The sequence below is a fragment of the Empidonax traillii genome, unplaced genomic scaffold (genome assembly GCF_003031625.1).
Source record: "Empidonax traillii isolate 1590-97213 ecotype Southwest subspecies unplaced genomic scaffold, ASM303162v1 scaffold1723:size71552, whole genome shotgun sequence".
Taxonomy (NCBI): Eukaryota; Metazoa; Chordata; class Aves; order Passeriformes; family Tyrannidae; genus Empidonax; species Empidonax traillii.
Genome location: NW_020956916.1, coordinates 3,358 through 65,823, shown reverse-complemented (window position 1 = coordinate 65,823; position 62,466 = coordinate 3,358). Strand labels below are relative to the sequence as shown.

Sequence of the window (62,466 nt, the reverse complement as noted above, 5' to 3'; positions counted from 1 at the left end):
CCTTTCAGGTTCCGTTATATTTTTTTTAAGGTTGGTTTGGGGTTTATTTTTCCCCTTTAGGACCCTGCTTATGTTTATAATAATTTGATGATTTTTGTCACAAAGCTGAGGTTGGTGCTGGGAGTGACTGACGGCCTTACCAGAGGCAGAACTGTGAGGATGGGAAACCATAATCTGGGCTCACTGCTTAGCTGGTTGCTTGTCTTGCCAAATGATTATTTTAATTAATTAGATGTCATAGCTTGACAAGACAGAAACAGCCCCTCTTTCAGTGAAAATGGAGGGCAGTTCATCTGATAATTTAATGATAATTTTACTACTATCAGCTCGTCTTTACACTTTGCCAGTGCTGATTCAGTAGCAGTGAACCCTTCTGCTCTGGAGTTTGAAAATTTCACTTAAATCTGAATCAATGCCCCGAGTGATGCTTCTGGGGAGAGTTTCCAGTGTTTTAAAGCAGTTGCTCATGGAGCACAACTCACAGCTGCTCTACAGAGAGGCTCTGCAGCCTCCTCAAAGGCCAGAAGGCCAACATTGCTCAGTATCAACCTGCGGGACAGGTGGATCTTTGTTGATAATCTGTAGACTATTTGTTTATTTAAAGAAAGTGAGATTGATGCGAGTGCTTCCCAAGAGCGGCACTCCAGCCCCCTCTAGTGCATTTCCAGTGCCTTCTGTATCCATGAACTTGGAATAAATGTTAGCTGGGTGTTCCGTCTGTATGAGGTGTAGTCATAGGTGTGGATGTAAAGGGAACAACTCTGAAATAAAGCCTCCCTGAGAGCCTTCACTTTTCCTTTTGTGTTGATTCCAAAGGGATATGCGCTGGAATAAGGGAACGATCCTAAAAGCCTCGGTGGATTACATCCGTAAGCTGCAGAGGGAACAGCAGCGCACCAAGGAGCTGGAGAACAGACAGAAGAAGCTGGAACATGCCAACAGGCACCTGCTGCTCAGAATACAGGTTTGCTGATAAACAAGCTGCAAGTACTCTTCGTGTTCGCAGCGTGTGACTGCAGCTTGTTTGCAGGGGCATGGGTTGGAAGGAACCAGCACTGAAATTAACAGTGACCAGGGCTGAGATGAGTGCCGAGATTTTTCCAGAAAAAGCCAAGGATACATCAGTTTAAAGAGAAAAAAAAAATGGAATCCTAGCGCTCTAGTAAAAGCACTTATGGGCAGTCTGGTTTTGTTCTGCTATGGCCAACGTTAGTTGCAAACCCTGTCGTTAAAAAGATTTATATGGTAATACATTTTTCTGGGTGCCAGGCCTAAGGAATTTGGACTTCATAAATCACCTATTTGTTGATATTAATGAAATTTAGTTTGACTCTTCGGGAGTCTTCCCTGTTCCTTGGTGTCTGTAGGGCTGTACAACAGTTCTCAGCACTGAAAAACAGTAGTTGGCATCAATATGTTTTCTCTGTGGGTTGTTGCCTTGTTAGATTCACCCAGATTCCCAGTGTTCTGAACTACACAGAGATTTAAGGCTGAGAACTCCATTTCTCTAATTATTTCCTTTGCCTTCACCTCAAGCTGGATGGGCAACCTTAACCTTGCAGCCTACACAGCTTTTATTGTTACCTCTGTTCTCCAGGTGGGCAAAGACAGCTGGATATCCACCCCTCTCTGAACAAGGGTAATTAGTGTATCTAGAATTGAGTGTAAGAACACATGACACAGAGACAGTGATATCCCAGATATCCCCCTGTTGCTGGTCACCTGCAGAGCGAACAGCTGAGCTCTGCATGGAGCTGCAGTGTGTGCCAGGAGACCCCTGAACCACAGCCCAGCTAATCCACCAAGGAGATAATGAAGCTACAAATACCTGGGAGTCAAGTGTTGGAAGTAAACAGCTTTAAAATAGAACAGGCTGGGTTGAGCTTCAGTGCAGTTTTTGTACTTGGTTGAGCAATCTGCTTGTTAGGGTGAGGTGATAAAAACACACAACCCTTCTGCAGAGCAACATCAAGCAGTGAGTGGTGTTTCAAAGCTGAGATCACTTTTTAAACATCTTTCATCTTCCTTTGCACTATCCATTTTACTCTGGCTCCTTCAATCAAAATAATGTAAGACCCAGACCCTTGAATAACAGGCAATACATCTGGCAGCAAATGTGTATTTTCCCTTTTTGTGTCAAGTCTGATTAAGCACAGAATAAGGAACTCCTGATTTTCGCACATTAGCTGATGAAAGAAGTGCTTTCTCATTCCACCTTCCCTCTTGATCTTGCAGTGTGCCATTGCAAGCTTGTTGTCTTAGCTAGAAAATGGGGAGAAAGGCTATTAATCAACTTCAGTGACAGGAGTATCCAGAAACAGCACAATCACAACAGTGATTGTGATTGTCTAATATAATGCATAAGTAGAAGCAAAACATCTCTTTTACTGATGTGTTTGTGAAAGGGCATTTAAGTGAATTCTTCTATTATCTGTTTTCAGTCGAGTGCATCTGTATGATTAAATGTGAAGGTGGGATTTAAACTTTCCAGGGAGATTTGAAGAATCCTGGCTGTGTATGAAGTCTAAGGCCTTCCTGTGATTTGCTTGTGATATTTCAGTGCAGAAATAGTGCTGCTCAGTTCTGGTTGATTTCTTCCAGCTCTGCTAGACTTGTAGAATTAGAAATGTCCCTTCCAGTGTCTCAGCAGGAATTGACAAGTATCCTACAGACCTGCTATGCCTTCACATATGATTTTATAAAATTACTAACCATGTGCTTCTGCTATTTCATTTTTCCCTATTTTTAAATGTTTTCCTCACTGTACCAAACTTGCCTATCCTGGCACTGGTTTGAGAAGGAGGCCTGAGGGGAAACATGTCTGTGCTACAGGGCACTGGATTTTGGCTCTGGTGTAGGTTCTGAGGAGGAGTGTGAAGGACCTGTGTGGGGTGGTGTTCACCCACCTCTTCAAGAGACTGGTGTTCAGGTGCAAATTTGCAGGGCCTGGAGTGTGCAAGGTCACTGTGGGAGAGGGAGGAAATGTGTACAGGAGAAGGAAACTGTAAGTTGCAAGGTGAGTGTTAAGATGACAGATTTTCCTTTCAGATTTTCTTTTAATTTGTCCCTTATCCTCCTCCACAGGAACTTGAGATGCAAGCTCGGGCACACGGACTGTCCCTTGTTCCATCTACAGGCCTTTGCTCCCCCGACATGGTCAACAGGGTCATCAAACAGGAGCCTGTGCTGGACAACTGCACCCAAGACATGATGCCACACCACACAGACCTGTCCTGCACCACCACCCTGGACCTCACCGACGGCACCATCACCTTCAGTGACAACCTCGGAAACGTGACTGAACCAGCCGGCACTTACAGTGTTCCTGCAAAAATGGGATCCAAACTGGAAGATATCTTGATGGACGATACCCTCTCCCCCGTTGGAGTAACTGACCCACTACTTTCCTCCGTGTCTCCTGGGGCGTCGAAGACGAGTAGCAGGCGGAGCAGCGTGAGCATGGAGGACACTGATCATGCTTGTTAGCATATACTTGGCACACCTTTCATAAACTGCTTTGGTTCTTGATCAGTAGATTAAATAATTTACCTTTTGTAGAATTTTTTTGATTTTTTTTTTTCCCCTCTTGTGCTTCATCAGTGTGTGTGTGCGTGTGTGTACATATTATATATATAGGATTTTTTTTAGAAATTTTGTGAAGAAACTTGTATATTCTATTTTAAAACTACCAATGCCTCCAAAATATTGTACAGCATATGTACAGTATCTGTGAACTGGATTCGCCAAGAACTTTGAACTGGTCAAATCTACTCAAAGCAATAGAATTACAGATGAAGAGTCTGTTTCTACTCGGGGTGGGGGGGAGGGAGGGGGCAATCGTAGGATTGTAAATGCAACCTTATTTACCTGAAAACAAAATGTAAAGTTAAAGAATGTAAAGAAACCAAAAAAAAAAAAAAAGTCCAATTTGTAATTGTATTAATTGAATAGTGCTGCCTTAAAAAAGATACAGTGTCCCTCAAATGTTGGTCTTACATGACAAGTGTTTAGGGAAAATAGCCACCCTATTCCACTCAGAATACAAACTAAAACCAAGTGTTAAGACAACCTGATTGTGTTGATTGTGATATAAAATGCTGTTGCTGAAACTGCAGGGAGATGTGAGTGTCTCAGAGCGTTGTTTAATTTTACTCTGAGCTGGTTTGGGTTTTCCTTTTGATCACGGTTCGAGTTTTTCCTCTTAAATTTTTATTTTGTTTTGTGACACACATTGGTGGCTTTGCCAACAACAAACCAAGCAGGAGCACTGTAAGTTGGAATACACTCTTTGGACAAAAAAAAAAAAAAAAAGTCATTTTATCAGCTGGGCACATTATGTTGTACATATCTAATTGGCTTTATTTTTTTTTTTTTTAGATTGCATTGTACAGTTTCTTTTGATTTGCATGGATTCCTTAGTTATCCTCAACTTTTTGTTTTAAATTTATTTGTATTTAATTTGTAAGATTTTTGCCTCTTAATATTGCAACGATTTTTTGACATTTTTAAAACTCATTGGAAGTTTTCTGCGTTCTTTGTAAACACTTGAAAGGAAGCTTTTATGCAGGGTTCTGTGTTTTCAGAGAGATTTCAAGAATATTTTGTATATTACAGTCTCACTTTGAAAATGTTTTTAAACGCATTTAAGGTAGAGTAAAAATTTAGATTAGGTAATAAAACAACTCTGTAGAGAAACTGAACTTACATATTTATTTTTAGTGATACTGAAAAAAAAAGTAGTAATATGCTTGGAAACATAACTATGTAGTTAATATACCCGTTAGAGCAATTTGTGTTCTATTTCAGCACTGGGGCTGACATAAAGAAAAAAAAAAACAACAAAAAAAAAGAGTAAATTACTGTATCTGCAAATAACTGTTACTTGATAACAATGTTATTAATTTTTAACATGCAACCATGTTGTAAAAGTAGTTCGGTGCATTATCTACTCAAGTGTAGTCCTATGCAATAACGGTAGTTTTCCTTGTATTATATCCAGCCTGGGTGTTTCCCGGAGGTGACGTGTGGTGTTCCGAGCTGGACGGAGGGAATGGATTTCTCCACGGCAGCCTACAGCTGACCCGCAGGCGTAGCTCGTTCAGAATGAAGTGCCTTAAACTCTAGTTGTAGTCTTCCTCGACTAGCACTGACTGAAGTGTGGCGTAGGAGGAGAGCTTTGGGGTGGTGGTTTGTAGGGTGTTGAGGTGTAGCATGGTGCCCACGGGTAGGAAACGAGAGCTTCCCGTTCTCCTTCGTGCTACACTGGAAATTCCATGGGATGAGTGCGATGGTGAGTGACTTGAGTGCCAGTCTGGCAGGTGTTCCCAGGAAACCTGGGGCTCGGCAGGTAGTGCTCAGAAACCAAATGTGAATTGGGGTGGCGATGGGGCAGCTGGGGATGGTGCGGAGAGTCCAACCCAAATGCTTCTCCACAGGAGAGTTCCCGGTGTCCCTGCCTGGCCCCACTCCTCCCGGCGTGGGTGGCGGGGACACAGCTGCGGTTTCGGTACTCCAGGGTCTGCGTGTTGCTCTTTCTGTGGCTGTGCTGGTTGTGTCCAACCCCCCTCTCCCTTCCTGCTTGAGCCACCAGCTATGTGTTAGTGTTGGTGCAACCACCGGGTTGTGGCTTCTTTCTTTCCTTTGTAGTTTTTGAAGGAGGAGCTGGAGTTAGATTATAATGATGCCTCTCCCCCTCCCCGCCAGCCGCAGACAGCTTTTGGGAATGTGTCTTTCCTAGGGTAGAGAAGCTCTGGCCCAGGCAGGACCCAGGAGCCTGCAGGGTGCACTGCAGCCAGCGTGGTCCTCAGGCAGGGAGATGCTCCCTGTCCCTGCGAGGCAGCTGTGCCATAGTCAGGTCTGAGTCGAGTATGGGGGTACAGGCTGTTGGTGCTGCTGTTTGGTTGGGGTGACAGATAAGAAAATCAGGGCTGTAAAAAATGTTTTTAGCTGTAACACAGACCTGTGTTACCCTCCCCCATGAAAATGGGACAGCTCTGCGGCGTTGGTACAACAAATCAGGGTGTGCACGCTGGAGTGTAGTAACTGAGAACCACTGAGTATACTGAATAAGGATTTTGGTTTGGTGCCTGTGCTGGGCATTCAGAAATTCAAGTCTAGACTGTGGTATATGAATATTTTTCAAGCTTATGTGAAACCACTGGTACTCGTTGACAGCCGTGACTTCTAATTCTTAGCTGTGTCTGTGAGGAGGTGAGTTAGGATTCAAGGCAAACCATTGCATCAAGAGCTGGACTCCTGGATAGCAGCCACTGTGGCTGCAGCAGCTCTGTTGTGTGCTCCCTGTACCCTGTGTTGTTCTGGGGTAACATACAACTCTGCTGTGCCCTGCTCACCCTTCTCGCTGTGTTTCCTTAGGCCACAGCCCTGCTCTGAGGGTGCCCACCCTTTGGATGGTGACACCGCAGGGGAGACGCCTCTGGCAGACACAGACCCCCAGGTGGGGGCCAACGGGGGGGGTCTCTTTGCCCGTTTGGGCACCGTGGAGCATGTGGCTTGTGAGGTTCTGCAGGGTGGCAGTGGCAGAGGACAGAGACAGCGGCTCCAGGCAGGGTGTGGCATGGACCAGGTGGAGTGAGATGGACAGAAGTTGTCGCCCGGCCTGGGGACGGTGACTCGCGTGACGCTGGGCAGCGGTGGCTTCCCTGAGCAGGTGGGTGGGGAACGACCAATTCTCACTTTGCCAAAGCCGTGCAACAGGCAGGGGACGTGCAGAGTACCATGAAGTTCTTCCTTACTGCTTTTGGCCTATAAAGCAATATTTAACTCTTACAACCTGTAAAGCAAAAAGAAGGTACATAAGGAAAGCACAAAGCACAAAATAATGCACTTACATTTATGTTGTTTGACATAAAATGCACTGGGGGGGGGAGCTGATGTTGATAATAGTATAAATACCTATATTTCTTGAAAAAGTGACATTAATTACTGCCTCTTGCTATGATGCTTGGTACTGTAATGTTGATATTCATCTGCTGTTGACTGCAGCAATAATTTGTGTATGGTCCATAGCACTGTAAATTATGGATCAATTATTAATGTATCCAATGAAATAATTTGAACTGTTGTTCTTGATAGATGGATTAAAGCATTTGGTTTTTCACATATGTCTGTGTAAGTCACTCGTTTTCCATGTGGGTGGATCTTGTTTTCCTGTGTTTTTGAAGTCCCTGCAGTGCTCCTGTGTCTGATGGATGTATCCGTGTCCCTGACCTGGTGTTGGTTGGCATCTCTGGTTGCACCAGAGCTGTCCAGTTGTGTTTGTATGGTGGTAGCAAGGAAGGATGGAGCTGCAGATCAGGCCCCGCTTGGGCTTTGCAAACACGCACCGAAGTGGATAGACCTGGTGCGGCATAAGGAGCAAAACAAGTGGATGTGGTAAAATGTCATTGCCTCTCCCCACTCATGGGCTCCTGCTGTTTGCCTGGCTCCCTCCCTGCTCCTGTGGGCATCTGCCAAAACCACCCCTGGCAGCGCTGCCCTTTGCTGCCCACCAGCACCCTGTGCCAGGCGTGGGCTCAGTGAGGCTCCTTTGCTGTCACTCCTGCAAGGTCACCCACCCCAGCAGTCTGTGCAGGAGCCCCTCACCACCTTCTCCAGCTGACCTGGGCATGGGATCCCCCTCCTCCCTGTGCTCACACCCAGGTTCCTCCTCCCAAACCTGCTCTCACCCAACATGCAAACAGCTGCTCCTGGGTTGTGCTGGGAGCCGCAGCTCGTGCTGATGAGGAACCAGCTGGAGTCTTACTGTGTCTTGCCATCGTCATTATTTCTCACTGTCTCTGTTGTTTTCATCCCTTCTGGTCTTGTTCTTTGACAGGCTGTCGCTTCCTGTGCTCGCAGCATTGAGTCCCTGTGTCTCTGTGGTCCTTGCTGCAGCAGCAGTGGGGGTTCATGAGTGTTATCTCATGGGTTTGAGCCCTGAATGCAAACAGAAGTTTGAATTTGGCCTATGTCTTGAAGGTCTGATACCTATTAGGAGTACAAAGTCCTAATTCAGTTGCAATTAAAAATTACTAGCTCAATTTAAAACCTAACCAAACAAAAAATGCCTGACTCTGCTAGGACTAGAGCTGAAAAGGCCAGATCTCTCTTTGTAGAAGATACTTGAGTAAAAGCTTGTGAGTATCTCTAGTAGGTTTTGTAATGTAATTTCTTTAGAAATTCAACATGCTATTAGGATGTGTCATTGTAGTTCTGCAATAGGAAAAATATATCAGCAGCCTGGGACATAATTTCTAATTTAAGTTTGAGTTCTTGGATGTATTTTGGCTTTCCTTTGGTGGTCAGTTGTGTTTTCTTGTGGTCAGTTTGAATTTCTTGCTTTGGATGGGAGCACCTCGAGGTTTTGGCTGGGTTGCAGAACCCAGGAGGAGCAGGAAGAATACCTGTCATGGGAGTAGTGGCTGTGGGCAGTAGCTGAGTGTGTCAGCAAAGCGGTGGTGGCAGGTCTGCTTTAGAAGCCTTTTAGCTCCTTTGGACAGGCGTGAAATATTCTGTGCAGGGTAACAAAGTGGATATTAAAAGTATGTCCACCTCTGCCTGGTGGGGTCTGGGCTGTGGGATGGGGCAGGGCTTGGCTGTTGTGTGGTGGCACAGCAGGATGCTGCCACTGTGTCACCTCCTGCTTTCCTTCTGAGGAGACATGGGAGCCTGGCAGCTCCCAATGCCAGGAGGGAGGTGGGGATTGCCCTGTCTCAGTGGGCTCAGCAGTGCTGCTCCTTTTGCTCTCTCATCTGGAGGTGGTCCCAACACTGAATGGTGCTGTACCCTGTTGCTCCAGCTCCTTTGAAATGTACTTTGAAATTTTTAAAAAAGCAGCTGCAATTTTGCTTAATTTTTTTTTTTTAAAAATTTTGTTTAAAAATGTTTAAAATCGTGCTGCTGCTGTTTTGTCCCATCCTGGCACTTCCTGGAGCTGGGCTTGCAGGGACTGAAGCCCCGTTGTGTCCTGGTATCATAAAGGGTTCCTGTGACAGACCAGTGCATTGGTGCTGTCCAAGAGCTGTGTGAGGCAAGGAGAGGCTGCTGGGTTCAGTAGGAAGGGCCAGGGCATGCAAAGCATCTGAATATTGATTGTTCTTTAATGTATTTATAAAAATCACCATGGGGGTGATGTACACGGTTACATATTGTCGGTACTGTCTTAAAGCAGGGTTTGGTGGATGGGGCACACGGCTCTGGGGGCTCTGGTCTTGCTCAAACACTTTATCTGCTCTCGTGCTGTTCAGCCGCGCCTCTGCAGAGCTCCCTGCTCCTGCTGGCTTTGCTCCTCTCCACCTGTGATAGCAGCAGGAGTTAGACATTAACTGAAAGAGTGGGGAACAGCACACTCTTATGGGGCTGTGTCTTTTCCAGCTGCCTGGAATGAGGACAAGCTTCTCTTGGTGGGCACGGTGAGGATTCCAGCAGCATCTCCCTGCGGTGCTGCCTTTGTTCCACCCCAGCAGCTCCTGGCACAGGCCAGCAAACCCACCTTGCTCTAGGGCGAGTTATGATTTAATTATGTGATTTGCAAATCGTTATCTCTGAATGCAGCACGTAACTCACGCCAGAAGTGACGGCTCCAGACAGGCAGGCACAGAGGAGTTGAGCGTGTGTTGTGTTGTTCCAGGAACAGTGTAGTAGTCACTGTTATGATCAGCACTGTTTTCTTTAGACTTTCAATACATTTAGTCAAAATCTTTCATTGTCTTCAAAACCACTGGTCTGATTCTCATTTTACGCTGGGTACACTGAATGCTGCTGTTCACTGGGCATGAGTAACAACTGTGTAGATACTCTTTTATCAGTACTAGAACTACAGAATAGTAGACTGGTTTGGTTTGGAAGGGACCTTAATTAATCTTTGTCTTCTTTTTTCCCTCTTGAAAAGCAGTTTATACAACAGGCTGTTGCAAAAGAAATTACTTCAGAACATGTAAATAATAAAATAATTTCTTGTTCTCTGACCACTAAAGTAATTTTGTTCTAACAAATCCATGAAGAGCTTGCACTGCTGAGGACCCAACTGGATCCTTCAAACTTTACACTTTTCTTTTTGCAGTCATGCATCATAAGAGAATATGCAGAGATTTTAAAGTCTAATATAATAATTCTGTTTGAAAAAGCAGGAATTAAATCAAAGCTGAATAAATGGAAGAGAATTAAATTCATGCTAGACATTAAAAAAAAAAGGCACCTCAAACAATGAGGGGTATTTTTAAAAGTCACTGTTTTATTAATAATACTTTCCACCCCTTTCCCTTGATCTTCTTATGACAAGCCTGACAGAGGCACTTTTTATCAGACACTGAAGCAATTTTGCTGCTGTCATGTGCCTTTCTTGATACACACGTATTAGTCACGCAGCCGTTTTATGTTCTTTAGCATATTTTAGTGTATAATTAAAAATGTGGCTGTCTGCTACCAAGCAACCAAGCACATCAGGGGCTGGTTGTGTTCTGTCACCCACAGCACAAGGGAGGGCAAAAAATAATAACAATCATATGTTCACTTTTCAGTCTTAATTGCGCTCCAGCTCCTTGGATATGTTGTTCCAGACACAGACCGGCTTCGGGAGACAGAGGCAAAGCCAGTGACTGGCAGGTGGTGGCACATCAGTCCTGGATGCTGGGCTTTTAATATGTGCTTGTGGTTTTGTGACGACTCTTAGTTCAGTTCACCCTGCTAAGCTGCACCTTGGCTTCCCAAGGAACTGGAGAGCTAAATGCCTTTGGGCTCCTGAGAGTCTCTCTGGACATTTAAAATAGGAAACTGAAGTTGGATGTTTGTCTTGTGCCTCCTCCATGGAGGTAGATGGGAGCAGGACTGCTGCACTGAAGGACACTGACTGTTGGGCAAACAATAATCCTGTGCTTCATTCATTTCTAGGTTATCTGCTGTGAAAAATGGCCCACCCAGATGCTCGAGAGGAGCTAAACTACTTGCAAGTGTGCCCAGGTGATCACTGTAAGCACAATATCACATCCTCTCCTGCAGGCCCTCAGCACCTTGCCCCTCAGACTGCTCTCCTTGGGGCTCTCTCGTGCTCCTAAAAATTTTGAGTCACAGAATCACGGCATGTTTCAGGTTGGAAGATAGCATAGAGGGTCATCTGGTCCAACCTCTGTGCTCAAGCAGGGTCATCCTAGAGCACATGGCACAGGACTGGATCCAGATGGTTCTGGTCTATCCCCAGTGAGGAAATTCCACACCCTCTCTGGTCTCTGTTCCAGTGCTTGGTCACTGCAAAGCACAAAAGTTCTTCCCCATGTTCAGGTGGAACTTCCTGAGCATCAGTTTCTACCCATTGCCTCTTGTCCTGTTGCTTTGCACCACCCAGCAGAGCCTGGTCCATCCTCTTGACACTCTTCCTTCAGATACCTGTGTTCCTGGGTCCTCACCTGTCTCCTGTTGCACTGTCCCTGTCTGTTCCAGCCAGGGCTGGCAGTGCCGGTGGATCCCTGCGAGTGGCAGCGACGCTCCCCTGACTCGGTGTCTGCAGGAACCAACTGAATGAACCTTTGTTTGATGGTCTGGGAAAAGGACACAAGTTCACTGATATCCTCAGCCCCAGGCTTGTTTAACTTGGGGTATTAGGGGATTGTTTCAGTGGGAAGTTGTGGCTCTGAGGGTGTGCTCTGAAAAGCTGTGTGATCCTTAGTAAGATGGTACCATCTGTGAAACCCTGTCCTGAACCTGGAGAGATGCACTGATCTGGAGAAGGGCTGAGAAGGGCTTTTGGTGTATTTTTAGTCACATCCTCTCCAGGCTCAAGAGCAAAAATTTATCACGTCAGCTCTATGCCTCCCTTCTCCAATCTCTTTCCATCTCTCAAGCATGTGCAAAATGTACCCAGGTACACACTGCAATCATTATTCCAAAAGGTTTTAAATTTTAGTAGCTTTTATTACTTTAGCAAAACAGAAGTCAGCACATCAGCACAAACTGGTGTGGGAAAAAAAACACCAGCGGGGAAAAAACACAAATAATGCTGTAAATAATTCAAAGGCTGTTTGTTTATTGCAATTCCTTTGATTGGACCTGTAGGGAGAAGGATGGCATTGCCTTTATATTTTTCACCATCAGCATCCAATATATAACCTGCTCTGAGTCTGTCAGGACCTTGAGACGTGACACTGAGGCTGCTTGAAGATGATAACCTTGCCTGGAGTTCTCTAATTTCTCTTGTTTTCCCCAGCTGGCCTTATCTAACCAGAAAGGGCTGTGATGCGGAAGGAGCCCCAGACAGACAGGTACAAGGAGACCTGTGGCAGATGTGGGGACACTCATGGGTTCTGCAATACAGCCAGGAGCCCAGCTTTGTTCATAGGCACCACTGCTGCAAGCTGTGCCCTATTTGTCACACCGGGGGCTTGCAGGGGTTACACAGTGAGACCACTTCATACATTTGGGCAGCAAGAGGGGCCTTGCCAGCATGTACTCAGTATCTGAGAGTCCCAAGACACAGGAATGCCATGCTGTCAAGATACAGCTCCCACTGTGCATCACAGCAGCAGTATTCACTGATCTGTGGCTAATGATGGTGCCTGTAATCAGAGAGTCGTGCAAAGGCTGGCAGATGAGTTTCTTTTTTTGCTGGTTTGAATGAGCTGAAAAAACAGGAAGAACACCAAGAAGAAAAGAATAATGCCAAAAACAGTGAAGGAGATAATATAATCTATATTTTATATGAAGAAGAGAATTTTGCAGAGCATGGAGATTTTGCATGCAGTCATGCCATGGTCTGTGAGCCACCTCTACCCATGACATGGCTGAGTCAGCTACACCTACTCCTGTCAGGGATCCAAGCTCAAGCAATGTTGGGATACCACTGGGAAGGGCCTTGGCAGCCCCCAGCTTGGATTAACCAAATGAATGAATAGTCCTGCTCACATTCCCCAAGAGGAGACAACTTGCTATGAACAGGCACTACAGGCACTTCGTGGTTTCACTTGTGAGTGGTCACTTCTTGAGCATTAGTAGATTCCCTTTCAAACAAAGCAATTGAAAAAGGTAAGTGGGGTCAGGTGCCAAGATTCTTCTTGTTCCATGCTCTGGGGTGTACGCAGTTTCACAGATGCTTCTGTATTTCTGTTGTTTAAAATTCAGTTCTGCCCACCAGCTTACAGTGGCAAACAACTCGGGTGTGGGGCAGGACATCAGCTTGGGCTCGCAGCAATCAGAGGGCAGCCGGCTCTTCCTCCAGCACCGTCCTGCAGTCCCTGACCCAGAGCTTGTATGCTTTTTCCAGGGTCTCTTCACTGGTGTCATTGAATATCTCTGGAAAGTAAGAGTTGTAGTTAATGGAACATCCAGATAAGCTTTTCCTGCACTGTCTGAGGGGGGCAGTCATTGGTCCAAACAGTTTGTGAGAGTCTGTTGTCTTGTGGGTGTGTAGAGACTGAGATTAATGGAAGTAGTCTGGATGGATACTGATGCCAGAGTTCACAATCTAGTCCCTTGCATTGCTTCTGTGTTAGAGATTGGTTGGCTTTTATTTTTAAGTCTTAGGAGTAAGAATATTTCATCCCAGATACTGAACAGATACTATTTAGTGTTCAACTATTAGTTCTGGGCAGAGTAATACATTAAATTCCTTTTGCCAAGGACTATTTAACTAATCTTTTCAGGTACAGCAAAGGAATTTTTTTCCCTTTTTGACCTTGTTTTGTCTACCAGAGTGCTCGATTTACCTGTTGGTTTGCCAACACCTTTGCAAGGTGAATTGGTTAATTGTAGTGCAGTTAATTAGGCCTCAGTCCTTAACCGAGTTCTGGTGGTTACACATGAGGCGGATCCCATCTCTCGATGGGTTTACCAAGATGCGATGAAAAGCACAAGAAAACCCGGGAATGCGCAGCTGCAAACCACACAAGGCACATTTTCCAGCGTGTCCCTGTGCTGGGATGTCCCGCCCCATCAGGTTCCCACTCTGGAGGCTCCCTGGTGTTCCCTCCCCATCAGTACCTGCTACGCCGAGCCCGGTGGGCAGCGGCATCCGGGGCTGTCCCCCGCTGTGCTTCAGGCGCTCCCTCAGGGCCCTCTTGATGAGGGCCCAGCTGCAGCCGCTGTGCCAGACCGGCAGCTCCAGGCCCCTCATGCACTGGAGGATCTGCTCCCTCTCCTCGGCGCCGATGAGCCCCCGCGCGTGGGCCACGTACGTCATGAATGCCATGTCGACGTTCACGGCTTCCCCGTGCATCAGCGACGGCAAAACCCTCTGCGGTGCGGCAAGGGTGGGTGGCGGGGGAAAAAAAGAGGTTTGGGTTGGCGAAGAGGAAGTAAGTAGGGGGTTTTTTTTTCCTAAAATTGCACCTGAAAATTGGCATTTGGCTCGCTGCGCTTGCTGGGTGTTGGCGCCTTGTGGTTTACGGGTTGCGAGGGTGATCTGTTTGACATGTGATTAATTACATCTAAAATCTCCCATGGAGATCCAGGATTTAATTCTCCTCCCATCTAAATCACTGATAGAGCACCATAGGATGGAGGAAAGAGCTCTGAATCTTGTCTGAATGAGTCATCCCCCTCATTCCACAGTGGCAGTTTCTCCCCAGTAATATGGGCTATGTTCTCTCTGCCTTTGTGCTGTCACAGTTCATGTTGGTGATTTCTAGTGGCTTCACTGTAATCTGGCCATCTTTGTGCTCTGGTAAATTCCCAGTAAGACTTAACAACCGGCCTGAGGTCTGAATAGGAAACACGTGTGGGAGAAACAAAGGAGGCGAAAGGGTCCCTTTGTCCAACAGGACCAGGCTGCTGTGTTGAGTGACCTGGGGTAACATGCAAATCTGGAGTTTAGCTCAGCTCCTTTTTGCAGAGTTTTCATGCTGCCATGAATTTTTTAAAATTTTTTATTCAAAAAGGATGTTGTAATGTCTTTCACTCACCATTTCCAGCTCTGGGCTTATAAGGTGACCAAAATCAACCAGTCGGTCCAGATCATCCTCCCAGAGGTTGGGTGCCAGCTCCTCCAGCATGGTTTCAATGGCAATCCTGGTGGTCTGCAGTGCAGCATCTCCTTGGTCAGCAAAGCTGCTGCAGGACTGGAACTTGGTGTCCAGAAGATATTTTCCATGGTTCCTGAGCAGGTCAAATAGCCCTTTGTGTTTCATGAGGGCCATCTAGGACAAAGAACAGAAGAGATAATTAAGGACAATTGTCCTATGTGCTGTTGGAAACTTGAGTGTTTCAGTAGATTGGACTGTAATTTCATATTATACAGTAGCAAAGAAACAGCTGCACACGTGGTGCACAGAGAAGTTCTGCTTCTGCAACCCGAAAAAATGTGGCTGCAGACACAATTCCTGGCTAGCCTGGCTGTGTTTGGTGTGTGTCCACCAGGCCTCTTGGGAATGTGACCTAGTGGTCTTGCACATGTTGTCAGCTGTGGTGAGTGAAGTTGTGTGCAAGAGACAGCGTAGAAATGCCCAGTAGGACTCTGGCAAAATGCCAGAGATGATGAGAGTGTGCAAGTTCCCTTGTTACTGGGAACCTCTGCCCATGCTGGGAGCTTGCTACGTGCTCCCACATCCCAGCAGACAGTTTGGAACAAACTTTGGCTATTTTTGTACCTGGAAGGAAACTCAAGACTAGATAGTGGCCACCCCCAGGACAACTGACATCTAATCCTTGGGGTTGCTTTTCAGGCAAGGGAAGGTGGGAATGCACTGCAGTGTAGAGCATATGAGGGTTTAGAAGTGATTTACTTGTTAGAAGTACATATTACCCCAACCTCCCCACTCAGGCATTAGCCCCCTCCTGCAGTGGGGAGTGGTGACCTGCAGGTTTCCCATTGCCTGCCAGAAACCTCCAGATATCCTCGGGACTTCCCACTGTGCAAGCACTGAAAAATGCTGCTGATGAACTCATCTCTAATACACTTTAATAGCTTGAACTCTGCTTTATCAAAAGTTTCCAAAGCTCTCCAGGCATGAAGCCATTTACTGCGCACTTTCCAGGTAATTTTAGGAGTAGAATTTGCCTCACGGGAGATTGATTGACCACACTTGACATACCCGGCGAGGTAGGTGCAAATGATCTTGCAGATTATTAATCCCCAGTATAATGAACCTCAGGTTCTCTGCCAAGAGTTCATTATAGAGTGCTATGGATCAGACTCAACAGGAAGGTACTCCTGTGTCTACACCTGGCTGTGAGTTTTGGAGTGTTCTCTGCAGGGTTAGCACTAGACATTGTGTGTGAGTGAATGTTCCAACAAGTTTAGCAGCTTTAAAAAGAATATATATAAACTCAAGGAGAGTTAAAAGCCCCTGTGCATCCTTGATGGCCCACCTTGGTTTCTCTGAGGTTGTTTATACAATGTCATGGATGCTGCTGGACATTTTACCAGAATTTTAATACTTAAAAGGGGCTTATAAGAAAGATGGGGACAGACTTTTTAGTAGGGCTTGTTGTGATATGACAAGGGGTGATGGTTTAAACTAAAAGAGGGTAGGTTCAGAGAGAATTTTTTTATAATGAGGATGGTGAAACACTGGAGCAGGTTTCCCAGAGAAGTGGTAGATGCCCCATCCCTGGAAATATTCAAGAATGTGCTGAATGGGGCTTTGAGCAACCTGATCTAGTGGAAGGCATCTTTGCTCATTGCAGGGGTGTTGGACTTCAAAGGTCCCTTCCACCCCAAACCTTTCCGTGATTTCAGTTTCGAAATCTGTGGCTGTGAGAGCTCATACCTTTAGGATTTCCCCGAGGCCGTTGGAGATGTGCCGCCGGGGGATGCTCTGGATGAAGGATCTGTCCAGGAAACTGGCTACAGGGGGGGTGTAGCCCCCGAGCTTGTTCTTGCACTGCAGGAAGTTCACCCCGTTCTTCGCCCCCACGCTGGCGTCGACGTAGGAGAGGAGGGTGGTGGGGACCCGAATGTAGGGGGTGCGTCTGCGGTAGAGCGACGCAGCCAGTCCCACGATGTCCAGGCAGACGCCCCCCCCGATGGCGATGATGGGCTCGGTCCGCCGGTCGATGCTGAAGTCCTGGACTTCCTGCAGGATGTTCAAGACCAGGTCCATGGATTTCGTTTCTTCGGTGGTGGGTAGGGCGAGGATTTTGTGCTGAACGTTGTTCTCTTCGAAGTATTCCCTGACTTTGGAGCCGTAAAGTTTGTCAACGACTTCGTCTATGACGATGAAGCGCCTCAGTTTCCTCGTGCTGCTGGCGGCGAGCTCCAGTTGCTGGGGGTCGGTGATGTGACCCCAGAGCAGAGTGGTGTTGGAGGGATCCAGAATGTTGTATGTTTCTACCACCTTGTAGCAGAAATAGATGGGAGCTTCAATCGTCCAGGAAATCCCACCTTCGGAGACACACTCACCTCTGGCAAGGGGCAGAAAACAAGGTTTGAAATCATTGTATTTTGCCCTTTGCATGTCTGAACTAGTCTAAGGATGTAGCTGGGAGGGGAGGAATGTGGACTCTCCTGCCCATGCACTGTGAAAGTGGGAGGCTCTGAGGGTTGGACACCCTCCTGGGTGTCAGGGCTCAGCAGCTTTAGCGCTGGAGAAGCTCTCCCAGGTCTTAGTGAACAGTCAAATGGCTGAATTCCTGCAGGGCATTGGAAAGATGCAGAGCAAGAAGGGCTGGAGCATGTTTTCCATGCTGGAAGTTGAAAACTCCATTAAAAAAAACAAAAACAAAAACAAAAAAAACCAGCTCAATCATTTTAGCTTCCAAAAAGGGAAAGGGGAAGAGAAGAGCAGGCCAAAATTTTCCAAAGTTTTTATAGAGGAAGCCTCCTCTGATGGTATATCTGGGTGACAGGAGTTGATTTCCTCCTGTCTGTCTGCACACGGCCACACATTTCCACACAAAACTGTGTTTCTAAAATGCTCCAGTTGAACCAGTGGATCTCTACCTCGAAACAGATATGTTAGAAACAGGAAGTACTCCCAGGGAGGGAAAGAAAATTATTTGAGGGTTGTGAAACATTTCCATGCTAGAGTTTTAAAGACAAATAAAAGGCAGCATGTAGTATCTATCTAAACCAGTGAAGAACAGAGCCCTACAACCAAGTTATTCCTTCTGTGGGACAGGGGAGGCAGAAGAAAAACAAGTTGGGAATTAGGAAAGGAAGAAAAAAAAAAGGGGGAAGAGAACAGCAAAATGTATTTTATACAAGACCATTTCTTAAGCTGCAGTTGGGTAAAAATGAAAGTTTCTGTGAGCCTTTTTTTTTGTTTTTTTGAGTGAGCAGCTGGCCCAGATAATCAGATTTCCCTAAGTGTACAATTTCTGTTCATATGCCTGAATTCACTTATATTTCTAAATAGATGCCTCTCTGCTTTTTTTACTAACTGTCTCTAAGTCTATCCTTAACCTTTGTAGCTGTTAAAGAAAACCAGTGAGGATTTACACCTTCCAGAAAATCCCTTCTGGGCTTTTAAAATGCAATATTACAAAAAGCATCATCATGTACATTTTAATGCACCAAATGTCTATCTTACAGCTGTACCTTAACTGCACGTGCATCCATCTCCGCTATGTGACCCTTCTAAGAGGCAGGATGTTTTGGAATGCCAGTTGGTGGAGTCAGCTTTAGGTACTGGATGGCACAACCAGTACCCATTGCAACCCCTCTGCTGTACAAAAACCATTGTGAATTTGAGGCTGAACATTCCCTTGTTGGAGTATAAGTCAGCTAAGAGCTTTTCTGGGTGTTCTTAGGCCCTAGGTTCATCCTGCTGGTGTCTGAGCTCCAGCAGACTGCCTTTGGGTCTGCTAAAATCCTGCTTTATCTGCTGCAACTCTGCCTGAGTGATGGTCATGCGTGGTTGCTGCCCACTGCCAGAGCTGGTGAAGGTTCCTCTGACCTCACTGAGAAAGTGGTTAGACTTGTGCCATTAAAATCTGAGCATGACAAATGCTAGAATACCTCTGATATGCAAAACAGAGCTGTATTAAGAAAGATCTTCCTCCCAAATGGGGGTCCATGTGCTCATGAAAAGGAGTATTCTGTAATTAAAGGATAATTAACTGGAGAGATGTAATACCAGCAAAGAGCTGTATGCATCCCTGGGGGAAATTTGTCTCTCTGCTCTGTCTGAAGCAGCATTAGGTGACTTCTGCAGTTTAAGAGATGTGGTAAGGGTTTTGCTCCTGTCAGGGACTATTTATTTTTTTCCATCCTGCCCATTTCATTTATCTGCAACCACGTCTATAAACTCATCTATCTCCCATGCCTGCGCATCAGCTTTTGCACATGCAGGTTGCAGGTGGCAATAAAAAGCCCAAATGCAGCACGCAGAAGTCCCTGCATAAGCTTTTCAGAAGTTTAAAGTAACTTCCCATCTACAAAAATGAAGGGTGTTGAAAAAATTCCCTCTGCCACGTGTCCAAGTTGTGCCAGGGAGAAGAGCAACTCCCTGTGCTGCCACACTGCAGATGTTTTGAGGGCCGCAGGGTCGTACGCGTAACGGGGCTTGGATGGGGCTCTGAGCAACCTGGTCTAGTGGAAGGTGTCCCTACCCGTGGCAGGGGGGGGTTAGACTCAATGACCTTTAAAGGTCCTTTCCAGCCTGAACTATTTTGTAATTCTGGAATGGCGGGTTTAAGCCGCAGCGGTGCACGAGGTGGTTTTTCCATCTGAGATACATCCCCACCGGGAAGACCACCAAGTTTGGCCAGCCAGTGCAGCCACCAGCGAACAACACGGGCTCCTATACTTACATTTTTGCCTCAGAGAGAACGATCCTGTCCTCACTGTTGGAAAAGGCTTCTCCTTTCTTGACGCGGTACCACGTGCTCTTGACTCGCACCAGCTGGAAGTCTGTCTGCCTCGGCTTCTGGGCCATGGTGGCTGGGACTGCTGAAGCACACACGTCTTCCGACACTGGCATGTCTCCAGAGGGTAAAATCTCCCTGTTCAGGGATCTCCCATCCCTGGGTGCCTCTGAAGTGCTTTTTAAAGGCTCCAGGTGACCAGGCGTTGGAAGGGGAGGTCTCGTTTCCACGGGAGAGACTAATTACAAAACTGAGATTATCTAATCTGGGATGCACGTTTGGGGTGGCAGAACGTTTGAAGACACGTGAGAGTACAAGGATGGGGTTGTATAATCAGCTGGTTTTATAATGCTTCAGAGGTACAGTAGGAGTGCATATATTAACTTCCAACATGATGCCCTACAGCAAATTTAAAGTTATGAAAGGCAGTTTGTGTGATTCTCCACATCGTTCAGGAATGTCCTTTGCTGAGCAGAGCCTCTGATCTGGCTGTAGCTCTGAGCTGCTCTTACGGGGTGAGACAGGAGCCGATACCAGCTGGGGTATCTGGGGATTGATACCAGCTGGTTAAACCTCTTTTGAGCTCACATTCCTGGGATTCTCTTGAATTGAGGAACAAAATGATATATACACATTTTGGCCTTTATGGTGGGTTTAAAAAAATGATCATAGAAAATTTATCTCCTGAGGGGCTGCTCAGAGCATGAGCTGAGTTTTGATCCCCACGTGTCTGAGGGATGCACAATCCACTTTTCCATACAATCTTCCAGCTGGAGCTTTTAGAGGGCCCTGGGCTCAGCCACACCAAATATTCCCTTGGTGTACAGTTCTGTGTGCTGAGCACAGGAAGATCTTACTTTGATTTCACCAGCAGAGCCTGAAGGCACAAACCCATCTTTGCCACCTTCTTGGCAATGTTTCTGAAAGCTGTCCTCGTTGAGAAACAAAGATCAAGAAAACCAAAACCAGATGTAAAAGCAGAGGCTGGAAAAAAAAATGGGTCTTTAGGAACCCATGGGACAAGACCACTTCATTTCTTTGAAGGCTAAATTGCAGCCAAACTCACTTAGGAACCTTCATCTGTCTCGAAATTACTGTTGGGAATGAGCTGGAAGAACAATCTCCAAAGCCACATAGCCCTGCTCCAGGAAGAGTCTAACTCCTGACTCTGGGTCTCACTTTTGGGTTCATCTCCAGATGACAAATAGCTTTGCCAAGAGGACACTCTTATCCCCATTTTACAGAAGAGGAAAATAGACTCACAGAAGTGAAACAACTTGCCCAAAGTCACCTTCAGAACTAGTGGATGTGGATTAGATGGCATACTAAAGCTCTTAGGCTGTTTACAAAATACTCATCTGACATTTAACTCCCAATCTAAACACAATTTGGATTGCTTTCTGCAGGAACTGCAATTCTAATGCAGCTTGTTGTTTACTAAATCATAAAATAGAATAATCTTAGGTATACCACGAGGTCTATCCTCTTCATCTTGTTTATTTGTTTTAATTAATAGAAATCCATTCAGCATTGGGATTTATTTTATTTACTTTTCTTTTACTCTTTCATCCTGTGCATTTACTTATTTTCCACTTATACTTCCATGTTCTATTCTGGGGACACTGAAATGTCTTCTGTTTCATTTCAGAAGTTGACAAATTAACTTTCCAAAGTCCATCTGCTTGTCAGCACCAATGACTTGTTCCTGTACCATCCATCCTGCAGAGGGGCAGCCAAGAGCCTTGTGTGAAGACCTGTTCCCCTCCCTTGAGCAGCCCTGGGTAATCTCTCCACAATCTTTGCAGGCACACTGAGTTGGTCCTTGACTAAATGAGCTCAGGGTGACACATCTCAGAGGTGAAAGAGGGGAGTCCATAATTCCTCATTAGCTTCAGTTTGCATTTCATCTGTGTGAAAAGGAGATGATTGACCTCGGCTCCATCACGTGCTATTTCATGACTTTGCTTTAATTCCTCACCAGCCTTTTCTGCCCCAGCTCTGCTGCACGCCAGTGAAGGCTTTTGGATACCCTGGATGCTCCCACTGATTCTTCCTAACGCCTCTCTTGGCCTGTGCAACGCTGGGACCCTTTCTGAGCGTGCAGGTCAACTGGTACCAAAGTGACACAACCTGGCCCAGCCCATGCAGGGACCTGGACCCCAGAGCAGGGGCTGCTCTGATGTTTGGCTGCACGGGGTAGCAGTGATCTTGTAGATAACCTGGGGTTCAGAGTCCTGGGACTTTTTTGGCCTCATACCTGGTTGTTTAGCTGGGAGACACGTCTGTGGCATGCAACGAGAAAAGTTATGAAACTGCCGATTATCTCCTAGAGAGCCAGCAGCTTCCCAAGGTCAGGATGTGAGCTTATGTAAACCGAAGGCATTAAAAGTCGGCTCTTTTGTTGTTCCTTTTCATGTCAGATGCTGTTGGATCTGTTGGATCTCACCTGCTGCCTGTGGTCTGGGTGGGACAGGCGGGCGCAGCTGGAGCGGGTGCAGCCCCCGCCCGGGGCGATCCTCCCTGCGCAGCCTCTCCCCAGGGCTGGGGCTCTGCCCGGCTGATCGCAGGGAAGTGCATCCCCTCGACGGACCCCTGAGCACCGACCTGCCGCTCTGCGGAGGCAGCAAACCCACCGCAGCACCCTCTGAAGCCGTGGGGACAAGAGGGAACATGCATAATCCTGCAGGTAAACTCCCTGAGTGGGGTGGGGAACTCCAGGAGAGATTGGGTGACAGGAGGGGACTCCGCGTGATGCCCCGGTCCGGGGTCCTCACCTTCCCCGTGGAGATGTGACCTGCAGGCTCTGTGGCTTGGCAGAGGGGAGCAGAGGACGGGTTTGTTTGGCAGAGGAGAGAGGCTGAGCAGGGGAGATGGGTCTGCAGGAACGTGGAACAGAGGGAGGAGGACGCTCCCATGAGAAAGAGATGGGGTGGAAAGGTGAACACCTTGGCAAGAGAGTTTTTGCTATGACTAATTTCTGATGGGTTGGGATGCTTTTTTTATAAATATTTTTTCTCCTTAATGGAGCCTGGGGAGATTAAGCTTTTCTACTTCTTCTTCTTCTTCTTTTTTTTTTTCTTTTTTTTTTTTTCCTAGCAGTAGGACCTGTAGACAATGTATCAGCTGATGCATATTTTCCTTGCTTTGCCCTGAAGTTCAGTCAGAGTTTAGCTCCCTGGTTCCTGCCACAGGTAGCAGCTTCCCCACTTCTCTCCCTCTTTCTCCTTGTGCTCGCACTCCACCCCTAAACCTGTCCCCAAGCCAGCACTGCTGGCTTTGTTGCAGGCTCTGGCACTGTGGATGCTGAGGCTGAGCTCTGCTTATGACATCCTGCAGTGTTTAATGGTCATGACTTGGGTTTGGCCCACACTGCCACCCCACCCTTGTCCCCCCCAACATGGGCCATGACCTGCCTGTGGCCCTGTGCATTGCCCTTCCTGGGCTTGTGGGTGGTGGGTTGGGAGCCACTGAGCAGCCCCAGATGTGCCACAACCACATTCCCTCTTCCATCTGCTACAGCTCTACCCATACAATGGGTGTGTCTCACAGCTGGGGTTAATGTGTTTGGGTCAAGCAGCAGCACAGGGTCTCCTCAGAGGCTGCAGTCCTGCATGCAGGTTCTGGTGGCCTCAGGAAACAGCTCAAGCAGTGAATGGTGGTTTCTATAATCAGAATCTCCTGATAAAATGCCACAGCTGAGGTGTAATTACACACTAGACAAAGTGGTGAGTGCTGTGATAGGCTGTTGTCAATGCCTGAGGTGCCTTGGTGAATATGATGGCTGGAACTGTTTGGGATGATTTTATCAGACTGGATTTCCAAGTGTTTAGCACCGACCAGCTCCTGCCAAAGTGCCTGGCACTGGAGCACCGAGCTGCCTTGGCAGCGAAGTGTTCAGGTGGATCAGGTTCAGTGCTCTGCCCTGGCTGGGAAGGGGAGCTCTTCTGGAAGTCACTGCTGGGGCTGCAAAACAGATCTGGAGGCTGGAAGGTGAAATGAGGATAACCCAAAAATGGGAACCAAGGATCTGGCCCTACGTCTTTGAATGTGGCACCTTTGCTTTGTTTTTGCCAAATCCAGACTCTCTTCTTGTGTGCTTGTCTCCAAACCTCCTCCTGGGCAGCCCCTTGCAAATTGTAAAGGGATCTCCTCTTTTCCCTACCCAAACAGTGCCATCTAAGAACAAGCTGCAGGGTTGTTTAATTTAATTTCTGGAGCAGCAGGTCCCTCCATGGCACTGTCTGCCTGCTCAGGGGACACTGATGTCCCACACATACAGTCTAGTTTAGTACTTATTATAGTCCAACAGTTTTGCTGGGGTTGTGCAAAACTGTGTACTAAACGAATCACTTTTCCTGGAGTAACAAAAAAAAGAAAAAAAAAAAAAAAAGCAGTTACATAAAGTTTAGTGCTCAGAGCCTTGGTCTGGGCAGCCAGCCCTGAGCTCTGCTCTGACTTGTCCGCTGCTTGCATAAATGAAGGCAATTCTGACCTCTGCTGTTGGCCCAAGGCATCACCAGGCTGCAAAAAATGCAGCACTCCCTGGAAAGATTGTGTAATCTTGGACGGAGAGCTGCTCTTGGCATGCCCTGCCATCCCCAGCAGCACCTCTTGGCACTTTCGGTTGGTGTTACAACACAGGTTACAAAACAGCAGGAGGTGAGTCTTTTTTGCAGCTGTGTGACAGGCAACCCTTGGCTGTTACTCATCCAGAAGAGTAACATGAAGATTATTAAAATCCGACACGGATTATAAACATGTTTTTTTCCCCCTAAATTAACAAAAACCTCAGAGTGCTTGTCAGTGGGAATAAGATCCCGACCTCCAGCATTCTCCAGTGGTACAGCACGAGCATGTGGATGCTCCCTCGTGTGGTTGTGGAAATGCTGTGAAAGGAGTGTGTGTCCTCTTCGCTCAGCATGCAGCTGGACCGAGGGCAGCAACTGACATGGCTTGGGGAGGGGGTGGTTATTCCTGCACTTGCAATTAATTATAAAACTGCTGAATGAGATATAAACTGCCCCTTTGCCACCTGATGGCAAGAGATTGGGATGAGATGCAAATCATCACAGAATAACAGAACGAGTTGGTTTGGAAAGGATCTTAAAGTTTATTCTGGATCCTACCCCTGCCATGGGCAGGGATACCTTCCACTAGACCAGGTTTCTCCAAGCCCTGTCCAACCTGGCCTTGAACACCTCCAGGGATGGGCCATTCACAGTTTCTCTGGGCAACCTGTGCCGGGGCCTCACCACTCTCTGTAGAATTTCTTCCTAATATCTAATCTTAACCTGCACTCTGTCAGTTTAAAGTAATTGTTCCTTGTTCTGTCACTACATGCCTTCTAAATAGTCTCTCCATCTTCCTTGAAGGCTCTCTTGAGGTACTGGAAGGCTGCAGATGTAAAGCACATATTCTTTTCACTCACTCCACTTGGTTCTCTGCAGCTCTTCTGTCGCAGGGAATAAAATCCTGCCAGGGGCAATCTGCTCCACCCCAGTTACACTCACAGCTTATTGCCCTGTGTTTCTGACACCTGGTCTTGCAGATGTTTTCATAACCCAGCGTGTGCTCTTACCCTTGAGGAGTGGGGGAGTTTCTATGAGCTGTGTCTCTCTCTCTGGGGCCATGGTTGTACTGCTGCCAGGAGGGTTTTCTGGGGTCTCAGAGCAAGTTTAGTGCCATGGGCAGCATTGCTTAGGCCCCATGGCAGGGTGATCTACATCCTGGAGGTGTTTCTGCAGCCTTTGAAACACTAATATGTTGTTGTGTTGTGCCTGTTTTCTTTTTACCTGAATAATCAGCTTTTGGCGGGGTCTGGCTCATGAAAAGGTACCGGGAGTTCTGCCATGTGGTGCTGGTGGATTCAAGCATATTAAGTTTTGTTCCCCAAAAAGCAGTTGAGTTCAGGATGGTGCATCACCACCCAAACTGTTGAGGCAGGCTGAAGGCAGGAGAAGGGCTAGGAGGTTGTGCTCCTGCCTGATTGCTACATGAACCTACTTAAAATCATTAGTTGAAGACTACCTTTGATTTTGTGCCATCATGGATCTGGCATAATAGCTTTTATCAGAGAATGGTTTGGGTTGGAAGGGACCTTAAAGATCCTCTAGTTCCAAGGCCCTGCCATGGGCAGGGACACCTTCCACTAGAGCAGTGTTTGGGTGTTTGTCACTTTGGCTACACATTTTATTTTAGGCATGAGCATCATGGGTTGCTCAGCAGCCTCTGTGGCACAGACACATATCAGGGACACTTGTGCATCCCATCAACACAGGATGGAGATCCTCCTTTTCACAAAGCTACATCCAGTGCCTGCATCTCCTGGCTTAGAGGATCTGCCTGGTTTGGCAAGAGCAGTTTGGGAAAAGCTCTACTTTCTCCAAGGACAAAGCTACCCACAGGAGCGGGTTTTGTTTAGTGTTTGATGTTTGTCTCAGGGCTTCAAAGGCACAATTCGTGTTTTTAAAACATTCTTATCCTTGATCAGCTGTGCTGATCCCCCAAAAAGGGAGAATGCATGCAACAAAAGTCTATTAGAAATGTACTATTTTTTCATTTTGAAAAGGTTTCCATGATGGTTTTCACAGTAATTCAAAAACCTGTATTTTCTATTAAAAAAAAGTGCACTTTTTTTTTATTTTTGTACTTTAAATTCCTCTTCCACTGATTTGAGCGATCGCAAAATCTTTATTCTTCCTTTTATTTTCCATTTCAGAAACCCCTGCTGGACACATCGCTGAGAACCTTCTCAAAGCCAAAGAAATAGCCCTCAATGACTCTCGTGTACCTGAGCAGCTCAGGAATTACTTACAAAAAGCTCTTGATGTTGCTCTTGGACTAGACCCTTACCTGGATGCGATGGCAACTTTTAAGAGGTACCGACTCTCCTTTGTAACCTTGTGCTTCTCTCTGTGAGTGTGTGAGTCTGTTCTCAGATTTTCTGTCCGGAACATGCCATAAACATGGGAGGAAGAACAATGAGAGTTAACTGCACCCAAATATATAGCAAAGTGTGCATGGATGTGTGTGTGTCTGTGTGCACCTACGGCCTTAAGGAGAGGAGATGAGAACAAGAAGTCCTAACTCTTAAATTTTGGGATATATTCTCCCAGCTGTTGGCTATGGCAATGTCTTTGCTGGACCATATCCTGGGGAACACCAGCACACCAGCTTCCATGCAGTGCCTGCTGGAAGGCTGAAAGAGTGAGCCCCTCAATCAAACTGGTGCTGGGATAAATAAAGAATAAGGAAAACCTGAACCTCTGGATCCGCCCTCTAATAACAGCCTTTATATGCAGCTTTTATCTCCAAGCACTCAACAAACATTAATTAATCTGCTAACTAAATTACTCTGGTAACTAAACTAATTAATTAAACTAATTTAAGGTATCATTAATTCAGAAGTCCAACTGATACCCTCATTATTCTTTTTTGAGCTACAGTATATTACCTAGCCATGTGGGGTCTGCTAAACAATTCCCATTTATCAGTGCGCATTTTGATATGTGGAAAAAGCCAGTTCTGCCTAAAATTGACAATGTGTAAACTGTTCCAGGCTGTGGATTATGGGAAGGCTGAGCGTTCGTTCTGTTGCTGAAATAATAGCTGATAGTTGTTTGACTTACACTTGCTGTAGGATAATAGCTATACATTATCTTATTAAAGTTGTTAAAGCATTTGTGAGGGGCAGAAAAGAGGTTATATGAAATGTTCTACTCTTTAAGTCTTGGATTATCTGAGTGTGGCTGACACGGGTTATGAATTCTTTCTCATTTTACTGAGGAGCAGGGAGGGGGAAGCTGGAGAAAAAAAAAAAAAGCTGAAATGGCTCTAAATTCTGACCTGCAGAATGATCACCATCCATTTCTGGTGGTTCCTCTCTTTAGATGGAGTAATCTAACCTGTCTGGAGGCTATGTACTTCTTCCAGTCATCTGTTGCCTTCCCTATGTAATAGGAAGCATCTCACTTCATCCAGAGACATTGTCAGAGGCCTGGCTTCTGTAAAATAGCCTCTGGAGACACCCTGTTTTCTCAGCTGTTTGTGTGGAAAACCGTGTTTTCCCTATCCTGCAAAACAACTTAGATTTTACATCTTTTCCCCTATTCTGCAGTGAAACTTTTTTTTTTGGCTGAAACAAAAGTAATCATTGCAGAACTGAACAAAACCTGGCCAGGGTAACTAGAGTAATTTACTCCAAACCAGCAGATAGAGACCTGTCTAGGACTGGCTGGAAATGAGAAGCATCTGGGGTTGAACAGTGGGGAATTCTTTCCTTTGGTCCCATAGCCCCTTCCTCCCAAATCCCTATGGCTGGGGTGGCTGCCAGCACTGAAATGGGCTTATTGCCAAGCCAGGTCCTCTTGGGACTGGAATTTAGGATATCTGCAGTGCTTCTGGGCTAATTTTTCATGGCCACGCACAGCTGGAGCTTTTCCAGGCATTCCCTTTTATTTGCTGCTTTTTATGCAGGATTCTCAGATTTCAGTTGTTACTATATTTTTGAAAGTTATTTCTTTTTCCAGAAAAACTTCACCTGGCCACGTCCCAGGGGATGCTGAAGGAGCTGGAAGCAGAGTTAGGCTACAGGAAGGACGTGCCTCTGGCTCACTGAATGGCAAGTTGGTCAACCAGATTGGTGTAAAGGCTATCAGTGACATTGAAGCTATAATTCTTTACTTTTTCTTGAGTGAGGAGAGGTTAAATGCCACGGGAATGCTCAGAAAATATGGAAAATTGCTAAAAAAAATAAAGATTTGAGCCTCTTGTAGGCTTTGATCTTCCTTTGGCAGAAGTTTTCCCAGTCCCATCCCTCCTGTGCCCTTGTACTCTTGCACATGTGCCCACACACGCACTTGTGAGTGTTTTAATTCGCAGTGCCAGCCCCATCTAGTAGTGAGCAGCAAAAAAATCATTACTCTTTTTGGAGGGGAAAGAAAGGGAAAAATCATTTTGGTTGGGTTTGGAGGTGTCTGTTAGGGGTTTATGTGCTTTTTGTGGCGGAGGTGGCCTGTGGCCAAGCACTTGTACCTCTACAAGTAGCAACACCCAGGCTCGTATCCCCATATAAAGCCTATTACCCTGAATCTATTCCCAGATTCATTCTTCCCAGATGTTCCCATCTTTGGAGTAATATATCATCCCAGTGAAGTACTCTTATAATGTATTACACTAATACATTGTTCGAAGGACACCACTGATGATAAATTTCTTAAATGATGGTGCTGTCTGGGGATAATGACTCTAAGAGCAAATGCAAGGTAATGTAGTGATTTTTTTTTTTTCTTTTAAACTGGATTCCAGAAAGAATATGGAGCCATCTCACAGCCATTTTCATATGGGGGGAATGTTAAAATATGCAATATTTCAAGCACTATTTAACAAGCGCTTGAACAATAGCAGCATTAATGATAAAGGTTCTACATTTAAAACAAGCCCCTTTATTCTGTTGTCTTTTAGCTGCATTTTAGATGAAATTTTGTCAGGTTCTGTTGTTAAACCCTTACTTGAGAGTGTTTTAAGATTAGTTTGGTTTTTTTTCTTTTTTTTTCATTTTTAATGATCACTTAAAAGGCGCATCTAATTTTCATTGCGAACAGGGTACCGTCTTTCCCATGATTTTATTTTTAATCTTTCATTCTTGTCTTTCCACAGGCCAAATTTTTAGGATGTTGGTTCATATGATCAGAGCCAGGAAGATTTTATTAATTGGCAAGCTTAAAGGTTACAGTATCCTTGCTGTTGCAGAGGAATTGCCAGACGATGGCAAAATTTTTGCGTGTGCAGAAGCGCCGTATCAGGGAGTGAACAGCCAGGAAGCGTTTGATTATTCTTCGGATGGCAAAAAGATAAGCATGCGAGTGGGACCAGTGGCAGACACCTTGGAGGTAAAGTCAGTTTGGAAGGGGAGTTTGGGAACTCTTGTGCAGAGCACATTAAAGCACATTTCGGGCGGGTTCTGTTCCCTGCACACAAAAAGCTGGATGGTGGCCCTGGTTTGCTTGCAAATACGTGAGCACATGGTTGCACTGGGATTACTTCTTATTCATGGTGTGGGATGGGACAGCTCTATCATACAGGATAGTTTTTTTTTCTTTTTAACAAAAATCCTGCAGCTTTTTGATCAGAGGAATCACAAGCTCTCCATGGAGGTCGATAGGCTTCAAAGGCAGCTTTACTTGATGTCGATTGTTTGGGATCTCAAATTCCAAATACAACAAACAGGTAGAGTGTATCTGTACTCTGCTGAGCCAGCTCTTGAGAAAGACAGCTTGCTCCCAATGTTCACAGGAATCAGGCAAGTCTTGGAGAAGTTTCTAATTCAGCCACAACCTCTCATTATTTTCCTCCACTGCAAACTCTGTGGGAAATTAAACCCCAATTTCTCACTTCCAGAGCAATGTGATGAGCTTAACACAAATAAGGCATTAGCTGTATTTGTTTCATTCTGACTAGTGACTTTGTCCCAAGACAGAGAAAAGCTTATGATTGCCAACAACTCACATTTAATTCCCATTTGTGAGATCTCCAGGACATTGCTGCAGGTCCAGCATGTGATCAGGTGATGCCCATGCCAGGTTCATTAAATAGCCTTTCTATTACTAATACAAACCAATTTGATCTGATTCTATTTTCAATCTGGATGTGTCAGTGTGAGCTTGATTGTAACTTTATTTGCATTAACAGGTACCATATTTATTTCTAAAATGAAATGACCAGGAGCTTTCTGGCCTTTGGCTTTCATGACCCCCAAGTTTGATAAGAAAGAAACAAAGAGCTTTGCCAAGTGTATGAATAAACGAAATGTTACAGATCACCTGCAATGTGCAGCATTTAAAATCCCAGCTCCCCACAGTGAGTGTGAAATTAATTGAATTGCTGTTGCTCTCTAGTGCCCATTCTGTGCAACTGACTTACTGTGACTGAATTAAAATATCTAGAGGCAGGCAGAGTACATGCTGTGTAGAGATTAAAGCAGGGAGCAAAGACATGAAAATTAAATCCTTAAAACAGAATGTTGCAATTGATTTTATATCCTCCAATTGCAACATGAAGGCACATCCTGACCCTGGTTCTGCAGGTGCTCAGGACTTCAAATACCTCTCAGAGCTGTTGGGAACAGAGGTGCTTGTGTTTGGCAGGAGAGAGATCCCAGCATGGGGACACCTCTCTGTGCAGGATTTCTGCACTGGGCTCTGAACTTTTTTTTGCTCAGCGTGGCAGCTGTTTTGTCACTGGTATCAGGACAATCAGGACTGTCCTACAGGTTTAACCTACAATGGCTGTAAATGCTGAAGCAATGAATGTGGTGGTCTCTCTGGTGCCTTGGCATTCTGGGCTTCTCAAGGTTTGCCTGGTTGGAGTTGGGCGGACACGTGGGAACACACCTGAATGTGCAGAAGAGGCTCAGGCTGTGAGCAGTGTGCGGCCTTTTCCCTCCCAGATGACCTGTTTAGGTGGAGACACAGCAGGCTTCCTCTCCTGCCCTGTGGACATGCTGAAAGGCAGGAGGACAAGGCAGTCACAGGTGGGAGGTGGATGAGGGATGGCACAGCTGAGCTCTCACAGCTCAGCTTCGTGGAGGAGTTGGAGAACAGCTTTTCTGTCCCCCATGGTATGCAGGGAGGCTGGTCTAGAGCAGAGCTGGCTAATGTTTGTTGGAGAGCACCATGAGAGTCTGAAGAGCTGGAACAAGCTCTGGCAAGGGGATTGTCTTTGTTGCCTGTGGTGTCTGCAGCCCGAGGTTTCATTCTTGTCCCTTTGGAGAAATTAGAGGGCAGAGGTGGTCACCCACCACTTGCTCTTTGGAGGTGTGTGATGCAGCTTTCTTGCTGTGGTGATGATGGCTGAGTTTTGCTTCCAATCTGAGTGCAACAGGGCAGGATCTCTGCTTATCTGCTGCTCCTCAAATTTTCACAGTGTTAAGGCAGCACATCAGTGCATAGCAGCATCAGTGCATAGACTCTCTGAAGATGAAGATGAGAACATCTCTCTTGATGTTATCCCACAGCATCAGAGGACTCAGGAGTCAGCCAGTTCCCCTGTGTCCTGTCCCAAGTCACAGCCAGCTGCAAAATATCTGAGATTTTGACCTGTCAAGGGATGCTAAGTATCAGGAGCCACAGAGCTCAAGTAGACAGTGAGGTTGATTTGGCTCTTGAGAGCACAGTGATAAAACCCCACCTTTCCCACATGTGAGGGATAGATACTGCTGAGCTAGGTGAGGTCTCCCCCAAAGCATGTGTCTCACATACACGATGGCACAGGCCACTGTGCCAAATGACCTCAACAATTTTTACATAATATTTTGAAATGTGAACTGAGGGGAAGCCTTTCTTTGTGTTCAGTCTCAGGTTCTGGTGCTCTTAGTGGGAATTAGCTACCTTTTCAGTGTGTGCTGGGCCAGCTTTAAAAACATTTCCCAGTGAGGTCCTTAAGTCTAAACTCTGTTGTGCTGTGCTTGGATAACGTGCCTTGCCCTGCATCCGCAGCCAGCAAGAGCCTGATCCTGCACAAAGAGCTTCCTTCAATCCCCAGTGGACTTTTCCTTGAACAATGGCTGCAGGATTGAATTTGGACGGAATGCAAACTACCAGGGAATTATCCCCATCCATGATTTTGATCCTTCCATTTTAAAATTGAAAATGCTCCGCAAAAAAATAACGCCGTGTTTCCAGCCGATTCTGCTGATTGCAGGGCGTTGTGTAAAGCATGTCGGGGTTTGCTTTCTTCTTTTTTCCCCCTCCCTTTAGCAGACAGGATAGGTGAAGAGGTTGAGCTGCAGATCTCATTTCTCCTGTTTTGCTGCTTGTGAAGTCTGCCAACAGAATCCACCTTGACAAAGTCAAGGACTCTGCGTTTAATGTTGAACTGAGTGAATAAATTATGCATGAAATTGTGTCGGAGTCTCTAGTGTGCTCTAGAATTGCTCCTTTTGATATGAAAGGTTAATTCAGAAAGGAGTCCAAAATAGCTGGAAATTGTGGGGATAAGTGGATAGTATTCACTGTTGTGAGCTGTTATTACTAGAAATTGCATTCCCTCTCTGGCTTCCCCAGAGATTTCGCCTTGCCGGTGAATATAAACTGTACTCAATAGAATAGCATTTAGGAGTAACAAGAGTGTATGTCCACATACAGTAAAATATTCTAATGGTGTTTTAAAAGGAAGCTGTACTTTTTCATGTATTCTCTGTGCCCTAAGGATGGATTGCTATTACATTTAGGTCAAGAACAAGGCATAGGGAAGGTAATAAGTTTTGAGTACATCTTTATTACAAATATGCTGACTGTATGATCCATATCAAAGGAACTGGGCAGTCATTTTTTTTCTGATTGAGTTTGTATGTGCCTTATGTTGTCTCTGAGAAGGACTCCAATCAGGTTTTCTCTGAGCTTTGGCAGAAGATCCATTCATGTTTTTATTCAGGATGTCCTCTGCCTGGTCTTTTGCTTTATCCATCAGCAGTGCTGCTGTGCCCTTTCTCGTGGTCTCTTTTGCTGTATCTCTTCTATGGAATGCAGTGTTACACTCTTTTTAATCCAAAAGGAAGTTAATGACTCACTGTAATCAAAAGTATTAATTTTAGCCAAGTTTGCTCTGAATTAAAACTCTCATTGCCATCTGTTACCATCTAAGATGACTCTGTAGCAAGGAGCAGGGATTGCACTGTAAACACTCAGGAAATTAGTTTCAGCAGGATATTTTGCAGGCAGATTATTTCCTTCTGGATCTCAGCTTTCCTCGCAGTTGGAGTCATCTGGGTTCTGCTGCTCTCCAAGCAAAGGACAATGGAATCTCCAGCTTGCTGTGAGGTCCCAGGCAGGGCCTGGCCCAGACTGTGCTGGGAGGGCAAGGGTTGTCAATCTGAAGCCCCCTCATCCATATGGGGCAGCAGGAACCTGTCCTTTTCATCACAGCACCCATCTTTCCAGTGCCTGGCTCCGCAGTCAGAGCTACGAGTAGAACAGCTTTTTACCTTTCTGGCTGTCTGGGTTCAGCAGCAGATGCTGGCAGTGAGGAAACCCTCTCCAGTGTGGGGCCCTGGCCACAGTTACCACCTGTCTGAGTGACCCCTGCTCTGCTAGCCAAGGAGCTCCAGGAAACGGAGGACTTTCTCAATCTTGTGGCCGTTTTCCTCCTGCTCTAGAGGCAAAGCTGGTTCAAGGAATTTCATGGATTCCTCTTAGAGTCCTGGAACTGTTTCCAGCTAAATATGGAAAACTCAGCAGCAATTTTGAAGCTGTGGAAACAAGAAGCTCAAATGATGGCAGGTCCCAGCACAAACTCAGTTCCCTACAGGTGTCAGATACTGGATATCCAGAAGAAATGAAAGGTGCCCAAGTGACCTTTGTGGCTGGTCATGAAGGACTTGATGAACTGGCAGAAGAGAAATGCCTTGGAAACCATGGCCTTGCACACCCAGGCAGGGCAAGGACAAGGCAGACGTGTGGTGGATACATATCCAACCCAGGCACCCTCCAGGGATGAAAGCTGTGGAGTTAAAAGGTGGTTTATCTGTATCAGAAGACAGATAAGAAGGAGATAAGCTGTCAGCAGGTAGGCAGTATGGAAGGAGGGTTGAAATGAGAGGTCCAGCTAATATCCAAAGAGCTACACAACTCCATATGGACCTAATGAAGCCAATGCATAAAAGTGAGATTCTTTTTCATTAGGGAGCCATACCACGGAGCAGTGGTAACATATGTTCAGCGATGGCCACATCTGCTTCTGAATGTCTGCCCCCCACCTCCTCCACCCAGGAAGGTTACAAGTCAGAAAGTAGTGATAAGTCACGATAATTACTCGAGTTGGGCTTTGGCTCTTCTCCCTGGGGAACCAGACCTCTAATCTCTCTTCCTGATGGGCTCCTTGACCCAGCTTTCGTCTTCTGACCCTTCCTGAAGTATCTACATTGGCCAGACTGGCTGAGGTGCAACCTGACAGAAGGTGGTCTTCCACAGTAGCAAAAATGTTCCTGCTGCTTTCCCCCAGTATGGCTCAAGAGGGAACTAGGGCAAAATTTTCTAACTGGTCGTGAAAAGAAAAGATGAATCCCAGGAAACCAGATGTCCCAGTTTCTGCTACATTTATTATAAACCAGCATATATGTGGCCTTAAGGTCTTCTTTTATTATAGTGTAGCATCAAAAGGTGTCCTAAATGTGAACTCATGAATGCTTTTGGCAGAGTTTCTGTGCTATCAAGTACCTGCAGTTAAATGTGACTATTCGAGCTTAATTCCCTCACCACTAACAAGCTCACAATGACACCAGTTTGCAAGACAGAAGAATTTAGAGCTTCGATGATCAACTTCCCACTATTTTCTTGTCTAAACCACACACTCCCCACCTCAGAAAGGCTCCTGAAATCTCTGTTTGGGAACCATCAGCCTCACTCCCCAGAACAAACCAGTCTTCACATTCTGTTGCCGTTTGTTGCTGATGCTTCTGCTGGTGCGTCTCAGGGGATCGCTCATCACTCGCTGTGCACGATGTCTCCAAACACAAAAGCGAAATCTGGATGCAAAAAGTACCGTTAAAAGTTGTGATGGAAACAGTGAGTTCTGGAAAACATAATTGTTTCTCTTTTCACTTGAAATGCCAAGACATGAAAGCATTTCTGCTTGCCGAGATAGGTGGATGAGCTGTTGTTTCATTGCAACGCACACAGATGCAGTTAAATAGTCCCAGATGGAATCTGAAATATTCCATAGCAGCCTCTTGGGCAGCGAGTGCATTAACTGCCACAGGAGAAGGCTGTAAAGGCTCCCATCTGGTCATCCATCAACACTTTTATACATTATCATCAGCAGCCTGCTTGGAGGGAAGGTGTGCCACATTTCTGAAAATCCAATTAGATGATAGCAGCCAGTTCTCTTTTATCCTCTCTGTTGCTGAGCCATCCAAAGCATTTTTTTCAGATTAAAGAAACATCATTTTCCTTCATGGGGTCTGTGCTGCTTTATCTCTATCATGACCTGTTCTTTTATGTGCTTTATAATTCTATTATTAATTAGGATTTCAACCCTTTTCCTGCTACTGAAGTGGGACTCACTAGTTTGCAATTCCCAGATCTGCCTTATGCCTTTTTTTTTTCCTGGAGTGATATAATTGCCACTCTTCAATTTGTTGATAGTTGCTCTTTTGAGAAGAGATAAGTTACTGCGGCCTGTCAGTGGCAGGGTTTGATGCCAGTCCTCTCCCTTACCCTGATGGATCAAGTTGCTTTGACTCAAGGTATGCAGATGTTTCTGTTGTGACTCTCAACACCTCAAGCTGGGATGAGACATCCTCTTTTATATCCTGACTTTCTTTGAGAAGTTCAGAGATTTGGTGCTGTAGAATTGTTTGCAAAGCGTGGAAAACTCCCAAGATCTCCAGAAGTAATCCTAGCAGTGTTACCTTAAAAGAAAAAATTTCCCTCTGGTTTGGGCTTTATATAAAGGATATTTTAATGGCAAGACTTTAAACTTTCAGGTAAATAATTAGTGTTTTCTCCAACATAATTTTTTTTTCAGGCATTACATGCTGAGGACGAGCACTTTGATATAGTCTTTATTGATGCTGATCAAAGGGATGCTGTTCACTACTACAGCTTTGTCATGGATAACCACTTGCTGAGAATGGATGCAGTGATCTGTGTAGAGAATACACTCATGAAAGGACAAGTCTACCTGGAGAATGTATCAGATGAAAATGTACTAGCTGTCAGAAAATTAAATTCAGTGATTAATTCAGATCCTCGTGTTGAGCAGGTTAGTGCAATGCCATTGGTTAAGGTGCCCGTGGTGCTGTATCTATGGATTTTGCAAAGCACTCTTCAAAATGTTTCTTTTGTTGGTGCCATTATGCAGAGGACCTAAAATGAACTCAGATTTTATTGTCATTCACCTCACTTGAGCTCTAGGTCTGAGTTTCTATATGCAGGGACAGTCCCTACTCTGCCTACATCTTAGAGAGTGTTAAAGGCAAGATAAAAGGGGAGCACTTAAGAGTGAATAATCAGCTCTACAGCACAACCAAGGAACCACCACTCTGCTTTAAAGGCTCTGGGGGCTGTAGGGCACCACCAGCGCAACAGGAGTCAACAAAGTCCTACTCTAGCAGGGAAGAAAAAAAAAAAAAGAAATAATAGAATGCACAAATAATATACTGTGGTTTCAGAGAAAATAAAAAAGGTATCCTTCAGGGTTTTAAAAGCAGGTGTGAATGGTGCTACCCCAGGACAGCAGCTCACCCTCATGCCATGGCTGCACCAGGGTGGCAGAGGGGCTGCTGTGGTGGTGGGGAAACACCTGGCATTTGTGGAGGCAATGAGTTCAAAAGTGAGCAAATAGAAATGCCTGACATATTTGTGTTGGAAGGAAGTTCACGTAAGAATAAGAGTAGAAGTGCTGTGGCCTGAGGGCTGTCCTTCATATCAGTGGAATTTGGGTGACAGAAAACCAAGCACAAAGCAGCTGAGAACTGTGTATACATTATATTTGCAGGTAATTTTGCCTGTGCAGAGTGGACTGAGCATCGTTCGAAGGATCCCTGTACCTCCAGATGCAGTGATTGAATCCAAGGTGGGTATTTCCTCTCTGTGAGTACTTCTAGGAAACTTTTGACTCTGCTGAGGACAAGGACAACATAATTTTCACGAGTTTGGTGTCAAGAAGCCAAACACATAGTGCTGTTCATCATGGACTTACCACCTTAGGGCTTGGCATTTTTCAGCCTCACTTGTCAAGGTTACACTAAATACTGATTCCTTGCGAAGTCTTTTGGATCAGCTGGTCCTGTGATGGATCTCCAAAGTGACTGTCATGGCTGCTCCCTAGGTGTCTGTGCCTGTTGCTCTCCCATCCTTCCCATGCAGGGGAGTGTAGATGAAGCTGGGACCCAGCTATAATGAACACATACAGTATTTCTGAAGCAGCTCTTTTTTTGCCCAAAGGCAGCACATGATGCCCTCTTATGCTCTCTGAGCTGAATATTTTCATGGCCTTGGATTTTTCTTGTCCTATGGAAAAGACAGGGATTTTATCTTTCTCCATTTTATGTAGTGGGCATCACCCAGCTGTAATGAAATTCCCATCTGGAATCATAATGGCCTAACTCAGTAAATCCAGACTCAAACATCGTGATTGTTTTGCAGTTTCTGAGTGCTCCCAAAGCTACACCCACTGGTAATTCCTGGCATTTCAAACTCAGTATGTTAAACATCTTGTATTTTCCATTTTGATTCCAGTTAGGGGGAAATGATGTATGGCAGCTGATCAGATGACAGCTTGGTTTAAGTTATTGGCTGATATCTTTATTTGCGCACCAGCCTTGTGAAGATATTTTGATTGCACTCTGCTTGAGCAAAATCCTGACTTTGGAATCTTGTCCTGTGTCTTCCTGGAGCCAGCTGAGCCTGAGGCAGGATTGGGCCCTGGGGGTAAAATAACTGGAAGACTTAATCAGTCAACTTCTAAGGCAATGTACCTGATCCATCTCCCTGGGAAGCCAGGCTGGGAAATGCCATACCCTACTGTCATGAAGTGGAGCGGTCAGAGCATCTCCCCAAAGCACAGCCCTTCTGCTCCGTTGTCTGGCATCTAATGCTCCTTTTGAGACTAATGTTGGCTTGAATTAGTCGTATGTTTTGTATTAATTAACGGGCCAAGAAGACATGGATCCCTTTTCGCGCTCCCGCCCCGTTCTCCCAGGGAAAGTCCTTCACAGCTCTCACCTCGTGAGCTCTGCCCCTTATTGTGCAATGTGTGTATGTTTTGTTTCAGGAAGAGGTGGTGAGGGATGACGTCTTCTGGGGCTACAACAGGCGGCGCATCCTGGACCGGCTGCGTTTGGATGGCAAGGTGGCCTATGTGACCGGCGGGGGGCAGGGCATCGGCAGAGCCTTTGCCCACGCGCTGGGGGAGGCCGGGGCCAAAGTGGCCGTCGTGGATCTGGTCCTTGCCAAGGCAGAGGCAGTGGTGAGTGAGCTCAGCCTCAAAGGTAAGCGCGGGATGGACCTGTCGTGAGCGCTGACACGGGCGGCTTTCCTTCTTCAAACCTGACCTGCTCTCTGCAGCTCTGGGGGGGAATAGGTTAGAGCAGAAAATGTTCACGCCGTGGTCACGAAGCTTCTCCTGCCCTGTTGGCGTTGTCTCAGCTGTCATCACTGATGACACCATCTGCAAGAGTTATTTATCAATGCAAACTTAACTAAGGGCAAAGGGACCCAAATAAAATTCCTTGCCAAGGATGCCCAAAGTGAGCCGTGACTGACAGGGACAGAGAAGGCTCACCCCTTGCAAGTGAGGTCTGTATAACCAGCACTGGAAAAATAGAGATGGTGTTTCTCAGAGTAAATCATGCAGCACTTCAGGCTTCACGAGGATGAACGGCAGATATGGCCTACAAACTCACACACCCCTTTCCTGGCACCTCTTCCATACCTGATGTCTGGACCATGAGCCAAAACACCAAAACAAGGTAGATGTGTTGTCAGTCTGAATCTCTCATTACACCCTCAAATTGCAGCAAAGTAATTTTTGAAACCCTCTTTTGAACATACTTGCAAGGTCAGATATAGGAACAAAATATTAATAGATGTAATAACTAAAATCCCCAAGAAGAGGTAACATCCTCTACAAGCCACTCCTGTTGTAAAAACAGAAAATGTAACATAAAATTGAATTTCCCCCTATAGTCGTGATAAACTGCAATTGTAAAGGGGAAAAAGAAAACTGGAAATATAATTTTAATGATGAAAGAAAGGAAGTATTACTCATTTTATAATTCCTTTTGTGAGATTGTACCTGACCCTCCTTCAAAGTTTAGTGCTTCATTGTCTCTAAAGGTAGAGCTTTAGCCAGGAAATTTTCACATTCCCATTTTGGATAAAATCAGCAGTATTTGTTTCCATTCTGACTTCCATTACAAACCATATTGTCCATCAAAGCCTGCCCCTGCAGTTGTATTTGTATCACCCAGCCTCAGGAAGGGCGAGGAATGGTGCATTTCTAGTTTTGATACCATCCTGAGCCTCCCCAGGGAACTTCTAAAACAAAATGTCCCTGTCTTCACTATCCCAGCTCTGGTAAGCAGGAGACACTTTACACCGAGCATCAGTGCAGTGGTTAAAGCTTTGATCCGGAATAACGAGCTAGAATAGAAAGTGTTCAGTTCCTATTACAAATTCTTGAGTCATCCAGTCCCCCCCCTCCTGAAGCCTGTCATTCCCTTATGCACCAAAGCCATATGGCCTTGGCACAAAGTAGCTTTGCCCTCCACGTTAACTTGCCTTTTGGACATTTTTTTCCCCGTGAGATCCTGCATATCAAGCAGAGCTATTCAGATAGAAATGGGCTACTTGACAGAGCCATGAGACTTTGGATGCCAACAGCCTATTGGAAAGCTAACTTATCTCCAGGGCATTTTTCAGTAAGAGTTTGATCATCCATCCTTCAGTGGCTGCCCTACATCTCTGCTCCTTCAGTGGTGGGTTGCAAGCCTGGAGGAGGCGTGTGTGGGGGGGTGTTCCAAAATGCAGTCGGAGAGGTCACGAGGCATAGCAAATATTATTGCAGTCTAAAGTAAAGAAAATCTCGCTTCTCACTCTTTACACATCTTTATCCTTTGAGGTCAAATATTATCTATCAGCTTGACCAGTGCAGCTGGTCAGGGCACATCTATTCCATCTCATGACGGTTTTTGAGGTTTCAAATTTATTGTCGTTCCCTGTTGGAAAAAAACCCAAACTTTGTAATGTTTTTGTGAAAGGGAATTATAACCAAACGCCCGTTTTTGGAAAGGATCTGAAAAGGTCAGGTTTTCAATCTCTTTCTCTCCAGAGGTAACTAGAGAGTCTAGCCTGGACCTCAGAAGCTTTCCCTTTAAAACTTTTGTTGAAATCAATATATTTCCATGAAACATTTTGGCTTCAAAGAGGTAACATGCTCTGTTGGAAATAAATTTTGACAAAAAGGTTCAGCCAGCTTTACTCTGAAAATATTCACATGAGTAAATTGAAGCAATTGTAATATTAATACATATTTTTCCTGCTATAATAAGGACAAAGGAGCTGTGACTTTTTTTTTTCCCTTCTAGGGTTGTAGAAATCTCTAAATCAAAGTTGGAAACACAGTGCCCCAAGTCATTCCCATACTGATACTTTTTCAAAACATTTTGCTTAGATTGCTTAGAGCTGTTCTGCTTCTTATACCAAGGAGTCCTTTACTGCCTTTTGGGATGGTGCCATCATTTCATGATGAGTTTTAAACATCAGAACCTCTGTGATCTCAGTTTTAGCTTTGTTAGACAGCTCGGGTGTATGTCCCTTGGCTACAGGGGTCTTTGTTTTGAGATCCTGTGTGAATACCTTTTTCAACAGTCGCTAATGGAACCTGACAGAAGAACAAAAAATGATGAAACATAACCAAAAAATCCTAAGGGTTACCTTCCACTACACACACCTCTGTCTTCAGGGGGAATCGCTGCCTCTACCCTAAGGGAAGAATTAGTCTGATGGGACTTTTAAAATGTGCATTTTCACTGTAAACTATGCAAATGCCTTGTGCAGTGTCACTCCTGATCTTCCTGCCTGTATGCAACGTGTTACTTCCATTTATACCGGGAGGCCAGAGACAAGTCCTGTGGCAGGGGGACGTGTCCATGTCCCCTGCAGAAGGGCACCTCGGGTGGATTTGACATATTGGTGTCTCTCCAACATGTACAACTGGGCTCCTCTCCTGCCCCTCTCATCACAAAACTGCCTCCACAAGCATCACAAAACTAAACTAAGGGCTGTTGAGAGGCTCTGGCTCGGTCACCCATGCAGCAACATGGGCGTGTGTTCAGTTTCTTCTCTCTGGTTGTGTCTGTAGAGTTGAAGCTATTCTTCCACAGTTTATTTATTATTTTTAACAGGTTGTTTGGGGAGACGGTGGAGAGAGAGAAAGTGGGTTTTGTTTCCCCCTCTCTCTGAGTGCAGGGACATCAGCTGAATTGATTAAGGTCAAATGCGGGACTCTGGTTTGAAGTGAGTGTGTCTTCACTGCTTCTTCGCTAGACACTCACACGTGGCACCTTTTGTCTTGTTTTTATGAACTATCTTATAAGATGAAGCTGTAAATGGGGTGAGAGTTGGAGGGCAGGTGAAGAGTCTCTCTGTTACCATTAGTAACACGCTTGCACCCGTTTTGTCTGTAAATTGAGAAAGAAAGATTGCAGCAACTCCCTGCACGTTACAGGTCTTGATAACAATTAGGAGGAGCAACGGGGGCTGTCTGGCTATTCTTATTCTTTCAGCATATTTAGCATAAAACCTGCGATAAAATAAGAGGTCTTATTTTGTGGCAGAACGTGCATTCATTTTTTTAGTTGGCTGTATTATTTCTCTGCCATGGAAATCAAGAGGGCTGTGTCATTGCTGAAGGGGACAGGAGCTCCCATGACCCAGGGTGGGGAGCACCCCAGAGCAGCATCACCTCGGGAACTGCACTCTGGCAGGCTCCTGAAGGCACTGGAGATGAGGAGGAGCGTTTCCATCCAAGAGCCTCTTTCCCGACATTTTCTCCAAACACCACTCGGCAATCCCTGCTTTGCCTTGCCTTTATGGAACCCTCCATCTCAAGCTTCGTTTTGGGAGAGTCTCCTGCCCTCCTAGAATAGGCTTAAGCCTTCTTTTAAATGCTTTATCAGAATGATCCTGAAGAGGGAAAAATGGGGAACAATTTTTCCATTTATATAGAATTAAAAAGATCTTGCTTTAACAGCTGTAACTTCTTACCTGCGCACTCTTTGCTTGCAGATTACTAATCCAGGGTCCAACCCCACCCAGTGGCTGCCTCCCTCCTGAGTTAAGACCCATTTCACCACTGCCCTTACTGGGGTAGCCTTGTTTGGCTTTCTGGATGGGTATAATCCCAGTCACATCAGGTGCCTCAGCAGGCTGCTTATGGTGTTTAATAACAAGGGTATATAAAGCTGATTTTTATAATAAAATAAATGAAGTTATTTATGGATCAGCACTGGTGCAAAATTCAACAGCTGGATGTTTTGAGGAAAAAATCACTATGGCATGTTTAAAATATGGTAAATCTCTTAACTTCTGACTGCACTACTCTGGCAGTGTGATTTGCAATAGATAAGGCCAGGCAATGTGACTACCATATCTGTGCACCTGCAGATATTTCCAGTTAGCTCTCCCACCTAAAAGTGGTTTGGTTTTGTCTGAGGCTTCCAGCCATCTGGATGCTGTAGTTCATCCAGAGAGCACTTTTGGGACAAATTAATTTGATTTCTGGAGCGTCTCAGGGGGACGTGGCATAAAAAAAAAAAAAAAAAAAAAAAGCATCTGTAGAGCTGCTGATGGATGGGAAAGCTGCAGTTGAGGGTTTGGACAGAAGATGGTGCAGTGTTCCAAGCTTCGTCCTGCTGGAGTGGTAGCCTTCGCTCTCACACCTGGGCTTTAGGTTGGTCTCCAGCAGGCAAACCTCTCACCAGTCAGAAACTTTGTAATAACAGTATTGCAGTAACAAACTCACGCTTTGCTACAAGCTGTGCAGCAGTGAATGAAGGTGCAATATAAGCAATACATTTATGTATAAAAAATACAGCTATATATAAAGTATCTCTAAATACGCATTGATAAATAATCACAAAATAGATATATTTTTTCTTCCTTCCTGTACTAACTCCGTTGCTCTTACGTTAACGCAGGGATTAAAAGCCTTGCGCTGGCAGTGGATGTGAGCAAGCCTGAGGATGTGCAGAGGATGGTGGATGCAATCGTGGCTCGCTGGGGCACGGTTCACATCGCGTGCAACAACGCAGGAATCAATCTGAACTCTGCAAGTGAGGAGACTTCCCTGGAGGAATGGGACAAAACTTTCAGTGTTAATTTGCGAGGATTATTTTTGTGCTGTCAAGTAAGTGTGAAATGCCGCGCTGATTTGTTTTGCAAATGGGTAATAATTTTCTAAGTACTTACTTTATCAAGGCTTAATAACACTTTATTACTAGTTATCCTAATAAAATTGGTCCTAGTTTGGGTGGAGTTAAGGAAAGACTTGCAGATTTCAGTGACAGATTTTGGTCAATGTTTTGAAAAGCAGGTGGTACTTACTGGCTGCCCAAACCCAGGCATTTGAGAATGGCCAAAATTTTTTGAAGGGTCATTATTTGAGGCATCCTGAAATCAAAAAGCTTTGTGGGGGCAGTCCCAAAATTAGTGACTATTTTGAAAAAATACTGCCAAGAGTGAAGAGGTGCGAAATGGCAAAGGGATTTTTCCTGCATCAGCCATTTTTATACCAAGTTTTTATATCAAGTGCTTAAAAAAAAAAAAAAAGTGTTAGCACATCAACTCTTCTGAAAAGTGAAGACTAATTTATTATCATGTCATTATTAGCACAATCACAGAAAGGGTCACTGGTCTTTCCTTTAATTTCTGTCACAGGCTGCAGGCCGCATTATGCTGAATCAAGGATATGGGAAGATAATTAACACAGCATCTATGGCAAGTTTAATAGGTGAGTGATGAGAGCTAACAGTTGTGCTTCAGAATCCATATTTTAATTACTACTGATGCTATTTGAATCAATTAAACCTGTATTGGGAAGGAGTAAATCACTGACATTTCATATTAGAGGAAATGTACTACAAAATTTTTATTGATATCATTTTTCAACATTTATCTGTCCTCGATGTTTTAGAGCACTTATTACTTTTTATAGAAGAGGTGGAGTCACCTTCTCTGACTCCATTGCATGGATGGCATGGGAGAGGTGCTGGTATCCTCCCCATTGCTCCAGGCAAACTCCTTGCCATGGAGGAAGCTGAGCCCCCAAGGTGTTTAAAAACCACCCAAAAGATTTTGGGCCAGTTTTTGCCCCGGTACCCACGGGGTTTTATAACATTGCTGCTACCAACAGGTGCCTGCACCAACACTGCTGAATCAGCAGTGTCATCAAAAGCGCCAATAAACCATTGTAACATATGGAATGAAATCCCTACTGCTGAGCTAATCTGGAAGGCAGTTACATGCTGGTGAGCTGAAGCCCATGTAACAAAAATTGATCAATTACACAAATTAAGCATAGCCCTTTAGGAATTTATTTTATTGGTCTGGACATCTGTTGCAGTGTTGTCCAAATCCAAAAATCAAATGGTGTGCCTTGGGTTGCCAAGTTAGGCAAGAAAATCTAGTAGCTATAAAAGTACAACTGAAAACCCCTGTATTAATATCATGTCCATCTGCTGAATGTTACATAAGTATGCAGTCTTTTTATTTTCCTTTGGAATAACGTTTATTTTTACTGTGCCCAGTTTGACATTCTATGACATTCTGCTCAGTTTATTGCACAGTAACTTTAAATGTTTCTTCAAAAATCCATTTACAATGTTGTTGTTAATATTTTTTCAAGTGTCTTTACCAGCTGTTTTACTTTTACCTAAACACAGGCACCATCCCTCTGCCCCAGCTTTGTCAAGTTACAAAATCTCACAAAGAAAGGCAGTTTTTAAAAGAATGTAAGGCTTTAAATTTCAAATACACCAGGCTTTCCTGCTTTGCACTGTGCAGTCGGGCTCTGGTCTGTGCTTGGCTGTCACCATCCACATCACTATCACCAAGCAAAATTTCCTGGGAGGTATTCCACCCTGGAGAAAGTTAGGAAGCTCTGGGAATTGGCACCAAACAGGGATCTGCTGGTTTGGCACACTGCTCCCAGTCTCACTGCAGCCCAGCAATGGTCTCCACTGCTTAAGGAGAGGTGTTTTCCAACTTTTCCATCGGGCCTTGGCACAGCTCTGCTGAGCTGGGAGGTGATGCCATTCCACCACTGCATCCATCCCAGCCCAGCTTTGGGGCTGCACCTCCTTGGCTGGTGAGCCAAGCCCAGAGATTCACCTGGGGATCATGTTTGAGGGAGTGCTGCTCTGGAACAGGAATGAATGTTGGAAAGCAGCCCTGAGAGCAGCCTGGAAGGGTCGTCCCAAGATGCATTTAAATGTCAGTAAAAGTTAGTGTGTGCTAGGCCAAAAGTTAAGAGATGAAGAGATGTGTTTACCTTCTGAACCTGTTTGAATCTTGGCATTGAAAAAATCTAGTAGTTATGAAACTACAACTGAAAACCACGATGTTCATATCATGTCCATCTGCTGAATGTTAAATAAATATGTTGGTTGGTTGGTTATTTAAGTATGTTGGCCAACTGGCATAGTATGAAATGTTTCTAGAAATAGTTAGGGGATATTTTTTTTGTTGTTGTTGTAGGTTGAGTCCTTCCTCAGAGATACAGGAAAATGAGGAGACACTTAGCAGGATAGGGAGGTTTTTGTTTGTGATTTTTTTCCAGATTCACTGCTCAGAATCAGTTTTAATTAATTGAAGATAAGCTGCATACATTTTGCATATGTGCATTTTGATTCTGGTACTTCACTGGAATTATTCCAGACGTACGCTCCAGCAGCGGCGGCTCGGCTGCTGCGGCTCGGCGCTTCACACAGGTGTAACTCAGAGCTGTAATTTTTACAGTGAATATCTTTAGTGGTAAGTGGTCTGCTCTGCTCTGCTCTGTCTGTGTGCACCTCTCATTAGCATTACGTGGCTGCTTCAAGGTCAGCCTGGGAGCCTGATGGACTGAACGAGGTGGCAAAACCGGAGTGTCAGGTTGTTGTGGTTTACACCCCACAGCCCTTTGCTTGCTCCCCCACGGGGATGGGGGAGATAATCTGGGAAAAGAGGTACAACCTGTGGATTGAGATAAAGATGGTCTATTGGGACAGAGAAGGAAGGGAAAATAATAATAAGGATAAAACAATACATGAAACAGGTGATGCACAATGCAGTTTCTCACTGACCAATGCCCAGTCAGTCTCCCGAGCCAACTCTCCCTAGTTTTATTGTTCAGCATGATGCCACATGATTTGGAATATCCCTCTGGCCAGCTGGAGTCAGTCATCCTGGCTGTGTCCCGTCCCAGCTTCTTGTACCTGCCCCAACCTCCTCGCTGGCAGGGTAGCACAAAAACTGAGAAGGCCTTGATTTAGAGCAATAACTAAACCATGAGTGTATTATCAACATTATTCCCACCCTAAATCCAAAAATCTGTAGCAGCTACTGGGAAGAAGATTGACTCTATCCCAGCCCAAACCAGGACACAGGTGTTTAAAACGTAATGCAGCTGATGCTGGCAGAATTTTATCTGCTTCCTGCTATCATCTCAGTCTTGAACAGGAGTGAGTGTCCTTGCTTCCCAGAAGCCCCTTAACAATTCACTTTTTTTTGGTGACACTGCCGGAGGCATAGCTTCACTCACAAGCTCTAGCCCTGTTTTGCATGAGTTTGAAGGGTTGCAGATTTGCTCTTCTCTCTATAAGAGACCACTGTAGGTAAGGGGAGAGGAGGTGGTGAGGAGTGCTGAGCTGTAGAAAGCCCATCCAGTACCAGAGCCTTGCAGCACCTGTTGGCTTATTCTGTAGCTTTTCCAATAGAGAGGGGCCAAGTGTCTCAGGAGGTAACTCCTGGAATCACCTTGCTTAGATGTTCTTATAAAGACAAAAGCATTTACAAGGAAGGACTCTCGAAAATCCTGTATCGGCACACACCCCAGATCAGAAGCTGATTCTCATAGCTTGCAGCAACTTGTTCTCACCCACATGCAGAGCTGGTGCCAGAACTCCCATCCTTTTAGCAAACACCAAATGATTTATCACAGAGAGACATGTTTGGAAAGTTTAGCAAAGAACTGCTTTTGGGAGGTTACAAGGTTAACTACCGAAGTTGTGTTTAACTTGGAGCTGGTGTGTGGCAATTAATCAAGAAATTACATTCCACATCTTTTTGAGAGCCCCCACATCGTGCTGCGTTGTGGGGCAACAGGCACACACAGAGGGCAAAGCAGTTCTGCTGGTCAAAATGCAAAGTATTTCATACTGAACAAAAAAGAATAAATGTTGGCAGAGGAGGGCCATGGTGTGTAATGCTCTTTGTAGCGAGGAAAAGGCCTCTGAATTCCGAGCAAACCTTCAGCACATGCAGAAAAAGAAGAGAAATACTAATTATTGCTCCCATCACGTGTGTGCTTTAAATCTATTCCCAAACATCTATGTTCAAGGCAAAGGTCCTTGTTCACATGCTCAGTAATTTGCAGCAGGGCTTTAGGCTCTTTCAGAGTTCAGATAACTCAGTCATCATCTTCTTTTCACCCTTTACATTGACATATGCAAACCCAGTAGTTTCAGTCAATAAAAGCAGTAGTGGGTGTGTTGGGATGCCATGGGTGGGAGTGATCTAGAGCTGATGCATCAACTTAATTTATTAAGTCCAATCTAATGCCATCTACCAGTGTTGCTTGTGTGTTTTTATGCTGTGAGTTGGGGTTTGCCTGCTGAACCTTACACAATCACAGTGATTCCCTTTCTCCCAGGGTTCAGTGTTATCCAGCCCCACAGGCTGGAATTGCCTGCCTTTGTGACTACTGATTTTTAGCCCTGATTTTCCCCACTGTCCCTCCATGACAGTCAGCAACTCAGTGACACTCAGCACTGATATGGAGCTAATTATGGATTGGTGCTTTGCACTGGATTTGTTTAATGAAGTCCTAATGGCAGCCAGAAAAGTCCAAGGAGAGACACTTTGTGAGTGTAAATCCCAACAGCTGGGCTGACTTGGTTTGACTCCCATGGGTTTAAAGCACTTTACACCCACTGGGGATTTGTCCTTAAGTAGCTTTCACGGAGCTGGTGAGGGGCAGAGCCAGCGAGCACACAGCACTAACAACCTTGAACATTGTAATTAGCAAGCCGATCATTTTCTGTCTCTGACTGACATGTGACATCTCTGAAACATTCTCAAAAGCTTCAGATTTTGAAAGTGGTGGGTGTTCTGAATTTTTGGGATGCACCTGTGATCACATCCACACAAACACCAGTTAGATAATGTGATGTATTTGCTTCAGACTATGGATAATTTAAAAATTAGGGAGAATAATTTGTTCTGAGAAGCTACATATAATATGTTATATAAAATCTATTATGCACTTATATCATATAATGTCATATCAAACAATTTGATGTTGCATTACATTATATCATACCACACAATGTACTATATATATTATAAATAATAATACATATTTTAATAGAAAAACACATAATATATTATTAATTATATAATATATTAGAATTATACTCTATTAGTATTATAGTGCACAAGTATATAAACTTATATATGTGTATAACATATGAATGTGCATGTGTATGGTTATTTACCTTTCTTGGTAGCAGCCAAGTATTGCATATCTATGTTTAATACACTGGGTTTGGCTTTGCCCAAATATGCGACCTTTTAAATTTCTTCATTTATTTTCATTTTTGCCGTTTTTTTTCCCCAGTAGCCAAGCTACTGAGGCACAAAAGGTGGGTGGCAAAATACATATTTAGAGTTTTGCGTTGTGAGTGGCCAAATTCTTACTCTTCCCTAACCTACCATCGGGGAAAATGCCGAATAGTTTAATCTCAGTGCAGGGAATTGTCCGTGCAGTGCCTGAACTGTCTTAATTTGGGCAGAATAAATAATTTTCTCTTTCTGAACCCCTTGCAGTCCCGCACCCACAGAAGCAGTTGGCTTACAACGTCTCCAAAGCCGGGGTCGTAAAACTAACACAGACGTTGGGAACCGAGTGGGTTGACAGAGGAGTAAAAGTCAACTGCATTTCCCCGTAAGTAAAACATGGTCTCAATTCTGAAACAACAAAGGGAATGAAATGTTCCACAAAGCTCATTTGAACACTATCTCAGCAAATAAAGTTTCTAATTAGCAGGTGGATTGCATCCCTTTTTATGTTGTCTTTTTCCTTAACAAAGGTTTAAATACTTAGAACCAAGCCTGCTCGGTTGCTGTGTATACTCAGGGATTTAAGGAGAGGTTTTAGCGTTTGATAATAGGTTTTCCAATAATGTGAAGGGTAGTTTTTAGCATTTCTCTTCTACATGAAATATTTCCTTAGTCTGTCCAAGCCTTCTGTGGTTAAAGAAAAGGTTTTTGACACTAATAGACAATACTTCTTTCCCCTTTTTGCTTGAGGCAAATATATAGGCGCTTTAAAAGCTACATTGTATTGCTGTAACTGAGCTGCTGTTCAGCTCTGATGACCACAGGAGGCCAGGTGTAGTTTTGTAAATATATATATATTTATTACAAATTAAATTTTCCTTATTTTAGAGACTTCAAGCTCTCTGTTTTATGGTATTTATTCCCAAAGTTAAGTTTTCTTACTAGATATACTTCGTCTCTTCCTGTTTCTCACACACATACCCAGCCCAGTCTTTTTATTAAACAATTAGCAGTGCATGATAGTGCTGAGCAGAAACCCAAGTGGGTAGCGTTAATTGGAAGCGGTCAAATTCCGTAGACCATTGAAGTCAATCAGAGTAAGTAAGAAGGGCAGGATTTTAACCCAGGAGTTAAATTGTAATAATGAAGATAATAATGTACATCAAATTAGGGAAAACAAATTACATATTTTAATCCACAAAGTGGAGTGAAAAAAAAAATAAAAAAAATCACAGAGCTCGATGGCAAGTGCCTGTTTTTACTGTTGGTCTGCTCTCCCCTCACTTGTGCTAGCTGTCTGCCTTATGATTATTTATTACTAATTATACCAGTGGCTCCAGCCATCACTCCATGTGATCCACAGATTCTTTCAACATCATCTTAGTTCCTAATGGGATTTTCCCCATGCCAGTGCTAGCAGCACTGTTATAGTGTTCCCACAACTAGCACTAGTGAATTTACACTGGCTTTCGGGAGCCGAGGGAGATGAAGGGAATTAGGGAAGCTCAGCAGGACCTGGCAGGAATTGTGTCTGAAAACACACAGGTAATCTGTACCAACAGAAGTGGGAGCCACATTCACAGCAATTACAGATGAGAAGGCTCTTAGAGGGGGAATTACCCATTTCAAGGGGGCTTACATAAATTAAAAAAAATAGACACCAAATTGTCAAAATGCCTTGTTTTGTACAATTTGGGATCATACACTCATACTTGAAGAAGTTATGTCCCCGGAGGCAGTTGTGAGAGCACGGAGAAGAAATAGTCACATTTCCACTTTTCAGGCCAAAACAGGGTTGCATTTTGATCATCCCTCCCTATCCTAAACCCTAGCTCTGAGCTCAAAATCCTACAACAGGAAGGGGTGTTTCTTTGTGGAGGAGTAGCCAGGAAGGGCACACAGAGGACAAATGTTTTGCTGACTTTGAGGTCCCTTGTTCTGGACAGAGCAGTTTCCCCTAATGTAGCTTGAAACCCAGACTGATCCACTCCAGAGCTGGACAGTTTTCCTCCTGGCAATTCAAAGCTCTGGCTGAGCCCCTCATGACAGGGCTGTCCTGGAGAACTCTGAGCAGCGTTCAGAGGAAGGAGCCTGTAGTGGTTTGTAGAGCTCAGATACCTCATCACCATAAGCAAGAGCCACATATGCTTCAGAGTGAATAACTGCTCATGTTTACCTTTCCACCCCTGGAGATGTGAAACTGCATTTTAGTGCAGATTTGGACCCACTCTCAGAACTGTTGATCCCACCAGGATCACTGTCTCTTGACGTGACTCACCAAGGCACAGGGACATCTTCAACCCACTTGATCTGAGTGCCCAAGGCTGGGCAGGAGCCACAGAGCAACAGCACGTGTGTCAATGCCATTGTAGTTGGAACGTCTTCCAAAATCACAACTCTTGCTGAACATGGATGTCCAACCTAGCACACAGTCATCTTATAATGGCAGAGGATTTTGAGGAGTGTGAGGAGCACAGATGTAGATATAGGTCATGATGGTACTTCAAGATCATCACTGGATAAGTAAAATATCTGTGTCCTTAAGTACTTTGCCTCTCCCACTCATGGTTGCATTAATGCTTCAAGGCACTCTGAGCATGCCTCTGTCTGAAGGTCCAAATGCTCCAGTCTGGCCTTAGACATTATTTCACCATGCAAACCTTCTGGCCTTTTCCCCCTCTTCCTATCTGGTCACTTTTTATCAACTTAATTTCTTAATGAGTGCATAAAACTTATGCAGAGCAATGCATAAAAGTTAGCAATGCATAAAACGTTATGGCAGAGTTCTTAGGATGATTTATTGCATTTATGAAATAGAAGATTCAGGCTTCTCTTGCTGGCCAAGCAAGCCTGGGGAGAAGGTGGCTGAGAACTCCCTGGATGTTTTGGCTGACTTATCCTGTTGCTATCATGGAAACTGTGCTCAGCCCTTCTGCCCATCCCATGCCATCGCCTGTAACCTGCTGAACAGCTGATGCCAACAAAATTAACAAGGTGCTGGAGTCTTTCTGGAAGGAGGGTTAGGCTGCAGAGGGGAGCTGGCTGTGAATAGGGACCTTCACAGAGCACTGACTGGTGGCTGATGCTCAGCTGTCCTCATGTGTTTCAGTCTCCCAGCACATGTGAAGTGTGTTGTGTGTGATGGAGGAGGGGACCTTGGAGGGTGTTTGTTTTTTGGCAAGTGCAGCATTGGAACACTTCATTTTTCAGCCATTACACTGAATCAGTGTCTATTTTTTGTGGTTAATTGCTGCTTCTTTCTTGATTTGCAAGATATAAAATGCTATAATGTGATGACCATCCAGATGGGCAGCTGGAAGTTGATCTTGAGGTCAACTTTCAGCCAGGCCAGCTTGTTGGAGACCCAGTGAAACTCAGCAGCTCTGAGGGGATGAACCATGTTTCCCACTGATGGGCTGCAGGGATTTAGGTTTTAGGTGCCATGGGCAAAGGGGCTTTGTGTGCCCTGTGTCCTGCCCTGCTCCTTTGGGGCAGCAGGAAGGCAGCTGCACGGTGCTGTAGCAGGCTTGTAGTGTGGTGGGGATGAGCAGTCAGAGAGCAGGTAGGGCAGGATCACTGCAGGTTTTGGGTACACCTCATTGGGGGGTAAGGAGAGGCAGAGCTGGCAGGAGAAGGAGCACCCATCATCACCTGAAGGCATCCCAATTAAGCAGCGTTACTATCCCCATTAAGCAGCAGTCGTTGCTGGTAAGTATCTTTGGACTTAAATCTTAATTCCTTGGGAGATGTCCCAATTAAGTGGATCTTGTGATTAAACACTTCCTGATTAAGTGGAGTGTACTTAACTCATTCAAATTAATAACTCATCTGAAAGAAATCAAGTTACACACAGATGGAATCTTTTTTTGCTCTCATTTGGGGATTGAGTGCACGTAACAATTCCAGTTAAGTATCTGGTAAGTGATATTTTTCCTAATGTGTCTCTCGAAGTGGAAATGTTTTAGGCAATTGGTTTTTTTGGGGTTTTTTTTGTCTTTTTTTTCCCTAATCTCTAATTGTCCTGTGTATCAATAATGAAATATTGATGCTCATATCTAATGTTAAGGAACCAGCAGTTTGATATTACATTGACGTGCAACAGAAAGCACTGATAGGCTCAGCACTGCATACGAGATGAGGTAGAGAATTAATGCATTGGCAGTTGTCTTTGCTGGAACTGGTTAGAAGCCAACTAAAATCTGCCTAAAAGGGTTCGACAACATTAAATTGCCCAACTTGGCACCAAAGCCTTCCCAGAAGATGTGTAGTATCAATGACATGCCTAATATTTATAGTGCCATCAGTATGTGTGTTTGCAACTTTTAAGTTTTGCGCTATATTTTTTTCTCATTTCTATAATAAAAATTTGTAATGAAGTTTGCTTGCACATCTAAATTTTTGCTACTTGAAGTGAACATAAAGGAAAGTCCAGCAACAACCCCAGAGCAGCAATTCACAGGCTGCAGTGATCAGACCAAAGATCATTTTTCTGAACAGATTGAAAAATGTCCTCTTTTTTGCAAAATCTGTTGTGCTGGAGGGCTGTGTGTCTTACTCCCTAATCTGCATTCCCTTGGGGTTAAAATATATCTGTAAATGAAAAAAAAAAATCATATGGATCTTATTCTGGTCTCTGATACTGTAAAGCCAGAATGATGATGATGGGGATGGTTTTGTAAGCACTGTGAGAGGCACGTATGGAAAAGGAGTCCAATATATTTCATGTCTGCTGCTCAAAGCACGTTTTTCTCTGAAGAAAACCAGTTCTCCGAGAGTTTGGAAAACCAAAGAGGGAGAGCAGGAGGCTGTGCTTGAAGGAAATAAGTCCAGAGTTCTATAGTGGAATGTGCTTGATTTTGTTATGTTGCCAGAACTTAAACAAGCTGCATTGCTCCGTGTTTCGGAGCTGTTCTGCTCTTTATTGACAATTACAATAAAAAATAAAGCTGATATTTAAATCCTTCCTGATTAGTGCAAACAGAAATGTTTGGGGAAAAATCTGAATTAGTTCCACTTCGTAACAGAGTAAATAGAGGATTTCAGCCTTCATTTAAAACAAAAGGTACATCTCATACCCAGAATCCAGTCTGTCTCAAAAAATTATTTCCTTGGAAGTCTAAATTGGGATGCCAATGAAGTTTCAGAACAAAACGGGTATTTTTATACTTTGTTCATTTCATATTTATCACTAGCTTGTTTGCTAATTTTCATTTGCAAGAGGCAATTCTTCCAGCTAACTGGCTGCCTCAATGGGCCACTGATTTCTTTGAAGTGACAGTCTGTAAATATGCATAAAAAAGAGATGCAATTAGCGTGTGTGTGGTTCAGTGCAGCCTGATTTCATTGGCAAGTTTACCCACAGTGTTGATAAGCTACATTATCTAGAAAATTGGCCGCTGAAAAACAGCACCTCTGATTGCCAGCAAAGGTTCCAGATAACAGGGTGCTGAAGAGAAATATAATTGAGGTTGAATATGTTAACCAAGGTGTCACATGCTCCTTAGAAGCGCTAATTTATCAGCATGTTGGAATTTTTATTAACATTTGGAATGCATTTCTACCACACTAATGAAGTGGAATTGGCAGTTCAGGTTTTAGTTATTGTCATTTCTGAGAAGTTAAATGTAATTTCTCGTTAGACACAGTTATGTAAATATATTTGTTCAGGGGCTGAAAAAATTATACATTTCGCAAAATACAAATATGTTGTTAAGGAGGAGTATGACAAATCAGTCGCAGTTAAAGTCATAAAAGCCAGCCAAATGTTCACCCTGCATTGTGCTTCCTGCAGCATCACTCATTTTTAGGGCACCTGAAAAAAAATGAACTTAGCAGAGTTTTAATATATGATGGAGTCGCTCATTGATGTAAAAGAGGCAAAACAGGTAAATCAGTGTGATTTGTTGGGGTGTTGGTTTAAGGGAGATCGCACCAGTTGTGCTGTGCTTATCTCTGCCTCTCCTTTTTTGTGTGGAGAGGGTCTGGTGCCCAGAAGGGTGCTGGCTTTTGTTTCCCTCATTTTTTGACATATGGGAAGTTGGTCTGTTTTCAGTTTCTGGGCTGTACACAAACGCTGTGTGACGTTACGCTGCCAAGTGAGAAGAGAGACTGGTAGAGGGACAACAGTTCGCAGGAACCGCGACAGACCCGACTCAAGACACTTTCGGTTCCAATGTCATGCTCATTTTCTAGAAAAAAATAACAAACTGGTGACCTAAAAGTAAGGGGCTTCTGCTGTTAGCTAAGCAGATAGTAGGTGTGTACTTACTTTAAAGGGAACCTCTATGCTGCAATGACAGGAAAAGAAGCGCTGTGGAAGTTTGCATCACGACTTTCAGCAGAGGCAGAGCAGGTCCCATGTGCTCCTCTCATCTCCTTTGTGTAATTCCACCGTTTTCCTTCTGAATTACTGTCTTAAACACCTATAAGTGCTGCCTTTTCTTATTCCTAAACTCTTCATGTGTGTGCTCGTTGCAGGGGCATCGTGGACACTCCGCTCATCCGCTCCAAGGAGCTGCGGCCGCTGGTGCAGCGCTGGATGGGCGACATTCCCGCCGGGAGGCTGGCTCGGACCACCGACCTGCAGGCTGCTGTCGTCTACCTGGCCTCTGAAGCCTCTGACTACATGACAGGCCACAATCTGGTCATCGAGGGCGGACAGAGCCTGTGGTGAGGGGCATCCTCCAGCCTCCCCTCTCGGAGAGACACACAGGTCACTATGGAGAGTGCGTATTAGAGTTTAGCTTAGTCCCGGCTTTGGCTTGTGTGACTAAGTAGCCAGCTAATATGAAATTATTGTTTTCTTCTTTTGGGTGTTAATTTGGAGACTTGTATAATGCAGAGGAAAAAAAAAAAAGGCAATCTTTCAGTTCCAACATTTTCATGTTTTTCACTATGCAGTCACATTTCTGTTAAATTAGTATTTAATGATATAAAGGCACATTTACTGCAGTGAGATTTGGCTATTATTTAGTTTAACAGGGGGCATTTTTAAAGCAATCAATATTAGCTGTTCTGTGTAGTTTATTGTTCTTAGGCAATTTTTTTAGTATTCAAGTTGTTCCAGTGACATCTGTGCGTGGTGAAAAACAGTTGGATGTAGTGTTAAAAAAAATAAATTAGTTCATTACATTTGAACCTGAACATTGCCATTTTATATTTACTGGTGTTCTTTAATTTTTGACAGTGTTTTTATACAAACACCCACATAAATGCCCCTGAAAAAGCAGTACTGCACTTAATAGAGAATCACGGTCAGTAATTATAATGGCTGTAATCCAAAGCCCATCGAGGTAAGTGGGGACTGCTCATATACTTCAAGTTAAACGCATGTTTAAGTGTTAATACAACTGGATCTATGTTTTCCTTGATAGGCAGATGTAAGCAAAGGTTGTCTTCCGTATAATTTTTTCCCCTCCTGTAAAATTCTGAAGACAACTCTTGGGTGTAAATCAAGGCCAGCTCAAATTATATTGATACAGTTGTGTTGGCCGAAGACCTCACTCGGGTGATAGTGCTAGGTTCATTGCTTATAGGCAATAAAATGTGGCAAAAACAACCCCACCATTTTGATATCGCTCTGGATATACACAGACTTCCATCCTGAGGGCCCTTAAGCATAACCTAAGGAGAATTTACGGGAAGAAATTCACTTGCAAATCCTCGTGTCATTTGTTTTGCATTTGGCAGCTCTTTGTTACCATAACATAAATAATTGTGGATGGATGTCATTACTTTGATTAAGTGCTACAAGCCCATGCATTGGCTGGCCATTATTGTGGTGAATTGCTATAATGGCTTCAGACTTGACATTCACTGCCACGTTGTAAGGTATGCGCCTCGCTGACGTACTATCATCGTTATCGTGGATAAAGTGCAAGAAGATACTTGTCTTCATTAAATTTTCTATTAGACCATTGATAATTAATACATATCTCATGTTTCATCTCGAGTCGTTTTTTCTGGGGAGTGTTGCTGTTAAGCGACTCAGGGCTAGAGCTTTTTGGCTTGAAATCCTTGCCTTGTGTGCATGATCTAATTTATTGACAGTGCTCTGCAAACTCACAGGCTTAAAGAGAGCTCAATTTTGGATAAATCTTCAAGAAAAACAATTAAGGATTTAAACATTTTATTATTTTTCTGGGCTCACAAAACCTTTTCTCTCCTAGCTCCCACACTTGCATCATTTTGTGTCATGCTCTGGAGGGCTCAGTGGAGTTCTCACATCCCTCTGGCTGGCTTTTCACCCAGAGGTTAATGTGCAAACATTGGTGAACTCATCAGGAGCTCTTCCAAGGGATCCTAGAGGGGCTTGTATACTCTTGCTTGGACTGCTGGTGAACAGTTTGTTGCAACTCCTACCTAAAGTGTAAAATAATGAACTTTAGTTAATTTGAAACACAAACTGCAGTTGGCACTGGAACTGTGACCAGAGTTTTCACTTTCTCAGTAGAAAGACAAAGGGCTGAACAGACTGCTGGGGCTGAACAGACTACTGAGGCTGAACTTCCATTCCCTGCCTGGAGATGGTTGCAGTTCAGCACCAAAAGGCACTGGCAGGGCACTGCACGAAGCTCAAGGGCATTGCTCTTCTGCCGACTGGTTTTGAGAAGAAGCCTTTCAGCCAGCAAGGCTTGGGCTGTGACTTTCACAAGCTTCAAGTTAAAAACAAAACCCAGACAGAAAAAAAACCACCTAGACTTAAAAAACCCAACCCCATATATCAAAGTAATCTCCCAAGTAAGCAGCCTCTGGTATTTGGACTAGAGCTTGTCTCACCCCATTCTGTTTGGCCCCAGGCTCTGCCTTTGAAGGGCTGAGTGGGCAGAGCAGAGGAGTGAATTTACCTGCACAGGCTGATGTGTGGCTTGTACCCTGTTTGAAGACATTGCCATGTGCCCATGTGGGCCCTGGCTCTGCCCCATGCTGGCCCAGAGAGGCTGATGGAAGGGGCCATCTCTTACTTCATTACACAGGAGGGGCTCAGGACTAAGCAGCCCAAGGGAATAGAGCACTCTGTGCCAAGTCCCTGAGATGATGGGCTAATACCCCCCCAGCTCTTTTGGCATTCATGGCACCCTCACTTTGGCGAAAGAAACAGACCCTGCAGGAGAGCAGGTATCAGGAGGTAAGTGTCTCTCCCCCTGCATATATGAGCTGGCCTGTCTCCTCCTAAGGAGGAGACCCACTTTCATCTCTCTCCTCCACACTCCTGTTGAATCATAAAAGCGTCTGGGCTGGAAGGGACCTTAAAGATAATCTAGTTCTAACCCCCCTGTCATGGGCAGGGATGCCTTCCCCTACACCAGGTTACTCAAAGCCCCATCCATCCTGGCCTTGAAGCCAGGGCTTCATCCGTCTGGGAGCTCCAGCAATGGCACTGTGGCTCTTCATGGTCTCCAATGTAATTTCCTAAGGGAAATGACTGATTTCCACTCAAGGGCAGGGCTGTGCCCGTGCAGTGGTGCTTCTGTCTGATAAGGACCAAACTTGGCATTTGGGTTGGGATCTTTGAGGTGGCTGTTCCCTGGGTGTGGGAGTCCCTGCCTTGTGCTCGTTGCTACAGCCGTGGAGTCTCTTCTGGAGACATCGCCCTAAAGCAGGTGGAAGACACAATTTCCATTTATTTATAAAAGGGAAAAGCAAAGCTCACAGATTTATATATATCACTGTGTGTAAGTATCTGAAGGGAGGGTGTCAGAGGATGGACCAGGCTCTTCTTGATAGTGCCAAGCAACAGGACAAGAGGCAATGGGCAGTAACTGATGCACAAGAAGTGCCACCTGAACATGGGGAAGAACTTCTGTACTTTGCAGTGACTGAGCACTGGAACAGAGACCAGAGAGGGTGTGGAGTCTCTCACTGGGGATATTCCAGAACCATCCTGTGCCATGTGCTCTGGGATGACCCTGCTTGAGCGAGGAGCTTAGACCAGAAGACAGAGTGCGGACCCTTCCAACCAGAACCACTCTGTGATTCTGTGAAGTAGGAGGTGAGAAGAGCCTTTTATCCTTTTAGCACTGAAGACCTGAGAAAAGAAAAGGAAACATTCGGGAAAAATAAAAAAAAGGAATTTTTGGCGGGGAAAGGGGGGGGGGGGAAAAAAAAAAAAAAAAAAAAAAAAAAGGAAATATCTGGGTGGAAAAAAATCATCTTTCTGGGGAATGAGGGTGAAGCTGCGAAATGGCAGCATCTGTGATGAGCGAGGTCGTTCAGGGCAGCATCATGCTCTCTGTCCCGGTTGGTGCGGGGGGATGCGGTGCCGGGCGGGCGGAGGCGCCGTTCCCGGTGGTACCTCTAGGAGGAAACCTCAACCTGTGTTGTGTCTGCGGGAGACGGGCTTCCCGGCTCTGCTATTCAACTTTCATATTGCAGCGAAGTTAGTACTTTTGATATTTCTAAGGTTTTTTTTCTTTCTTTTTTTTTTTTTTTTTTAAACATTTATGTAGAACACCACATAATTGCAGAAAAGATAATAGTCACATACCCTAGGGCTTGGTGTACACTTATGTTAAAAGTACAGCTTTTATTGGCAACTAAAGTAATAACCTTTCCATGTCAAATTGCTTTAAATTAAACTTAAAAAAAAAAATGCTGGCTGATACCCACATTTAGTAATTGTCAAACATTAGCATAATGTGGAATACTAAAGCTGCTTAAATCTTGGGTTTAAAAATAATTATTTACTTAGGTAAATTCTCTATTCAAAAGCATAATATTAGATTTTTTTTTTTTTTTTTTGACACAGTCTCCTCAATATATATGTTAAAATGCAGACCTGAGCTTGACATGGAAGTAGGGCTGAATGTTACTGTGGACTCTGAGAGAAAAAGGGGGACTTTACACCTTTAGCTCATTCTTCAATCATTAATCACCGTCAAATAAATGTTTTAGGGTGACATCTCTGAAGGCAGAGGTGCTTTGGGTGACGTCGTGTGACCTAAGGGCAGTGACCTGCCGTACCTGCTGGTTGTACCCTGTCCTGCAGCCCTGGAGCGCACACATAATGTTTCTTGTGCTGGAAGACATCTGGGAGACGGGTGCCTCAGGTATGTGGGTGTGCAAGGCTGAGGGCAGCTGGTCAGTGAAGTGTTTCATACAGGTACATTTCACATTTCTGTTTCAGCACAGAACTGGAGCACATGTGGTGGGAACCATTTAAATTTCCAGCACGAAGCAGGAGAGGAAATAATGCACTGTGAGATGTGGCTGCACGTGAAGGAAACTGGACCTACCAGGTGCTGTGAGGACACCAGTCCTCGTGGTTTTCTGCTTTCAGAGAGGCCCAGGCTCTGATATGTCCAGCTTGAGGACTCCCTCCCCTTCCTAGGCCTCCCTGTGAAGTCCACCACAGCACTGAGCCTACCAGTTCTTCCTCTGAAACACACCGATATTTTATTGGAAGTTCAGCAAAACCTATTTTGGCACATTTTCTTCAAAAAATCAGCAGTGCCCTTTTTAGGGCAAAAGGTATTCTGTCAAATTCCTGCAAGTTAGAAAGGGATTTGCTTTCCCCCTCCTTTAAGGGAGCAAGATGCTCTGGGAGGCTCTTGTTGCATTTCCAGCAACTTTCTGAAGGAAAAAAATGGAGTGGTAGTACCTGGTAACAAGAAAGTTATGAACTTCAAGAGACAGAGTTTAACAGTTGTTGGGAGGGGAAACACGAGGAGCTGAGGAAAACCTGCCTAATATCATATGTGTTTTAGACTGTTTAGACTATAATTATTGATCTGATTATATGTTAATTTCCGCACTATTTCAATTCTTTACAACAGGGAAGTAAAGCAGACGGTCTTCTTTGGAGAGCCCCGGTGCAGTCTTACAGTATATGCCTTCTCACCACAACAGGATGGAATTCTTTAAAGTTCTTGAACCGCAGTGAGTGAGTGTTTGCTGCTGGATTCTCGCCTACCTGCTGTCTTTTCTCCATCCAGCACCTCTCTCCTCTTTCTGTAGCTCTCTCTTTTCCCCACCTGTCCTACCTGACCTCTTTTCCCCTGCTCTGCTGCCAGTGCTGCCGCTGTCGCCCCACTGTACTAAGCAAACGAAGAAGACTGGAGAGGGACCAAGCAGAGTGCAGGTTACCCAGGAATAGCTCTCAATGCCAAGGCCTGGATTTAAACTTCATTTACTTGCACCCCAAATGTCTCCATCACAATCCATGAAGCTTCTGGCAGGAGGACTTCATCGGCCATGGCAAACACAGGAAGGCTCTTGTCAGCAGGTGAGTACAAGTAACTCCCACCTCAGTCCCCTCCCATTTGAATGCACAGCGATATTCTTGAATATATTCTGGTCATGGGGACAATATTCCCTCCCCTGGAAGATGTCCTTCAGGACACAACTCCACTCTGAAGCTGCAAGCGCTCTCTGCCGTGACCTATTTGCTCCCCTCTCACCAGCACAGCATGCTGTGTAAAGACGCACTTTGTGTCTTTAGGAAGCCTCGTTAATTCACAAGATACATTTTTTTTTTCTTCTTGACAGTTTGTAACAGCTTCTTTAATGTGTAAACTGGCATTTTCAGATTTGTATTAAAATACCGACAAATAGATTTATGTTTCCATAGGCTACTTCCTGTGTCTGGAAGACCGACACTACCTTACATGTACAGATATTGCATAAATGATATGTTAACGCATGAGGAAAGCCGTTCACTTGAAACTGTTCAGAATGATTAAGGGCTTTAATTACAGCCCTGATTGAAACAAGGCTTTTGGTAAATAGCAAAGTGGCAAATGCTATGCTATGCAACTACAAGCCTCTCTTGATGACGGTGTGGTTTATCTCCCTTGCTTCTCCTATTGTCATATCACTCATCCAATTCTGATGTTCAAATCCCACCTAAGAAATGGTAACAGGCTTTACTTCAATGCTTACCTTTGAATAAGGTGCTGGAAATGTTGATTTACTTTTGATAAAGCTGCACAGTGCCTATGCTGTAACAGAGGAAGTAGCTGTGGGACTAGGCTCAGCACTACATATGACTTTTTCCAGGTCTCAGATAGATGTACTCTGCATCTTGCTTGAAACCATGTCAGTGCCTTTCAGCAGGATTTTTCAGGGCACTGTGATGTTTGGGAGATCAGTTTTCTCCTCCTTTGCAGGGGACTGTTGCCTCTGGTGGCAGAAACGTTGGTTATATTTAGAACCTCCAAGCAGCGCCACACAGAACACAAGCTTCAATGAACTTCAGCATCTTCCTGTCCAAGCATTTCACATGCTCCTTAATCTTCTGCACAAGAATTTTTTTTTCTTTATTTCTAATTTTAAACAGCTCTTTCGCTGCAGAAATGTTGGGAAGGCTCTTCTGAGTGCTAGAAATGGCTTGAGTGGGTCGCAAGTGCTAGGGAGTCATCCTCCCTCCCTCTCTCCTCCGGTACTTTCTGGAGTTAGTCTGGTAGTCCTGAATGAAGAA

The 62,466-nt window shown here is 44.7% G+C and overlaps 3 protein-coding genes across 3 annotated transcripts in view; 2 read left to right on the top strand and 1 right to left on the bottom strand.

The window, feature by feature from the left end:
* LOC114070868 (microphthalmia-associated transcription factor-like) overlaps positions 1-7,124 on the top strand; it is a gene marked incomplete at its 5' end in the record, with an annotated part of 11,762 nt that extends 4,638 nt beyond the window's left edge. Inside the window, 2 exons of the mRNA XM_027908478.1 lie at positions 817-964; positions 3,085-7,124. Coding sequence (XP_027764279.1) covers positions 817-964; positions 3,085-3,486 — 550 coding nt within the window. The remainder of the gene's footprint in view (positions 1-816; positions 965-3,084) is intronic.
* A 5,542-nt stretch (positions 7,125-12,666) lies between these two features.
* Positions 12,667-17,381, bottom strand: LOC114070867 (2-epi-5-epi-valiolone synthase-like). The gene is made up of 4 exons (XM_027908477.1): positions 16,695-17,381; positions 14,889-15,122; positions 13,969-14,221; positions 12,667-13,281 (listed from the first exon to the last, which is right to left on the bottom strand). Exons 1-4 carry the CDS (start codon positions 17,379-17,381, stop codon positions 13,181-13,183), a joined length of 1,275 nt encoding a protein of 424 aa, XP_027764278.1. The 3' UTR covers positions 12,667-13,180.
* Positions 17,382-19,800: 2,419 nt separating this feature from the next.
* On the top strand, positions 19,801-55,722 carry LOC114070866 (D-threitol dehydrogenase-like). The gene is made up of 9 exons (XM_027908476.1): positions 19,801-19,858; positions 29,482-29,621; positions 36,253-36,432; positions 37,225-37,302; positions 38,503-38,719; positions 43,430-43,638; positions 44,169-44,241; positions 49,317-49,434; positions 55,527-55,722. Exons 1-9 carry the CDS (start codon positions 19,801-19,803, stop codon positions 55,720-55,722), a joined length of 1,269 nt encoding a protein of 422 aa, XP_027764277.1.
* The last annotated feature ends 6,744 nt before the right edge of the window (positions 55,723-62,466 follow it).

Excerpts from the sequence above, each read along its gene's own strand:
- LOC114070867 (XM_027908477.1), bottom strand. The coding sequence starts at position 17,381 with ATGCAAAGGGCAAAATACAATGATTTCAAACCTTGTTTTCTGCCCCTT. Across the intron at positions 15,123-16,694 it reads GCCTCGGGGAAATCCTAAAG|ATGGCCCTCATGAAACACAA; the intron begins GTATGAGCTCTC and ends TCTTTGTCCTAG. Across the intron at positions 13,282-13,968 it reads CACCGGGCTCGGCGTAGCAG|AGATATTCAATGACACCAGT; the intron begins GTACTGATGGGG and ends CTTACTTTCCAG.
- LOC114070866 (XM_027908476.1), top strand. The coding sequence starts at position 19,801 with ATGGTGGCTGGGACTGCTGAAGCACACACGTCTTCCGACACTGGCATG. Across the intron at positions 29,622-36,252 it reads CAGTGGCAGACACCTTGGAG|GCATTACATGCTGAGGACGA; the intron begins GTAAAGTCAGTT and ends TTTTTTTTTCAG. Across the intron at positions 43,639-44,168 it reads GATTATTTTTGTGCTGTCAA|GCTGCAGGCCGCATTATGCT; the intron begins GTAAGTGTGAAA and ends TTTCTGTCACAG.